The following is a 62,755-nucleotide window of genomic DNA, read 5'->3' on the forward strand; positions in this document are numbered from 1 at the left end:
CATTTTTCCACTTGTTCTAGTAAGAACTTTCATTGTCCACATTACAAAACATAAATAAAATTCTTGCAAAAGCAAACAAAAATAAAGCTGAAAATATTAAATTACCCACTATAGATATTTATATAATTTATTACACTGTTAAATTATTTAAAATATTTATGATAATCCTAGTTTTTGAAAAATCTAACATTTTTTGTGGACCTACAATTGCCAAGTTGCACAAGGTTCATGCATCTTATGCTCTATATATATACCTCTTTGATTCTATTCCCTCCAAAAATTGAAGTTTCAACATTCTCTCTAAATCACCTGAAAAACATTTACTAAAGATCAGATTTTCAATACCCAGTTCAAATTTCAATAATTTAAGCTCAAATTTTCAATACCCAGTTCATAATTAAGAAGGATGAGTACAATCAGTTATTTGGAAACTGATTTAGCAGTTCTTGATTCGATTAGGCGACACTTATTGGAAGATTGGGACCCGAGAGTAATCGGAGCTTCGACGATTAGCAACGGATCAGGCCCAGTTTACCGCCGGAATTCCAGTTTTAGCAGGTTGTATCCTTGTTTAACTGAGAATTGGGGTCAGTTACCGTTGAAAGAAGATGATTCTGAAGATATGGTACTATTTGGGGTTCTCCGGGATGCTGTCCATACCGGTTGGTCGCCGGAATCCATGTCGGAAATTGATTCGGGTTCGCCGACAACAGTGATTGTCAAGTCTGAGCCGGTTGAGTCTCCGGTAAGTGTTACCGTCGGTGAGGCCCCGGTAGCGGTGGTTCCGATGGCGGCTCCGTCGAGAGGGAAGCATTACCGTGGTGTCCGAAGACGGCCGTGGGGCAAATACGCGGCTGAGATCCGAGACCCGGCAAAAAATGGGGCTCGGGTTTGGTTGGGGACATTTGAAACCGCCGAGGACGCGGCGTTAGCTTACGATCGGGCCGCCTTCCGGATGCGGGGCTCCAAGGCGATGCTAAACTTCCCGCTTCGAGTCAACTCGGGTGAACCCGACCCGGTTAGGATCACTTCAAAGCGGTCTTCACCTGAAAGATCTACGTCATCATTATCAACGTCATCGATTTCGTCATCAGATAGTGGGTCCCCTACTAAGAGAAGAAAGAAGGTTGTGGTTGGGCAAGTGGGAAAGGGAGTGGAAGGACTACAAGTGGGATGCCAATTGGGTGTGGGCCCATTGCCACTTGGCGATCAGCTATTAGTTAGTTAAAATATTGTTAAAATGTCTTATTAAGATTAAGATTAAGATTAAGATGGTGAGTTTGTATCATTATCTTCTTAATTATAGATTAGGATGGCCAGGCTGTCAATGGCTTTGGAGGGTTTTAGACTTTTAGGGGTTGTAGTATTATGATGGGGGGTTTTGGTGAAATGTGAATAGAGTTGATTTGTTTGTTTATTGGATTTTATATATCTAAAAATGGTTGTCAAATCTAATACTTCGTACAATGTCATCATCGATCAATATCATCTTTGCTAACCATTATATTGACAATTCCATTAAACAAAACAGTAAAGTTAACCTTTTTTGCGTAGTACGGGAAAATATATATTCTTATGGAGTATGTTTGAAGGTGTATAAGTAAATACCATCGACATCACACATTATGTTAAACCCTGAAAACATAGTTTCAAGTCTTGATTAATGCATGGAAATCAGAGAAATGATAGTTAGAAAAGTCTACATTCTAACAAACATTATGCCACAACTTGGATAGTTGGATTTCCCCATTACAATTTACAACCCATGCAAGAAGTTGATGGGTTGAAACTTGAAACCAATATAGTACGGAGTAGTGTTATTGTAGAGGTACACAAATTGCTAACGTCTTCAAGATATTTCCCCCTAAAGCATTACACAACGACAAGGGAGTTGTGATACAAATCTACAACTATTGAACATATTTTGACATACAAGTCACATAGTTCAAGACATCTGTTATTTGATCGAAAGTAGTTGGATGAGAAAGAATATAACTAAATACTCCGTATAAAATATCTAAACTAATTTAGCAAGTACAAAGTATAAGAGAAGTGAATAGTATACTCTTTCTCTTCTTTAAGGTTTTACTTTATGTTTTGTCGATTTTCATAGTGTTATACGTACTACTTCCTCCGTTCCACAATAGATGCATCATTTCTCATTGCATGTATACCAACGCGCTTATTTGAACATTAATTCTCTAAATACGTATAAGTAAAAATTATAAAAAGTTGATATTTGAAATCCTTACATCAATACGAATTTAACAAGATTACTTGACTACTCCCTCTGTCCCTTAATACTCGCACCGGATTGACCGATGCGGAGTTTAAGACACTTCAATTGACTTATTAATTTAATTGGGATTTGTTGATAGCGGGGTATTTTTTTTAATATAGTTGGTGGAAAATGTGTAAGGGATGAGGAGTGGTGAGTGAGGGGTGTGAATTTTTAAATGATTTTTTGTAGAGAGTAGGGGTGTAGGTGGGTTAATAGGTAAGTGTGAGAAATAATATAATATTGGTAAACATTTCCATTTATAGAAGCGGTGTAAGTATTAAGGGACGGCCCGAAAAGGAAAGCAGTGCGTGTATTAAGGGACGGAGGGAGTATGTTTTTTCTTACACAACAGTGAAAAAAAGATTGTCAAAGTTGATTGATCGATGAATAGTGCACAAATGAGAAATGATGCATCTATTGTGAAACGGAGGATGTTGGTGATCATGATCAGCCTACACAGCCAACAACCACACCAGTGCAAGTGCAGCATAACAAGGCAGGTCTAGCATACACAGGAATGCAGCTCTTGTAACTGATTCTGTTACTTGTCAGCTAGTTTGTCTGTTTGTGACAACTAGGATATTTATGATTGGCTAGTTGTTTTATTTCCTGTAATATGATTGGTTGGTACAGCTGTGTACTAGCTTACTATATATATTAGGAGTAAGCCTCAATCAATGATTATCACAGAATATTTCCTAAAAGCTGTAATAAGAAAACTTCTCTTTAATACAAGCTTCTGTGCAGCTCCGTTTATGGCTGCTTAAGTTTACTTCCCTTCTTCTTAGCTTCTGCATTTATTGAAGATTTCAACATGGTATCAGAGCAGTAAACACAGATCCTGAATCAGTAGTTCTTTCTAAACACAGTGATACAATTCAATCAGAATTCTAAGCATATCAAATTTGAGGGTATGTTCTTCAACTGCTGGTATTTTTCTGATTTTCTATGAATCAGTAGTGCATTATGATCTTCTGATTAGTAGATAGATTCTCTGTATGTGATTCTGTTGATATTCTTCTGTTTCTTGAATTTCTTCGTGGATTTTTTTTTTAGTTTGATTGCAAAATTCTGTTGATAATCTGCTGATATTTTCTTTCTCCAATCAAATCCTAAAATCATCTCATCTCATCTAAATCTTCTTTTTCCTCAAATCAAATCCTTCATCAAACACTTTTAGTTTTATTTCTTTTATTCTAAGAAAATCTCAATCTAAAAAAAAAATCAGTCATGACAACTCTACAACCTAATCAAGATCCAGCTAGTCCATTTTATTTGCATCCAACAGATAACACTGCAAGTTAGTTAGTCTCAGTGAAATTTAAAGGAGAAGGCTATGGTGATTGGAGGAGAAGTATGATGATCTCTATGTCATCAAAGAACAAGCTAGGTTTTGTGAATGGAACACTAGCTAAACCTGATGTAACAGCTGACACTTATCAGGCTTGGATGAGATGCAATGACATGATGATTTCATGGATACTGTTTAATCTGGACACAAACATTGCCAAAAGTGTGTTATACTTTAACACAGCTAGAGAGATTTGGCTAGACCTGGAAGAAAGATTTGGATACGTTTCTGGTCCACAGTTGTTTTCTCTTGAACAACAAGCTGCAGAAATCACACAAGGAGGACAGAACATTGCTGAATTTTTCACAGAGATTAAGTCTATTTGGGACAAGATAAGTGCTGCTAATCCTCTGCCATCATGTACTTGCAACCAATGTACATGTAACTTGACTCAAAAGATCTTCAAGATGCAGCAAGACCAAAGGCTGATGCAATTCTTAATGAAATTAGGGGAACATTTAAGCACTGCAAGGGGAAATTTGTTGATGATGCAACCTTTGCCCACCATCACTCATGCTTATAGGATGTTGGCTCAAGAAGAAAGACAAAGAGAGATCAGTGCTCCCATGCAACATACAGAGAATCATGATTTCATAGCAGATAGAAGGAGGTATAATGACTTACAAGGAAGAAACAATCCTTACAAAACTGGATACAAGAACACTTATCAGTATGGTGGAAACAGAACTGGATACAAGAAACCATTTACATATTATTGTGATCATTGCAAGGTCAATGGACATAGTACAGAAAGGTGTTTTAAGTTGCATGGATATCCTCCAGGTTTCACTGGTTTTAAGAGTGACAAAAGAACAGCAGCAGCAGCTTACTTTGATGAACCATATGGGGATGATATGACAGAGTATCAACCACAGTTCCAAGAAACTGACAGGGAACAACAACCAGGATTTCTTACAGCTGATCAGTGCACTCAGTTGTTAAGTTTGTTAACCAAACAACAGAATGAGAAGAGTTCCACAGATACACAGAATGATGAAGGAGAGGCTTCTGGCCATGCATTTATGGCAGGTAATACTTTTTGCTTTCTCACTTGTGCTCATTCTAGCTGGTTGTTAGACAGTGGTGCATCAGATCACATGTGTGCAAATATCAACATGTTTAAAAGCTATGAACCTGTCACTGGAACTGATGAATACATAACTATACCTGATGGAAGGAAAGTGGCCATTCTACACAGAGGGACAGTCATTTTAAATGAAAATATACAGCTAAAGGGTGTCCTACATGTGCCAGATTTTCAATATAATTTATTATCTGTGAATAAGTTGTGCTTGGATCATTAGTGTACAATCTCATTTACTGCTGACAAATGCTATCTTCAGGGCCATTTAATGAAAAGGCCACAGGTTCTTGGTAGTGTGAGATCAGGTCTGTACAGTGTGGACACAAGCAAAGAAGATCCAGTTGTAACAAGTTCAACACAATGTCTTTCAGCCACTGCAGAGTCAACAGATGTGAAGATATGGCACCTTAGACTTGGTCATATGCCATTTCTTAAGATGAAACTTGTAGTGGATAATCTAGCTACTACCTGTAATAATGACAGTATATGTCAGATATGTCCAGCTGCAAAGCAACCTAGAAATTCTTTTCCTGTAAGCAGTATTAAGACTAAGAGAAGGTTTCAGATGATACATCTGGACACTTGGGGTCCATATAAGAATAAAACTCACAATGGTTGTACTATGTTTCTCACTATAGTGGATGATTTTACTAGAACTACATGGACACACCTTCTGAAATCAAAGAATGATGCTGTAACTGTGATTGATTCGTTTCTAAAAATGGTTGAAACACAGTTTGATAGCAAGGTACTTTGTGTCAGATCTGATAATGCTTTAGAATTGTGTGAAGGAGAGATGAAAAATTTATTGCTCAGTAAGGGAATTCTTCATCAGACTAGCTGTAGTGGCACTCCACAGCAGAATGGAGTTGTGGAAAGAAAACACAGGCATTTGCTAGAAACAGCTAGGGCATTGCACTTTCAGTCAAAGCTACCAATACAGTACTGGGGAGAATGCATACTATGTGCCACTTATTTGATTAACAGAATGCCTTTGAAGAGTATTGACAATATGACACCCTATGAAAAATTGCATGGACACAAACCTTCTTATGCACACTTGAGAGCATTTGGATGTCTCTGCTATGCATCTACTTCTAAAGTCAACAGAACCAAATTTGATAAAAGAGCAACTGCATGTGTGTTCATTGGATATTCACCTTCACAGAAGGGATACAAGATTCTTGATCCACAGTCCAAGAAAATAAGCATTTCCAGAGATGTTACTTTTTCTGAAACACATTTTCCCTTTCACCATCTTCCAGATTCTCATTCTGGAACCAACTCTTTACCTCCATATATTTTTCTTCCCAAACACACACCACTTCTTCCTGATCCAGACCTAAATTCACCTTTTCTTCCCCACTTACCACATTCATCTTCTTCTTCCTCTACTCACCATAGTGATTCACCATCTTCTGCTACTCCCTCTACTTCTACTACTTCTTCTGCTCCTCATCAAAATTCACCATCTTCCACTCCTCTTCACTCATCTACTTCTTCTTCTTCTTTCCATTCTCCAAACTTCACACAGGATCTTACAGATCCTCCTCCTAGAAAGTCTACAAGGATTCACAAACCTCCCACTTATCTTGCTGATTATCAATGTCATACAGCTACACACTGGTGTAACCTGGTGACTTACACTAGCTTGCCCAAGAGCTATCATGCCATGGTAGCAAAGATTGACAGTTTGATAGAGCCTAAGAATTACAAAGAAGCAGTAAAAAGTCCTGAATGGATAAAAGCTATGGAAAAAGAGATAGAAGCTTTACTTGAGAATCAAAGTTGGGAGGTGGTCACTTTGCCACATGGAAAGAAACCCATTGGATGCAAATGGGTGTTTAAAGTGAAACTAAAGGCTGATGGTACTCTTGAAAGATGCAAAGCAAGATTGGTAGCACAGGGGTACACTCAGCAATATGGGATTGATTTTGAGGAAACTTTCTCCCCTGTAGTGAAGATGGCAACAGTGAGATGCATAGTGGCTTTAGCAGCAAGCAAGAAATGGACCATTTACCAATTAGATGTTAATAATGCTTTTCTTCATGGGGATCTCCATGAAGAAGTATATATGAAGATGCCAGAGGGGATTCCTAATCCTAACAACAAGGTTTGCAGGCTTACAAAGTCACTATATGGACTGAAACAGGCATCAAGGCAATGGTTTGCCAAGCTACACACTGAATTGCAGACACAAGGTTTCCTACAATCTAAGAATGATTATTCTCTTTTTATCAAAAGGGATGAACATCACATTACTCTTGCTGCAGTTTATGTGGATGACATTTTGTTAACTGGGAATCATCTTCCTACCATTGAAACATTAAAGAAGCATCTGGATGATGTTTTCAGTATCAAGGATTTAGGAATGATGAACTATTTCTTGGGTATTGAGGTTGGATATTTGGAGAATGGTGTGATCTTAACTCATAAGAAGTTCACTAAATCTTTGCTTGCAGACAGTGGTTTTGACCTTCACAAAACTGCACCTACACCTCTACCTATCAATACAAAGCTTCTAGCTGATACAGGAGATTTGTTTGATAAACCTGAGCTTTACAGAACTCTGGTGGGAAAGTTAAACTTTCTAACACACACCAGACCAGACCTGTGTTTTGCAGTACAACTTTTGAGCCAATTCATGCATCAACCTAGACTTCCACATGTTGCTGCTCTCCAACATGTTCTTAGGTATGTGGCAGGTTCCGAAGGTCAAGGCATTCTTCTTCATGCCTCAGATACATTAACTTTACAAGCTTTCTCTGATAGTGATTGGGCAGCATGTCCTAATTCCAGGAAATCTATCACTGGTTATATCCTATTGTTTGGTAACTCACCAATTTCTTGGAAATCTAAGAAGCAAAGTACTATTTCCAGAAGCTCTTCAGAAGCTGAGTATAGAGCTATGGCAGCTGCTTCTGCTGAATTAACTTGGTTGGTCAGATTGTTGGAAGAAATTGGGGTTACACACTTGAAGCCTGTCACCCTTCACTGTGATAACCAATCTGCCATTTACATAGCAAAGAATCCAGTGTTTCATGAGCGCACAAAACACATTGAAATTGACTGTCACTTTACAAGAGATAAAGTGTTGGAAGGTCTTATTCAACTCACCTATTTGCCTACTCAGTCACAACTTGCAGACATCTTTACTAAGGCTTTGCCTTCACCTCATTTTTATGAGCTTCTTTCCAAGCTTGGTGTTTCTCATGCCACCCCAAGCTTGAGGGGGGGTGTTGGTGATCATGATCAGCCTACACAGCCAACAACCACACCAGTGCAAGTGCAGCATAACAAGGCAGGTCTAGCATACACAGGAATGCAGCTCTTGTAACTGATTCTGTTACTTGTCAGCTAGTTTGTCTGTTTGTGACAACTAGGATATTTATGATTGGCTAGTTGTTTTATTTCCTGTAATATGATTGGTTGGTACAGCTGTGTACTAGCTTACTATATATATTAGGAGTAAGCCTCAATCAATGATTATCACAGAATATTTCCTAAAAGCTGTAATAAGAAAACTTCTCTTTAATACAAGCTTCTGTGCAGCTCCGTTTATGGCTGCTTAAGTTTACTTCCCTTCTTCTTAGCTTCTGCATTTATTGAAGATTTCAACAGAGGAAGTGTTATACACAGAGAGTAATCAATTCCACACACTATATATTTTTTTGGTAAATTAACACCTTTTGCCATTCTAACATATTCCCCTTACAAAAATTTATATCTATTAAACTACTACGTATATAAACCTCTATTATTTATAGATTTTTTTTCATATACAAGTGCGCCAAAATAAATTTCTAATCGACAAAAACCATACTGTAGTTTATTTATAAACCTTTATCATTTAGTGAATCATTCTCCATATACTTTTTTTTTTTTTTTTTTTCATTTTAAAAAGTTCAATAAGAAAGGGCAAGTTGAATATAAGAAAATTTGGATATATCTGTCGGCACATGCTGTCGATATTTGATTGCTTGCTTTTCTCATAGGAGTGGGTACAATATTTGTTTAATAAAACTAATGTGCCCACTTAATAAATAATTATAACTCACACAAGCAAAACAAATGAGTTCTTCTTTACTTTGCAAGTTGAATATAAAACTCTCGTCCTAAATTCTAATTTAACTACTACGGAGTACTAAATTATTTAGTGCCTTGCTAGTTGGTAACTACCATATAAATTTGTACTTTTGCTTTAATAAAAACGTGATTATGAATTTATGAATGTGTTCCTTTATTCAAATTTAGTTTGGTTTTCTAAGAATTTTTCTCGTTGTTGAATTCCAAACCTAAGAATTTTAGCATTTAACTATTACATTCTTCGATTCATCAAGTTCCTCAGTTTGCATTATAGCCATGATTTTTTTTAACCATTAATATCTCTAGTTATGTACAAAATATTAGTAAAAATTATAAAAATAATTGATATTTGAAAATTATATTAAAGCAAATCTAATGATATTCAACTAGCTAATATTTTATCTAATATCTTGAGTCTTTGACCATCAAGCTCAAAGTCTAAAATCTCTTATCATTATAGAACGGATATAATATTTGATATAAAAAAACATTCAACTTTTGAGTTTATAATAATTGTTGGTAATAATATGTTCAAGTATATTGGTATGGTGTTATTATATATATATTTTTTTTTTTGAAATTTGGAAGTATATCTTTATTGATTTACACCATTGTAGTATTGGGTGTAATCGTGTGTATTAACGTCAATTACTTGGTTGAAAGTCACATTCCAAGTTCTTCAATCTTTACTAGAGATTGGTGAATTTATTTTCAATATCTTGTTCCATTTGTTCTGCCGGGAAGGTAAGATTATATTAAGGTTAGTTGTTTTATGTTAAAGCTAGAAATAAGTTTTAGGTTCAATAAGTTCAGATATATTTAAAAAAAGTTATAATCAGTTTTGATAAAGTTTATAAGTTTCGATCAAGTTCAACAAGCATTTTACTCTATTTACATAGTTTATTTTTTGTTTTATTTATTTATTTTGTTTATCATGTACGATCATATTCAATAAGTTTTAGTTAGGTTGCAATAAGTTAATTACAATAAGATCAATCATGTTTATTTGTTTAAATAAGATTAATTTAAGTAAGCAAATGTATCATAGGGAAAGAAGAACACACCCTTAGTAAGAATAACGATCCATCATGATGGAAAGTATGTATAATCATCAAATACTTAATAAATTTTATCTTTCATTACTAACTTTCACTACAAGAATTTGTATCTTTAACGACAACCTAATTACGACGGGTTAAAAATCCCGTCGCAAAAGCCTTTTGCGACGGGGCAAACAACCAAACAATGACGGGAATAACCGTCGCAAATGTCTTTTACGACGGGTTTACGATGGATTTACGACGGGATTTCTATTAACGACGGCCCCCTTTTATGACGGGTTCGCGACAGGAAATCCCGTCGTTAATCAATGATTATTGGCCTTTCGCGACGGGATTTCCCGTCGTTAATAGTACAATTTCTTGTAGTGTTTTCTGTAATATACATATGTCAAACTAGTATAGCTAGTTAAAATTTGAAGTCATCAAATATTTAATAAATTTTATCTTTCATTATTAACATTCTGTTATATACATATGTCAAACTAGTTTTACTGGTTTAAATTTTAGGGACTATGTCCAAAACTCAAGTTCAAATTCCGTGTGTATCAATCATCTACCTTAACCCGGTTATCACAATAACGGCTATAATTTATAAATTATAATCAAATTACATTACTTTACATATTGCAAATTTACAATGGTATTAAAAACCGTTAGTTTACACCACTTGACCAGAATAAGTTAGTTGAAGTGTTGAACCAAATTCAGGATCCACGTGCGGGTTTAACTATTCAACGGGTCAAATATAAAGACTTGACCCATATATATAAATATCTAATGACGTAGATGTAGCTTGTATCTGAAACAAACTTAGATATTTTCTTACTACAATAATTTCATAATTTGATAATATGTCACGTATTTCGTCCCTATACTCAAAATGGACAATCATATTAATTACTTCGTATTATATTAAGGCTTTAGAGCTGTAACACCAACTGCTTAAGAATTGAATTTGGTTTCTCTTACGTAAAGGATTCTTCAACTATAATATATTTGTAATTTCATTTTCAAATGTTCTAGATAACATTAATAAATAAATGCTATACCTATAATAAGCTTTGCTTTTATTCAATTTGGATCTCCATTAATATACACCCATTATTAACTCTTGAAGGACTTAATTTGTCTTTATGCACGTACTCATTTACAACTCTTAAAGCCACTAATAAACAATTAGTAAATTTCCTAAATTTGGAATTGATAAAAGTGCGTTCTACTCACCCGATTTTCACTTATTTTTTCTGAACTTATCTGAACTGAACTTATTAGAACTTATCAAAACTTTTTTTAGTTATAAGTTATATTTGGTCAACCCTTATTTTTCCTGAACTTATCTGAACTTTTTTTTCGTGAAATAAGTGGAAATAAGGTGAACAGAACATAGCCTTAATGCATGACAAAATCACAAACCGACCGATGTAATTAATGTTTATTATTAACAAAAAAAGATTCAATTTTAGCATTTTATATGGATTATTTGGGATTGCATGCATGTATCATTTCTCTAGTAGCTATCAAATCTTATTAGATGTATACCGTTGAATTCAAAGGAAGTGCAAGTGGTCGAACCAATTAAGATGTCATTCCTATGTTTAAGGTCTTTTTCACTACACACTCTTATCTATTACTCCCTTCATTCCTAAATGATCTTCCAATTTGGTGTTTGGGGTGGAAAATAAGAAAATGAAATCTTGTAATGATTGGGTGTAAGAGTAATGATTGGGTGTAAGAGAAAATAATAAATAAATGAAGAAAAGTAATAAAGAAATGAAAGAGAGAGAAAATATTTTTATTAAAGTAATAAAAAATCATAAAAGTGGGGTTAGGTGGGTGAATAGGGAAATGTGAATGAATTAAATAAGGGGTGGTGGGAAAATTTATGGTAAAAAGTCATGTCCAAAAATAGAAACAGGAAGATCAAATAGAAATGACATTTATAGAAACAGGAAGATAAAAAATGAATGGAGGGAGTACGTAGTACCATACAAGTATAATTAATAAAATTTCCTAATTTAATATTTTTCCCTAATCGAAAAATTGAATGACATGCAAGGCAAATATATTGATCATAAAATGATCCTCTATTATACGATGAGTAGCATTATACAAATAATTCAAGCCTACCTAATAACCAAGAACTTCAATTATTTATTAGTCATATAATTTGTTAATCAACTCTAGTTGATTTTTGGTTTTATATCCACTTATTTGAATAAAAATTGTACAATAAGTATAAAAAATTTGATACAATAATTATGCATTACGTAATTGATCATGAATGATTTGTGGTATACTTCCTTTTAAGTTTTAATCATGATTTCATGGTTTTGTTAGGAAATATTAATTAATGTGAAATCACTAAACATAACAACCACAAACTAAAAGAAAAAGTGGGACCCGAATCCCACCCGATCCTATAGGTGGGCCAAACATGTTGGAGCCCAGGCCCACATGGCCTTGGAGTTGGCAAGGCCTAGTCCAAAATTGATATATTCTTAAGGCTCAGATCTAATCTCTGGTATGGGCTAATTAATGGCCCCACTTTGAACAAGTAAGTCAAACAAGTCAACTTGTCTTACTTGAATTATTCCAACTTCTAAGACTTGTTCGTTCATTTATGAGATCAAACCTGTTGTGAAAACATATCACAATTATGAAATTGCATTATTCGAATTTTCATCGTTATTATTATGGCATGTTCTTTTTCTTTTTCTCTTTTTTTTTTTTTAGCTTCTAACAAATACTTTTCTCATATCAAAATTATAGTCTTGTATTCTACATCCAGCGTCTCATAATTATAATCATGTTTCTCTATTTGGCCATAAAATACTTCCTATATTACTCTCATTTGGGACCACAAAAAGATTAAAAATACATTAAAAACCTCTCCATGTAATTTATTCATGTTTACATGTACTATATTATACTTTCTCATACAAATTAATCATCAATGTATTATATTTCTAATTTCCACGCACTATATTCCACTTTTCTTAAAATCCGTGTTTTCAGGTAAACAGAACTATAATTTTGGAACATAAAGAATATTACAACATGGTTGGCTACACAGCCTAATGTAACATGAATATGTAATGGTACAGAATTACGGCTCATTGCAAGAACATCATTAGTCAATCTGTTTTTCTCGAGCTATGCTTTTGTTTACACGCTTATGCGAAGCTTAAGGTAATCGGGTTAAATTAGCTACATTCTTAGTTTTAAAAGGCGCAAGGCGCACTAAGGCGCACAAGGGTCGTGGAGCCTAGGCGCAAGGCGCAAGGCTCGGGCGCGCGCCTTTTGGATACAAGGCGCACATAATTTTCTAATAAACCTTAAAGTTCGGTATAGAAAAAAAATTAACACAATTTATACTCAAAACAACATATTTGTATTGGAGTGTCATATTTTCTTGCCGGTTCATAAGCATTGCGTGATCCCGTCGATGAAGTGTTAGAATTAGAACCTTCCATGGTAATTACAAGCTGGAAATATGAAAATTAACTCATATTATGCTACTTCCTCTACCCAAAAAGCTAAGGTTGTAGAGATATAACCGGTGATAGGTCACATGGAGTGTGTTTATATCATTGAAAAAGAAAAAAAAATGTAAATAAAACATCCACGTCATCCTACCGCGCCTGAAGACCGAAGGCGCACAAGGCGCTGCGCCTTGCGCCTTACCTAAGGCGCACGAAGGCGCGCGCCTGGTTGACATCAGTGAGCCTGGAGAGCTCAAGGCGCCGAAGGCTGAGCCTAGGTGAGCCTTGCGCCTAGGCGCACCTTGGGCGCGCTTTTTTAAACTAAGGCTACATTAACAAGGAAATCCAATAAAATATGCTTACTATCTTATATCTGCATCCAACACGTAAGCCCTGTTCTATTCGACTTATTTGACTGAACTTATATTATCTAAACATATTCTATCTGAACTTATTTTATCTGAAATAAGTCAAATAGATTAGAGCCTTAATAGTAAAAATCTGCCAATCCCTCCAAGTTAAGACAAGGCTGCATCAACTTGTAGGGCTTGGAGTCATCCTTCCAAGTGATTTAACAAAATTTTCACAGAAAATCCAAGGATAATCAAGCAACTTGATGGCATGTGAGAACGACATTTCTTTAGGTGAAGTGTGATACAAAACTCTAGTACACTGGATGAAAATTTTCTCTAACAAGATTAAAAAAAAAACCGCTTTAATCACTAAACACCATTGTAGGAAGCACTGAAACTTGTATAAACAAACTTGCTAGTGCTTAAGCAGTCGCCTTTGATACAGCAATGACATTGAAGTTCATAGAATTAGGGTTTTTCTCAATCATTCCCTTTATGACCTTTGCTGCATCCTGAAGTAATAATAAAGCAAAGGAAATTCAGAAATGGCAACAGTGAAAAAATAATAGACATTGTAAATCTTAAAAAAAAGGAGGCCAAAGTAAAACAGATTTTTTAAAAACTTATCTTATCTGAACTTATCAAAACTTATTTTAGTTATAAATTATATTTGATCAACCCTTATTTTTACTTATTTTTATTTATCTGAACTTATATAAACTTATTTTCCTGAAATAAGTGGAAATAAGGTGAACATAACGCACCTTAAGTTTGCAAGCCCTCTAAACTAGACCTAATAGTTGAGATTGTAGAGAACATGGACAAAAAAGTAACAAATAATTACAGAAAAAATAATCACCTGAAGTAATGTACTTGGTGAGGATGGTCCATGTGATACTGGTCTTTCCCTTCTCCCATCAAGTTCATAAAGTTCACCTGAAATCACAGTTACATTAGACGAAGAGAAATGAGGTGATAGCTGAAATTTTCACAACACTGAGTACATTTTCTTGGTACAACGGACTTGTTGCGTGTTCAGCGCGCATTTGAGGTGGCGGGTAGCGTTTACACCTAATCAAGACGCTACTTGTAAAATTTGTAAGTGTTTGACATGATAGCGGTTTAGGTAGCGGATAGCGGTTGGGTAGCTTTTGTCAAACGTTAAAATATTAGCGTTCAAATGTAGCGGGTAGCGTTTGACAAATTTATAATAAAGTTTTAAACGATATACTAAAGTTTTTATTTTATTTTACAATATCAACCGCTACTTTTACCAAACACTAGTACTAGTTACCCACTACTTTGTTAGCTATCAGCTACCCGCTGGTATTCACCGCTAACCGCTACCGCTAATTTTGCCGAACATGGCTTTGGTGATTAAGGGTACATAATATGGATGCATGCGCCAACACGTTTGTGCAAGAGAGAGAGAGAGAGAGAGAGAGAGAGTGGGAATGGAATATGGACGTGGGTGTAAATATGTATTTGCATGCCAACGAGAGAGGGGAAAAGGTGCAGAGAGAGGGGCAAGTACCATCAACACATGAGAAGCAGATAAAATGAGTGTCCACATCATCTGAGGCCTGTGAGAAAAAAAGTTGTCAGAGTACGTACGAAAGGCAAAAAGGATAATGATGTTCGACCTAAACGTATTGTCAAACACAAATACAAGTGTGCACACTCTCACACACATTCATTTAACAGTAAATCCATATTCATATTCAACAGCTCAGGTTACAGAGTACAACTTTAATAGCTAGGATTGTAGGAAACCCAGATCCCCTTCTAGAAGCAATGCAGCTTAATCTAAAACCCCTTACAAGGCTATAGTCATGAAGTTTGCGTATGATTTGGAATAAAACTATCCTTGTGGAAAGGCCAAATTAAATGCATATAGGCATATCCACCATTCAAAAATATTTCTTTTCATAAAGTTTTTATGTGATGTTGCCTTAGCAGCTTAGCTTATGTCAAACGGGCTGTATTCGAAAAAGTTCAGTGACCAGATAATGCATGAGCTCACAATTCACAAGTAACAAGAAAATTTATCATCACAAAGCATAGATAAAAGTATTTGAAAGAAGTTCACCTCAGTATCACCAGCACTAGCTGCTACACAGTGAGCAACTTCCATTTCTGTATCTTTCTCAAGAAATACAGCACGCTGAAAGATGTAATATAAACTTTTTTAAGATATTTAGAAAATAAACATAGGAGTATACTTCAGAGTAAGATCTAGATATAACCTCTGACGGATCCATGTTCGCTGTGGATTTGTAAAATCTATCCAGGAAGGAATCTTCTTCTGAAGAAAGAAGTAAAAAGAACAAGCCACAAAAAATCAGAATCTTGCCTTTAACACCATTCAAAACTGTTACGGAGTAAAATTTTTGAAACCAGCTTCACTGCACAAAACCAAACAATAGTTTCTTGACCCACACATCTGGCATTTTAATTTAATAAATCTAAAGTCATAACCTTTAGCAACTCTTCAACACCTCAATGAGAAACTGCTTGCAATTATGTAGAAAACAAGTAGAGAATATTAGCTCGATGCAATACACACTTTCACAGCAGAAAAAGGAAATCCCTTGTGAAGTGTTCCTCTGTCCTTTGATCATAAACTATATCGCTTATCCAAAAAAATGCTATTGTTTGGCTGTTCATTGATAAGGTTTTACTTCATAAAAAAAATCATTTAAGTATTCGCATTAATTCCTCTAAAGCTTCTTCTTAAACCACTCTTTGGGAGGTGAAACTTGTTAAACATTGAGTTCTATCTAAGTACTACATAACAGAGTTACATGATAGCTAAAATTTGGTGGCAGATCCATTTATTAATTTGATTTTCACTACATAGCATCCTTTTGCAATAAGACTTGGACCAAATAGGCAGAAGTGCTAACATTATCACCATTATGTGCTTCCTTAGAATATGCTAAAAGTAAGATGAAATCATTAAAAGGAGCTCGACTGCACTAGAAGGCACTACCTATATGACTAAGGTACTCTCTTCTGAGAAAATTATATTTGCCATAGAAATTCTAAAGCCTGTCTAATTTTAGGAGGCAGGATGGGTTACCTCCCTGGAGTCCTGGACAGGGAACACACCAGTAAGGACAAAGACACATAGCACAAAAAAGAGCCCGATGGATAATTACTCAAATCATCTTAGAGGATATGAAGTGGTCAGAACTCAGAAGTACGGCTAAGCAAAAAATGATCTGCGAACCCTGAAAATATATATACTCTGAAAAAGTAGGGCATAGATTCCATCTGAAATTTGGAGCACCAGGTTTAGGAATAGTCTAGACACCTAATCAAATACATAGTATATAATCAAAATGTATTTTGAGCATCAACAAAAGATTTTGTCATGGGGTAATCAACAGTAAAACCGAAAATAGTAGCTAGTAAGCGAATATAAGTCTTCAAAATACTTTGTTTCTTTCTTGCTTTCCTTTCTAAACATGCCCCAGCCTAATTTCTATATATTTAGAATTTACAGACTTTAAAATTTTAACCCTTAGCTGAGACACTCATGCTCCCTCCTCTCTTCCTTCTTTTCCATTCCGAGGCTCTGTCTATCATGATCCACATTCTTTGACCTACACATGTGAATTCTCGTGTGGGTCTGTTTTAGGTTTCATATTGGTTTCTCTTCCAAATTAGAGAAACTCTTATACTTCATCTGGAATTACATGCTAATACCTGATAGAATGGCATAAAGATAACAAATGAGACAATCGATGCTGAACTCTACTTCAATCACGAGCTACAAATACATTTTCACAAACCAAATTGAACTAGATTATATACCCCAAATAATAGGTGCCCAGACTGTTGGGTAACTGAGCTTTGCAAGAACCAAAGTCCCAGACTGATTCAGGTTGGTTATAAATAGGGATGTTGAATATTTAGGTCTTGGCTACCTGACATGAAATTAGTTTTAGACCGGGTACTAAACCCAAGCGCAAGCTGCACAAACAGCGTCCAGCGTTCCGTGTATAAGTGAACAGCAGCTCAATCAGTTGCCCGATTATCTTATGCTATAATGGAAGGGAGGAATCAAAGAGTCTTCAAACCCTGTCCTTGAAAACAGAATACCCTATTACCCTGAGAGACCAAAAGGTCTTCCATAAAACAAAAGCTATAAAGGTTTTCACAAAAGAGTTAAGGCCCCTGCAGCATAATTAACATTCCCTGAACTGGATGGACAGGTCTTGTCAAGATTAAGTTCACGTAGAGCAAACACCAGTAAATGAGGGCAAAAATGATCCTCAAGATAACCAAACCAAACAATCTGATGGTACTGCATAGCTATGTTACTCGGATTTAGGTAACCGTATCGGATGTCAGAGGACCAACTCAACCAAAAGCTTAAGCTGATGGTTGAAGCCCCAAGATTAGTTTTATACTCTATCACGCCCCCTCACATGAAAGCCCTTTGGGCTTGAAGTGTGGATGCAGCTAGGCCTCTTCATACCTAGCGCGAAATATTCCACTTTGAAAGGAGGGGTGGATGAGATTCGAACCCGTGACCTTTGCGTCACGTTGGCTCTGATACCATGTCAGAGGACCAACTCAACCAAAAGCTTAAGCTGATGGTTGAAGCCCCAAGATTAGTTTTATACTCTATCATCGGACACGGTCACTCGGGTACATGTCCGGGTGTCTGACTCGACTATTTTGTGATAAATTTAATGATTTTGGTCCAAAATGAAGTGTCAGGTGTCCATACTCATGTCTGGGTGTCGAGGATCCGACACGGGTATTTGAGGTAAAATGAAGAGTCCAAGTAACATAACTACAAAGGAACCCAGTCGCGACCTCATTTGGACCTGGTATCCTTGGATATTATAAATTATAACTCATAGTACAGCCCATATAGAACCCAAAAAAAGGATCAAGAAGACTTTTGCTTAAAAGGGCGGGTAGAAGAAGAAGAAAGGTGAGCCTAAGTACCTTGACCAGGAATAGCAGAACAATAAGAAACATGACCAAGGGAGAAAATGAAAAATAGAAAGGCAAAGCAGCTCAAGCATGTGTTATCAATATAGTTTCTCTTCATGCAAGATATTAGTTGGTTAGGAATCCACCAAGACAATTCTTGCAGCTCTCAAATCCCATTTAGGATTTTAGGGCATGCTTGGATTGGGTGTAATGGATTAAGGGTAATTAAGTCAAACCACCTTAATAAAAGGAAAACGAAGGTGGATTGAGGTGGTAGCAAGGAGGGTGATGTGGTGGTTTTGTGATTAGAAGTGGTTGTTGTGAGGAGGAGGAAGGGAGAAGCTATTACTCCCGAATGAGGGTAATAATCACCCTAGTGGAATGGTGGAAACAATTAACCACATAATGAGGATAACTATTTCCCTTTTCCTTTTCTTCTTATCAACACTAGCTAATATTCTTCGCCACCGCTTCATCCCCTTATGATGACCTCCAATTACCTTATTTTTTTCATAGTTCTGTTTGACCTTGATTATCCCCCTTAATGCATTACCCTCAGTCCAAGCATGCCCTTAGAAGATATCACTTACGGTGTAGGTTAACCTTTACCACCGACACATTCCACAAGGTAAACCGTCCCTTCCCTCTTACATTCACTAAAAATGAAAAAAAACCTGCCAAGTTTCTGCCATTTACGGATTAGAGATTTTACGACACAGTGCTATTTGAAACAAAACAAGCTGATATGACCTTGCTTTGCAGGCTGATGACTCAAGAACTAAGCATACGTGAATAAGGTTCAAGCCTAGATTGGACTGGTCAAGATCCAGTTCAATCAAATAGCAGCAGTTGTTAAAGCAAACAATCACCACAGGACTCAACTGTAGGAAACCACGCTCACAAGTGAGTTTTCCTGGTACTAGAAATTATCTTGTCAACTGCATTTCCAAGTTATAAAGCTCGAGTTCAATTATATTATAGCTTGCCCAACAAACCTGGATTTAGATTCTCTACAAAGAAGGTGGTTGAACGAGCCAAATAACCAGAACAGTAATCCAGCAACCATAATTTTCCAGAAAAGCCCCATCCTCCTATCCTCTGTTGGTCTGCTAGCCAGAGACCAACCGAAAACATCTAGTTTTTCTTTTCCCTCTCAAACTGTTCAATTTTCAGAGCATGCACGGACAAATGCAAGATGCAACACAAAGCTTGCTAAATTATGATCTACTCAAATAATAACACATTTTCCAACTTTAACTCTGAAATGACTACGCTTATGAAGTTAGTGCTTCACACCTTCACGCACAAAGAAAAAAAAGGTCTTTTAGAAAGTGCATCAAGCATGGAGAGAAGTGCTACAAAGATATAGTGTTGGTGATATTGTGCATCACAAAAATAAAGGGAGGTGCTTCATGATCATCACAAACTTTGAAGCAAGGGGGTGAGATGAAGTTAGTGCTCAAGTTAGTGGTTAAGCTTCCTTAATTTTAGGGACTACCTTAAGTTTTTAACCGTGAGTCAAAATCATGTGTTTAATTGTTGTTAGTGGTGGATGTAGTACGTGGGTCACTAATACCACTTTCTTAGTTTGATTCCTATTTTTCAGCTTTTGTTAGTTTGATGTATGCCTATATAATAGGCTCCTATCAATTTTCCAGTCGAATGAGAATGCATCAGCATTTTAGCATCTAAATCTTCAATCTTTTGTCTTCATATTTCCAACATTAGTCCTATATGCACTTGGGGCGTGCTTAATTATTCATTGACAATTGTAATTAGTGTAATTTGTACGGAGTAATAAACATAAGCGTTATAGACTATTAATAAGGGGGACACCAAAAGGTCAAGAGTTCCCTTATACAATAGAGATACACAACACTGACGCATTGCACATGAAACTAACAGACATAGTCTTATATCACCATTTCAGAAAGCATCACTCATAAATCTTAACAAATACTATGTTCTGCAAGAAGCTGTCCTTAAGAAGGAAAAAATATATCATCATCCATCATAGTCTAACATTGCCCCTTTAGAGAGCACTACAAGTAACTTTTTGGTTGCAAAGTAAAAAAGTTCCAGAAAGAAAGTAATTATGAATGATTATGTTCTTGTACTCAAGGATGTTAATTTACCATAAGTTACTCCAAGAAACCAGACTTAAAGCTAGAAATAATCCTTTTCAACTAGAGCTATAAGCAAAGAAACTCACCAAGCTTGATTTCCGATGTAACATTCCCAAGAGCATGTAGAAGCCCGACAGTTCCACAAGCATTTCCCACAGTCTGCTTCATGAAGTAAACATTTTTGTTGTAGTCCTGAAGCATAAACAACCATGACTCTCAGTGAGTGCAGAGAAAAAATAAAAGAACTTCCAAACCTTCTACTTCTAACTTTTAAGAACTCATTAACCAGCAACAGTAACTTTTGGCTTATTTCACTTGTGGTTATGAAAAAACACTTTCATGTGAGAACATTTTTATTGATCATGAAATTTGAGTTTTAACGTCTATATAATTCATACAGCAAAATCTAATTCTTCACTCCACAAATATGAAGTTGTATTGCTGATTTTGTTTTTACCTATCGAACTGGAATAATAATATAACTTACAAGGTCAGGAATCATAAATTCATAACCAAATATTGTGTTGATGCAAAGTTACAAACTGATAGTCAAGGAACTTCTCATCTAGTCAGCATCTTCAAGAAAACCCCCGTAAATGTAAATGTTTCGCAAATGGAGAACATGGATTACAAGAATACACACATATATGCATTCACGGCATATAATTTCTCCTCATTTTTACAAGTAAATTATGGATCCAAAGTACCACAAACATATATCATTCACAAAAGTAATCATGTTCTGAGTAGCAGCAAGCTCTACAAAATAAGCAACAATAACAGGAAGTGAGAACAAAGACATTCAACTTCTGCTAATGTCCTTAATCTTCCATTCCATGCAATCCAAACAACAACCATTGCAATCAGATATTGTAATGAGATATCTATCAGGGTGTTATTTTCATGTAATCTCCTTCAATAAAGACTCCAACTTTAGTCAAATCACTCTTCACAAGAGGTAGACATTCTTCTGCTATTAACTTCAGTAGAGCAGTATTCATTTATTTAGGAAGCCACAGATTTAAGAAAGAAGTCCGTAGAGGCATGCAATGTGAAAAATAAAAAGCTCAAGGTGTACTGAGGCGATACGAACCCTTTTGTGGCTAGGTGCGCCTCACTTCATAGTGAATGTAAAATTTTGGTGCATAAAGACAGATGTGCATCATAGTGAGCCTCCCCTACGCCTCTTTGAAATCCCCTTTCCTAACTATGAAAGCAATTGATCCCCATCTCTTTGCAATTCGCACCTAGGCGCTCCTTTTAATAAAAGCTCACAGAACTCCCAAGCTCATAATACAATTAGTGAACAAGCCAAAACCATTAACCTATATATTTTCAAGTGGAGAATTATTGTACACCTATTAGCTATCCAAGAGGTAATTCAAGTATAACATTACAGTCACCCATCAAAATCAATTCATACACCAATCTTCAAACTTTTCATTCTTTACAAGAATTTGGTCAGATAGTAAATACAAATTCCTTGAACTCACCTTTTCAACACTATCCTCCTTCACTCTCTCCGCTTCACTCTGCAACAAACAACGGTTTAATTAGTTTAAAAGCATTTCAATAAAAGATACAAGCATGGAAATGAAAACATTGCCTAAAAATAAAAACAGTCCTCTTGCAGTTAACTGCATCGGCTATAAGGTTAAACCTAGGCGAGTTAGTCCTGGAATGGGCTAACGGACAAGTCAGGGGAGGCCAACAGGTAGCCATAACAATTTTGCATCATAATACCCACCCAACCCAACCAAAGACAACCTTATTACATAATTAAGATTCAAATTTGGGTTTATCAATCGGAAATCAGGAAAAAAGGGCCACTACAGTGAAGTGTGAAAACACCCATCCCATTTCAGTTTACTACTTCCATTTCTGAAATTTCTAACTACAAGTCCTAAAATTAGTAATTCGTTAACCGCTCAATGTAGGTCATGAGCTACAAAATCAACTACGGAGTACAAATAACGCGTAAATCTCAGAAGCAAGAACGTAGGAAACATGGAAATGACAACATTGCCTAATGTGAAGTTCTTATACCTGAGAAGTAAGGGGGTAAAGGAAAAGTACGGCAAGAACCGGCTTTGGAACCATTTCGAGCAATTCTTCATCCAAACCATAAACATCATTGCACTCAGCTTCTTCTACAGGCAAACCCAGACCCGAAAGAAACTGCATTCATAACAACATAAACAAAACAAACCCTCTAAGAATCATAATCCCACATGAAATTCTTCTGTCTTACAGCTAAAACTTCAACAAATAAAGCCAACATAGAATCAAAGGCCCTATTTGGTTCATTATTAGTAAAGGAAAGGAAGGGAAAAGAAAGGAAGGGAAAAGAAAGGAAAAGAAAGGAAGGGAAATAGATTTTATTTTCCTGTGTTTGGTTTAAGGGAAAGAAACGTTGGGAATAGAAAGGAAATCTAAATGACAGCTTTTAATTTTCTCTTTCCTTCCAAATTCCTCCAATTTTGAGAGGAAAGGAAAGTGAAAATTTTATAAAGGAGCTTTCATTCCAATTCCCTTCCTTTCCTTCCAATTCCCTTCCTTTCCTTCCACTTCCCATATAATTATTTGTACCAAATACAGGAAACTTTATTTGACCTTTCCTTTCTTTTCTTTTTCTTCCAATTCCTCCCAACCAAATAAGGCCAAAAGGGTGAAATAAGAGCATGTTGAATGAAAAATTGAAAACCATATGTTAATTCAACAAATTAAGCAAATCCAGAATAAAAAGCATGAAATTAGAACATTTTCAATGAAAAATCCAGGGAAAATCTAGCAAATTAAGCCTACCCAGATGCGAAAACAAGAATTCTAACATAATTTGACGTCAAATTCTATAGTTTCAACAGTTCATCTGAAATCCCAAAACACCAATCGCGAAAAAGAAAAGAACATAATGATAAAAAAAAATAAAAGATTAAAAAAAAGAGATTAAAGAGAAGAGAAACCTGATTCATGACATCGGGATTAGCTTCAAGGGGAAGCCATCTTTTCTTAGCACGGGTTTCAGCCATTTTTATCACCAACGAAGATCACAAGGAACCGATTGTTTGTGCAATGAAATCTACTGGGAGCTATTCAACTACGCTATATATACTCATTTCTCATTACCAAGAATGGGCCTTTTCGTTTTAGCCCCAAATCTATATCTACGGAGTATACCAGTAGTGGATCCAAAAATTGTACTAAATGAAGTCATTATTTAAAAAATTCATAACAGTTTAACTAAATTAAATATTCCCTTTGTCTCTTTTTGTTTTTTTACGTTTGGTATTTTTCACGTGTTTTAACGATTAATTAATTTGCAATGAGATTACTCAAATTTTTTATTTAAACAAGATAAATTACGTTTATTTATAATGTTTTCACTTTTATCAAAATTCTGATATTGGGAAGTGAGAAACATTTAACATCCCAATGGAAAAGTGTGAAAAAATTAATGTCCTAATGAATTTAATTGGTTAAAATTATAATTGGACACAAATTTTGGTAGAATAATAAATCATTTATGTGATAATATAAAAGGAAATGTAAAGAACATTTTGAAATAACCAAAAAGGAAAACGTAAAAAACAAAAAGAGACGGAGGGAGTAGTTTTTAATAGAATTAATGAAAAATTAACAAAAATTATGCAACATTTTCGGCTAAGTGGGGTCAACTGGAGTGGTAATGTTGGCTCTGCAGATGATACTACTCAGTAAAGCGTTTATAAGAAAGTATATGTGGTACGCCGTACGTGTCACCCTATTTTAGCACTATAGCCGTATCACGTTGCATATTGAACTTGTGACCAACGAAGTATTAAATAATAAGTCTTACTATTTTAGCCAAGTATTTGTTGTTCTTCATTACTCCATATAAATAAAGGTTAAGTTTTTTTTTCTTTTTTTTTTATTTAAATGGGAAAATTAAGCTAGTGCATTAATCTAAGGGACAAGTCCATTAGTACATATGGGGAAATTCCGTTGGGCAATGATTCTCCCATATACTTAACTTAAAGTGATTAATTTTACTACTCTTATCACGATGTAATAATTATATAAGATACTTTAAATTTTATTAAAGAAATAACTTAATAACTTTAACTTTGTGGTTTTTAAATTATTATGTTCACCAGTTGCAACATAATAACAATTTTATTTTACCCAAGTTTTTTTCTTTTTAAAATCGAATATACCTATGGTATTCAAAGTAGCAAATCGCTCGGACAACATACTTGTTAGTATTCATTAATAGCATATTGATAGACCAATATTAACACACTAATCAATGTCAATACCCGAATGAATCGGTACCAATACGAGTCATTTACATCCATTTTGAACACAAGCTACTTTTGACATAGACTTTCTCCTCCGTGATGCCATACAAATTATGGAGTATAACGAGAATTATGATGCTACATTTCAAATCGTTATGCTTTCCTACTTCCGTACATGGAAGACAATATGGCAAAACCTGCTTCTTTTCTGTTAGCTCATCATTTTACATTACAACAATGGAACGTAGCCTTTCAAGCAACATAGAAGAAGTGACATGCAAACTATGAAATTTACAGTAGTGAACATTGGAAGAACAACTAACATGTACAACAATCTGCTTCTGCTTCATCTTCAGAAGGCATCAGAAATACAGAACAACAAACAGATCGATGAGAGTTCACAATCATAAGAAGCCAACAACAGTCATTCGCCTGTATATCTTGGCTTTCGTTTCTCAGCAAATGCAGCTAAGCCTTCTAATCGATCTCTGGTATTTAGAACTTGTTGATAGCACTCTTCCTCCAATCTTAAGGCTGATTGCATGTCCATATCAAGTCCATCATTGATGGCTCGTTTTGCCATTCTCACTGCCACTGGACCCTATCAATAACAGAAATGAGCAATGAACATAATTTTTTTTGAACAGCGTTTATAGGTTTAATGAAACATACAAATCTACTTTCATCAAGATTCAAAACCATGGAAACAACTAAATACATTAATTAAAAGTGTTCAACAAGTAGCATGAATCAAACATGTTGTAACCTAAAGAGATGCAAGATACAACCAGTTTCATTTAGGCTCTGTTTGTTTCAGCGGAAAACATTTTCCATGGAAAACATTTTCCATGGAAAACAATTTTCAAGGGAAAACGTCAAGAGAAGTAGTTTTCCTTTGTTTGTTTCCTTACAAGAAAAAATTATTAAGAAAAAGAACATAGAAGTGGAAATGAGAGGAGAGGAAATGTAAGGGATTAGAGTGGTTTTGTGGCATTCCTTCATTTTAAAAGGAAAGTTGGTTTTCCATCTTTGGGAAAATTGTTTTCCACCCTTAACAAAACAAACAAAGGAAAATGAGAAAATCATTTTCCGGAAATATGTTTTCCGTCAAAATAAACGGAGTCTTAAATTCTTGGGGAGATAAGTATCACGGTTCAAGTCAAATGCCTAATCTATGGTGGAATAAATCATGCCGTTAATTTACTGTGACATGAGAGACTTCCTACACTTAATTCTTTAGACACTACAACAAAGAGTCAGTACTTAAGCCATAAATTAAGAACCTTCTGATTTATCTCCCTTGCAATTTCAAGAGCCTTGGAATAAGCTGAACCAGGAGGCACACAGTAGTTCACGAGACCTGCATTGCATCACAACCAGGGTTTTGAAGTGCTATGATGAAAGATCAACTAATTATTCCTACCAGAAATACAGGATAACAGTTAGAATCAACATACCCACAGATAACGCCTCTGTTCCACCAATTTTACGGCCAGTAAATATAAGCTCCTTTGCTATAGATTTTCCAATCAATCTAGTAAGCCGTTGAGTGCCACCTGCTCTGCGGGACAACCAATGCATGTACAAAAATGAATCAGATACCTGGAGGCTGGAGCTGAAGACAACTACGACATACAGTAATCCAGCTTCTAAGTCCTTTATATTATTTGGCACAAAAGACGAGAATGATCCAAAATATAGGGAAAAAAACACAGTTAAGGTTTCATGTTAAAGTGAAATCCAGAACATACCCAGGAATTATAGCAAGTCCAGTCTCTGGTAAGCCCATTACAGCATCTTCACCTAACCAAACAAGTACACACACCAAGATAAAGATCTCACACCATTGCATTGTATTGATGCTATTGAAACATCCGATTACTAGAACTACGCAGCTGAATTATAGTTTATTTACCGCATATCCGGAGATCGCACGACAAGGCCATTTCCAATCCTCCACCTAGAGCTGCTCCTTCCATTACAGCAATAGTGGGAATATTTAGTGCCTGAGAATGTCCAGCAATTGCCACTCCTGATCAAATGTAGCAATATTAACAAGTACTAGCATAAATCCTCAAAAGGATAGGATTTCAATACCACCAATGCTTTAGTAACTGATAACAATTACATACTACTCAGTACTGCTCTTGAAATTTTATTTATCAAAGACATTGATAATTAAAGAATAACCAAACATCTATTATTTTCAGATCAAATATTGTCTTTTACATAGCACATGAATTGTCAAGTTAAAGTGCTAGGAGAAATGCAACACGGGCAGTTAGATTACTGATATTATAGAGGTCCATGATTCTTCAACCAGTAGGCTAAAAAGTAAAAGCACGTGCCACATGCCAAGAAAGAATATATTGATGAACTACAAACCTCTAAGAGTGAAAAAGTGGATCGTAGATTATTCACAAAGGACTGGACCTCACTAGGTGACATTACCCTCCGTTCCTGCAGAAACACACAGCAGAACAAAACTAAGCATAATACAGTAAGATAGTTATATCTTCAAATCAAGGAGAGGCACAAAATCCATTGTGATAGAGAAGGTTATTAAGCAATAATTGCAGCCAAATTGGTTTTGTAAAAAGATGGATGGAAGAGAACCTAAGTAATATTAACCGTACCTTTAAATCTGCACCAGCACAAAAAACCTTTGGAGCAGAACTGCAAATCATCATTACTTTAGAAGAGAGGTCTCTGTTTATAGTTTCAAGACTACGCTCCAAGCCCATTAGCATATCCTTCCCAATGGCATTTTTGGATCCTGGCCTATCTAAGGTAAGCTCAACAATCCCTGAAAAACAAAACAATCATGTCACAACACAAACCTTAGAACTCATAAAACAATGTCCAGAGAATTTACTTTTTTTTTTTTGAAGGACAGAGAATTTACTTTTGAGTATTAAGCAAACAAAACTTTCTGTTGTTATCATCATTACAATTATTTTGTTACTATATATCAAGTATTATACCTACCTTTATCATAGTAAGCAAAATGTTTGCATATTTCTACTTTCATATCCTTGTCTCCCATGAATTAACTATTATTCCCACAAGTCTGTCGAAACAGTCTCTATATTTTCATAGATTAGAGGTAAGTTTGGGTACATCATTTAAACCTTCCTGGACCCTACTAATGGCAGAAACTACATTAGGTTAGTTGTAGTAGTTTGGAGGGTGGTGGGAGGGGGGGGGGGGGGGGGACAACACTCAAAGGCAAGATGATAGGAAAGGGGAAGTAGAAGAAGCAACATGAAATCTTCCCAACTTGCAGTCCTGCAAACACAAATTCATGCAACTACTAGAAGTGGGGATCATATGGTTCTCATGAAATTGCCTCTTTTGGCTCAGGCAGACCTAGGTCCAATGCAGTAGGAAGCCGGTTGGCTTTTGGCTTCACTTTAACATAATAAAACAAATGCCAAAAACGATGAATAAACGGACAAAGTTACTATAGTTAACCAACGGTTGATAGGAGATTCAACATAAACGGACAAAGTTACTTAGGAAATATAAGGCTCAATAAAATGATGAATAAAGAGTACACGGGTTCATTTGTAGCCTCAAAGAAAAAATTGTTGTGGTTGAGGTCACAACTGTCTAAATGATTGTGGAGATTCAGAAGCGTACAATGTGATGGAAAGATTAGAATCTACTTCATCAATTCAATTCAAGTGCTTTAAACCTTTTTTTAAAAGATATTATACAAGAAATCATACTCTTTAGTCTTTAACATCTTACGGCCTTACTGTAATGAACTAGGTTTGCGGGAGGTCTAGGTAGTGCTAAATGCTAGTATCCTTAGGAAGAAGACAAATTAGGTAGTTACAGTAGAGATGCTATATAGAAAAGGGAACACTAGGTTTAGAGAAAGCATGTTGAAAATTGTGTGATTTGTTAACGGGAGAGAATGAGACTCTCAAAAGCTCATACTGGGAGAGAATACACCTCTCAAAAGTGGAATTATCTTGTTTAACTTATGTATTTTCTGTTACCAATCAAAATAGCAATTTCGTCTTTCATTAGGTTTTGTTCAAAATATCAGTTTCGTTGCACTTACCCTAAAATTTTAAGCCTAATATAATACGAAGTACAAGTCTAAAAATTTATCAAACGGGAATTCAATAAATATGAATACAACCGAGTGAGCCGACTGCTAAGACACAGGGTGGATCTTAGTATAATCTTAAAATACATGTCAGCATTTCATGGAACAGCAAGTTAATTATCCTCTACAGAATGGCAAGATAGGTAACAGCACAGACTATCTGTAATTCCATATTGTAGGATAAGCCTTATTTCTGTAATTATTATAATCCTGTACATGTAAAAGGTGCAAAAAGGCCTCTAAATCACTAAGGAGACAACATAGTCAAGGACTCAAGCCTCTAAACTTTTAAATTAATGGCTACACTGCCAGTCTGATTTAATCCATCACCAGCAGATTCATACTGAGATTATTGACACTGGTCATAATTCAAAGTGTCAGTGGTGAAATGGTGAGAAGAAATGGCGAAAACAAGAGATGAAACTTCTTGCGGCAACTACAGCCGCTAATGGTGAGTTGGTGACTACATTTTTTGTGCTAGGAAAATCTTGTTCACAACAAAGGAACAGAAGGCTGGTTAACTAGGTGCTAGAGGTTACATTCAGATAGGGCCAGGATGCAGAACAAACAAAGTTAATGTGGACTAGAACAAACAAAATACTGGTTCATTTTGTGTAGATTACTTGATAGAACCAAATATGTTAAAAGGTTCCTTATTTAGTTTATCAGTACAAATTCCAACCCTGTTGCTTGCTTTCAGAGTTTCAGCTCATAACTACAAAGTCATAAGATAGCCGTAAGCGATCAAGACCTACAAAGTCGAAACAGAATGAAGAAATCCATAGCTAAAGCAGCATCCGCGCTACTGAGAAACTCTGGTACAGTATTTACAGCTACCATACAAACAATTATCAATTACAGCTACTATGGTAGTATCTAAAGGCCAAAGAAAACCTAATTGACTCAGCTACAATAAACACCAGAGAAAACACATACTATGTCAGAATACACAAGCATTAAAATTTGAAACAATGTAAATAACATGTTAGTCAATATGCATACAATAGAACACAGGAAAGAAATGTAATCATGATTCATGAATACTAGTTGATTTTCCATTCAATAAACACCTAAATTATCTCGTTTTCACAAAATTACTGCTATTTAGGGTTGTACTTAAAAATTTAAACTAGGGTTTGTTATTGAATTGAGAATGATTAAATTACCGGAATCAGAATCGGAGAGTCGTTGGAGCTTGACGGATTCAGAGATGGAATCTAGTATGAGACATCGGAAGCTCTGAAACTGCCATTGTTGACGCAAATTTGAGGGTTTTGAAATTCGACGGCATTGCTGACTAATTGATCTAGCGATTGTTGGTAGAGCAACCATTTGTGATTATCTGGTTTTTTTCCGGTAAGACGAGGCAAATTCAATTGATTTTAATTGAATGATTTGTTTCCACTTTCCAGTGATTGAATTCTAAACTCAATTGTATAGGAGAACCGCAAAATGGAATGGGTAGTTGAGAAGATGTTCCTTGGGTGTTGGGATGTTCGTCGGAATTTCTCGTAATGATCGTTTGAGAATTGAGAGAAATGGAAACTTTGTAAGCTGTTTTTTCCCCCCTCTTTTTTTCACTTTATAAGCTGATACACTTTATTATTCTAGTTAGGGCCAGTAAGCCCAGTTCTAGTGAATGTTTAAATGTCGCCCTTAGTGGTCAATTTGGGCCGTCGTATTGGTTATTGGATGAAGCGTGACGTGTTGGTTTATCCTTATGGGTCGGGTTGGGTCACTATCAAACTAACTTAAGTCATTTATTTGTCTGATCGCGCGGGTTCAATTTAAGCTCAGATCAGTCTTATACTCTTATTCATATCGGATCATGATTGATTTGGGTCAATTTGGTTCTGGTTGTAGTTTTGTAGATGCGATAAGGGGGTTAATTCTGGTTACTCAATCAAAATTTACCTCGGGTATTTAGAAAAGTAAGAAACCAAACTCTTTATAATTACAAGGATTATAAGTTTAAAACGCATTTACTAGCCTAGATCTCCTTTCCTGACCTACACAAAAGTCACAATTGTAGTTTGTATGGACGTTATGGTATGAATAGTTTAACTAGCCCTAACTCAATGTTAATCCACTTAAAAAAATTGCAATTAGTCCAAGCATGAGTAGGTCTAACAGTAAGTTCCAAATTTTCCACCTTTTGAAAGGTTACGAACATATCATTTGAGGAACCAGCAAAACAACTCGAACCTGTCGGACTCACCCATGACCAATAAGAAAAATTATGCAAAATAAACTTCAAGAACAACAAGATTCAAGACAAACTAACCATGGTATCATTACATTAGCCTATATAACTCTTTACAATCATAATCCTACAAAAGTATAGAGAACTTACACTTGTACACATATTTTCGTTATTAGTTTAGGGTTCACCTGTGCTAGATGTTGGTTCAGTTAGGGTCCATTCTTCTTACCTATTAAAAAAAAAAAAAAATTAAAACTGTCTAAATTACGAAAGGATACGTTCTCTTCGCCTGAGTAACAATTATATACTAATGTTTTCAAACAATTTTGAACTTGTACCAAGGAACAATAGGCTGTCCAGGACACCTCTTAAGCTTAAACTCGAAAATCAAATTCTTACAAGGCCCTTTCTTCACCTCATAACTCAAAACTTTGTACAACCCATCATAAAAATAACTAGTTTGATCATACCTCTCATAGCCAAACTTACCTCCAAGCTTAAACCCCCTAACAACACGAACATAGTTCTTTTCAATCATACTATTCTTCATAGCTAAATTACCTCTAACAAGCTTCTGATCTTTAGGACAAACTCCCTCTTTATTCCTAACTAATCCACCTTCCCCTGAATAAGTAATCACCTCTGAATCATTCATGTTATCCAAATACCCTTCTTTTGCCACTACACAAGTAACAAGAGATTTCCCTTTAAACTCCATGAAATCAATCCCATGTTGAGTCTTGCCATGAAGTCCAACAATGGTGAGTTCAACTCGGTACTCGAATCGGTCCCCGACCTCAACACCTGGTACAGACCCTATGATTTTGCTTGAACAAATGTGGATTTTCCCCTGTTTTGTTAACTCTTCTTTAGCTTCGAAATCAACTCTGTTTACTCCATGTTTTCTGGATATTTCCTTGCATTTGGCTCTGAACATTGAAAGCGTTGTCAAAACCCTCACTCGCTCTCTTCCATATTCATTTCCCTTTGATGGTGTTTTATTCAAATTATTATTATCAGAAAGCATAATCATTTTGCGTTTAAAACTACTAGCAATATTTTTCTCAATACCTCTGTTTTTCATTGTTGGGAATTGGTTCGTTTTCTTAATATTTGAAGTAGAAATTGGGTTGGTTTTAGTAGCAGAAACTTTGCGCCGCCATTTGTGTGATCCAGGACATTCGAACGACGTTTTGGTGAAGTCCCGCTTCTTTAAGGAAACGCAACCAAGGTCAAGATCAGTTTTCATGGCTGAAAAATTCACTGAAAAAAAAAACAGAGAGAGGAACAACAAACAGGGGAGAAGACCGAACTTTTTTGGGAATAGTTTTTGGTTTGTGTGGGGTGTAAGTCGTGTAACGAGAAACAGATAGTGATAAAAAGGGTGTGATGATAACAATAAAAGAGGGAAAAATGTACTGAGAAAGTACAGAACTTTTGCAGTTTACAACTGGTGTGAGGAGAGAGAAACAAATCCATGGAAGAAACCAAAAGTTAACAGATTACTTCTTATCAATTACGGAGTAAGTTTGATTTCAGAATAAAAAAATAAGGATATTTGGACTAATATGAGTAACTTCTATCCCTCTGGACAAAAATAAAGGAAAATGATACTCGTAGTCTCGTACCATGTTATATTAGGATTTATCCGGATACGAGACGAGTTCTGACTTTTGAGTGGACAGGTTTCAGTCCCTCTCAATTATTGTTGCGGGGGATCGAATACGAGGTCCTCCTTACCAAGATCGGGCTCAATCACCACTGAACCAACAGACAATTAGTACTCGTACCATGTTACTCATAATGTGTATGATACTCTGGGGCACAATGTCTGTTTGATCATATAAGAAAAATAATGTCAACAATGATTTGGGGTACAATGGTTGTGACTTGTGGTACTTGGTATTACAGTGGGTTTGTGTGTGGTGTGGCCTCTTCCAAATGTACTCAAAAAACCTCATGGAATGAATATCCTAACATACTCCGTACCTAACAAACAAAACATAAATATCCAGGAACTCTCCACTACAGAACATACTAGAAACTCTATACACTCATCACCCGATTAGGCAATTACCATTGCGTACAAACATATAGAAGTAATGATGAAGTGTATACGAAAGTATTAAAGTTCCTGTAACAAAAACAATTGATACAGAGTAACATAGTTGCAAAGAGCTCCATAAATAAATAGGTGCAGAAAAGTGGGTGATTATAGTTGGTAAGAATGGCAGAATGGGAAATGAACACTATAGTTCTCCTACCATATTTAGGATAGATGCCTAAAGGATCAAATATTATGCATGGGTTCGGTTTTAAGGCCAGTTCATGTCATGATGATGAGTAAAAAACTCCCTAAAGAGAGGAGAATGCTCTACATAAGCAACAAGTATAATACAAGAAAACGGATAAGTTCAGCATAATCAGCTACCGAAAATGTTGTGCAAAGTCAGGAATCAGTAAGTTGTTCATGACTCATGAGAACGGAGTACTATACCCAAAAAAAAAAGGATCACTGCATCAGTATGCTCAATGAAATTTTGTAACACAGTCCACAACAAACAGCTGAAAGCCTGAAAGTTCGTATCAGATTTCAGGCATCCAACAGACATACACACAAGTTGATAACACGTCTATGCAGGCAAGAATGTCTGTGATATTATGCACTTATATATGCAGGATATATATTTCACATGGTGTGGAAGATCTTAAGGAAGTAATGAGGAGTAAGTAAATAGGAAATTATGAAAGCACGGAAATAACCAATCAAACTTCAAGAAAATAACCCAAATTTCAGAATAAATTCATTCAAGCACGGAAATAATAGGTATGTACTCAAACTAACAGAGAGAAGTTTCTGCAGATACTTACAGTAGCTAAGCTGTGATTCTGTGAGGAGGGGTAAAAGAAACAATTAAGAGACACATTATATTTCTATCAATCTATGCAGTCAATGAAAGAAAAATAATCCACCAAGTTACATGGTGAACTGCTCACAAAACAATTAGTAAAGTAACTACAACAAAAACTAAACAAATTTGCAGTATGCATTGTCAGGAAAATAAAGAAACAATGAAGGTGGATTTCATATAATGAATGTGGAAGAAACTGGAAAAAGTTATAATCGGAAACAAGAGGATGGTTTTACTGGTGTGCCATAGTTGTCTAAAGTTTCATACAACACAAACTCACAGTTATTGCATCAACATTTACAATGTAAGCACTTGACTAGCTAAACTGGTTGATAGTGTCAATATTGGCACTCTTCAATCTTCTGCTCTAAATCATGGGGACTCGATCACAAGTCTCAAAAATGCTTTCTCATGAATTGTATTCTGTGTAGAATAAAAAGGGTTTAAAGGAAACAGTCTCTTTACAAGCACAACAATAAAGCTACATCCATGACTCCACATAATGGATCTCCTTAATCCTTGCCTTGACCAAGAGAGGTTTCAAAACTTCAGTTTTTATGGTGATGACTCTGACGAGTGTGTAGTGCAGTATGGAAACTAATATTGGCTCAAAAAGTTCTGCTATTCGATTACAAAATATACAATGAATCATCCATCTAATTGTCTAACAAGACTAGCAAACAGTCTGTTAACCACAGAACTAATATTGGCTCAAATAGACCTGCTATTCGATTACAGAACATTCAATAATTCATCCATCTAATTATCTAAGAAACTAGCAAACAATCTGTTGACCAAAGAAACCAGACCCAAACCACAATCTCCCATGACACATACTTCATAAAATTGCAACCAGGAAGAAAACAATACCAAATTTGCACTCAAATTCACCAGTTCTATATAGCTACCACAACCATATTCATAAAATCCTGTTGAGAGGTTTCACATTAATTCAAAATTGTCGAAACATTACTTTGCAAAATGCCTACACAACATGTACACATTGCATATTTGCATTCACTTTCAAGCTTTTTTGAATACTCACCAGTTCTATATAGCTAATTAACAAGGAGTTAAAAGAAATATACCAATCATGATTAGCACCTCTTGAACTTATGCCAAGGAACAACAGGCTGTCCAGTACACCTCTTAAGCTTAAACTCAAAAACCAAATTCTTACTCAGCCCAGATTTCTCCTCATAGCTCACAACTTTATACAACCCATCATAGATGTAAGTAATCATTTCATGCCTCCAATCCCCAAACTTAGCTCGAATCTTAAGCCCTCTCACAACACGAACATCAGTTTTCGCAATCATACTGTTCTTCAATGCTAGGTTACCTCTAGTAAGAGTCTGATCAGTAAAGAAATCCTTCTCCTTACCACCTTCCCCCATATAAGTAATCACCTCAGAATCACTGAGTTTATCCTCATACCCTTCACTAGCTACTACACAAGTAGCAAGAGTCCTACCTCCATACTCCATGTAATCAATCCCGTGTTGAACTCGGCCATGAAGTCCAACAATATTGAGTTCGACTCGGTACTTGAATCGGTCTCCGACGTAAACACCGGGTACTGAACCGAGGGTTTTACTTGAACAAATGCGAAGTTTCCTTTGCTCGAGTAACTCACTCTTAGCCCTAAAATCAATCCTATTTCTCTTCTCCGAAATTGCAGCAAATGCAGCTTTTGATTTTGAGAGTTCCTTGCATTTACCTCTGAACATATCAAGAGTTTCTAAAACCCTCATTCTCTCTCCTCCATCTTCTTTCCCTGAAATTGGGGTTTTCGTCAATATCCCTTTAAACCCACCAGCATTTCCCTTCATCTTCAAATTGCTATCTCTATTTTCCATTTTCAAATAAATGGGTTCCTTCGATTTATCATTAGAAGCAAAATTACATATGGGTTTAGAATAATCAGCATTTTTTTCTTTAATCTTCAGATTTTCACCTCTATTTTCCATTGTAGGAGATGGAATTTTCTTAACTCTTTCAGTAGACTGGGTTTGCTTCTCGTAGCAGAAACTTTACGCCACCATTTGCGAGATTCTGGACCTCGAACCGACGACGTCTCAATGAAGGGTCGCTTCACTGAAGTGGTTGAAGACCCAAAACCAGGTGGAAAATCTTGATGAAACTGCATTGTTGCAAAAATCTCATAGAAACCTTAACGGAGAGGAGAGAGAAAGATGAAGAATCAACTGAGAAGAAAAGACTAGTGTGACAGTGTGTGAGAAGTTGAGGAGAGAGAAACAGAGGGATGGATGAAAGCGAAAATGAGCAGAAGTAGAAAGCGGTTTTTTTGTTTGCTTTTTTGTATTCTCATCCATTTTTAGAAACTAATTTTAGAATGTGATTAACTAATTTTTTTTCATAACTCCATATTTATTACCCATTGAAAACTTGAATTTTCTTTCAAAGGTATCCAAGGAATGGCCCAAGTAAATTTATTTATTTTTGTTAAAAAAGTAATTCTTCCGTCTCTTTTTATTCTTTACGTTTGGTGTTTTTTCACGCGTTTTAACGATTAACTAATGTACGTTGATATTCCTCTATTATTTTTATTTAAACAAGACAAATTACGTTTATTTATAATGTTTTCACTTTTATCAAAATTCTGATATTGGGAATATGAGAAAGATTTAATGTCTCAATGGAAAAGTGTGAAAGATTAAATGATCCAATGAATTTAATTGGTTAAAATAATTATTGGACACATATTTTGATAGAATATTAAGGTATTTATGTGATAATATAAAAGGAAATGTAAAGAACATTTTGAAATACCCAATAAAAAAATGTAAAGAACAAAAAGAGACGGAGGGAATAATTTTTTTGTTAAAGAAAATATAAGTACTCAAAAATAATTGCATGTATTAAATACCCGATTCAATAATTTTCAAGTTAAGTTTGGACTTTGGACAAAGTTGTTAAAAGAAAATCATAGGATTTATATATTTTGTGCATATAACGAGAAACTAAGAATAAAGAAATTGATTAAAATGAATTAGTAGATGAGATAACTCACATGACATTAGATATGAAGTGACATATATTGTGATATACGAAGTACAAAGTAGTTGAAAGAGAGTTAATAGATGCATTAAAAGCATGTTTATCAAACACTAATTTTTCGTGTTCAAGAGAGATAATTGAATAAAAAACAATAAAATAGGTAGAGAGATGAAAGAGAAAACGAGAGAGAAAGAGTGTGACACTATTACTCCCTCCATATTTTATTAGGAGTCACATTTACTATTTTTGGCCGTATTTTGTTATGAGTCACACCTCTATTTTTAGTAACTTTTCTACTCATCACTTGCTTTAGGGACCATTTCTATAATAAATTCCATCTCTACTTTGATTAAAAAAAAAATCTCATCATCTTTTCTTTTACTCCTTCCGTCCCAAATCACTTGTTACACTTTTTTTTTCGTCCATCTCGGATTACTTGTTACACTTCTAAATTAGAGATGATCTCACATTATTATATTATCTATCTTCCCACTAAATTTTTTTGTCCCCACATCCTCTCTCATTCAATTAAAAAATTACCTCACTAACTTCTATCACATATACTTTTTCAATAAAATAACAATTGTACTTTTTTAACGGACTCAAAAGCTAGTTTAAACTAAAAAATATTTGAAAAAGTATAATTGAAATATTCACAGTAGTAAGAAAAAATTGTACTTTTTTAACGGGCTCAAAAACTAGTTTAAACTAAAAATATTCACCGTAGTAAGAAAAAATGCTTATGAGCCCCGTATCGTGCGACTCGTGTCGTATGGACTGGTTGTGCACTTGTGCCATATAGCCGCATATCTAAATTGATCGACTAGCATGCCCAACAAGAACTTAGCGGGACTTTCCTATACCTGTCCTTTCTTAAGCTAATCATCTATTATCCATTCCTCTGCATCAAAAAAATCTATTATCCATTCCTTAAAAGATTTATTTTATATGTCATCTAATCTGAAATAGATACGACGTTTATCGTTCATTATGAATTTTCCGTTGTAAATGGATACAATTAAATTTACATAATTTGTCCCCCTAACTAAAAAAAGTGAGTGGTACGAGTAGTGGAAGTGGGTAGGTTAACGAAAATAAGTGAGGGTATTTGGTAAAATTGAAAGCAAAAGTTTCCAATAATTGAAAGGTTGTGCAACTACTAAGAACTTAACAAAATTGCAAACGTTGTAACTAAAAAAGAACAGATGGAGTGTGATTTATGGTCCTCACATGTATCTCCTCATGCACTATTATTTGATTTAACTAAATGACAAATCTATTTACTCAATTTTTTTTGAGTATTCTCGATTCTTAATAAAATGAACAAAAATATTTAAGACAATTTTTTTAACTTTTAAGGACGGAGGGAGTACACTGTAGTTCGTAGTTCCGTACGAAGCATTCTAGAAGGTCTTCCCTCGAGCTTTCAACCTCACAAAAGTCACAATACGTCAATATGCCATTCAATCAAAGTCAAACTTGGCGTACCATCCATAAGCAGTGAATTGAATAACGAGGGAGACATCAATATTTACAAACCCAGAAAAACACCCCAAATTTTTAGAACCATAAATCTTATTTCCACTTCCACCACCAACAAACAATTCTCATCTTACCATTTTCCTAATCACTCAACCAAAAATGACTTCCACCACCATCGCCATCACCACCACCGCCGCCGCCACCGCCACCGCCACCAAAGAGATCAAAACCGAGATCCCTCACGTCATCCGAGTCTACACCGACAACTCGGTTGAGCGTCTCTGGGGCCCACCTACGGTGCCTGCCACCGTAGAAGACCCCGAAACCGGTGTCTCCTCTAAAGACGTAGTCCTTTCACCCACCACCGGCCTAACCGCCAGACTCTACCTTCCTAACCCAACAACCACCACCCAACAAAAACTCCCGATCGTAATCTACTTCCACGGCGGCGGCTTCTGCCTTAAATCCGCTTTCTCCTCCACCGAACACCGCTACATGAACCACTTAGCTTCCCAAGCAAAAGTAGTAATCGTCAACGTCGAGTACCGCCTCGCTCCCGAACACCCCCTCCCCGCCGCCTACGACGACGCGTGGACCGCACTCAACTCTCTCTCCACCCTAAACGATCCTTGGATAACCAACCACGGCAACCTCGACGCCGTCTTCGCAGGAGGTGACAGCGCCGGAGCCAACATAGCTCACAACTTAGCCATGAAAGCAGGAAACAGTAATCAAGAATTACCAGTAAAAATCAATGGAGTATTTCTCTGTCACTCCTTCTTCCTAGGCCCGAAGAGAGTAGGGACCCGAAAGCCCGAACACGACTTTGGATTTAACAAAGAGGTTGCATTTCTAACCTGGGATCTCGCTTACCCGGGAGCTGGACCCGGCCACCCGACGATTAACCCGGTGGTTGATGGTCCGAGTTTGAAAGGGTTAGGGTGTAAGAAGGTGTTGATTGTTACAGGGGAAAACGATGATATTGTGGATTGGAGTGTTTTGTATTATGATGGGTTGAAAGGAAGTGGATTTGGTGGGAGTGTGGAATTGTTTGAAGTAAAAGGAGAAGGTCATTCATTTCAAGTATTCAATCCTACTTGTGATAATTCTAAGGTTTTGATCCAGCGTTTGGCTTCTTTCTTCCACAACTGATCAGGACTTCTAATTGGATTACTTTATTTGGTAATGGAGTTGAATTTCTTGCTTCTTTTTTTCAGATGAATTTGTTGATGTTGGATCATTGTTAAATTAAAATTTTGTTGTATTGTAACAACTTTGCAATAAATCGAGGAAGTCCAAATACATGCCTGGCATGTATTTGCAAAAACATGCCAACCCCAAATAAAAAGGTAAATGTAAATGTTAAATATTTTTGGGGGGAAATGTATAACGGAATTGTAAATTTGTAAAACGGGGTGCTGATTTGGCATTGCTGAGTTGGTATTGGTATTACAAAAATGGTATTGGTATTACAAAAATGGTACAAAACTTTTTTTAAATGAAATTCATTTTCCTTAAATGGTACTCGTTTTGTACTAAATTTTATAAAGTGGTATTAATATCACAAAAATGGTGCTAAATATTTTAAAATGGTATTCATATTACAAAATTGGTACTAAATTAAAATTTTGTTGTATTGTAACAATTTCAAAATGGCTGGGAAATTACAAACAAGCCCATGGCATGTATTTCATAATACATGCCTGGCTGCGATTTTGACGCCCTCCAATAAATCAATAAAAGTGGTTTTTTTAAAAGAATTCTTTTTTTAAATAAAACACTTCTTTACAATGGACCCACCTCCAACAATCACCTTATGAAAAAAGGGTTTCTATTAGGTAATTCCCCAAAAAGCATCCTTTTGTCATAAAAAAGTACGGAGTGATGAATGAAACAAACATTTAGCTAGTAATCTAGTTGCACGGGGGGTTTCCCTATCTAGTGTACAGTAGAGATGGTTAGTGGGTCGGATCTGACACAGACCACCCTAAGATAATGGTCAAAATGATTCAGACTCACTTATAACCATTGACTAAATCTACAAAAATCCTTTATCAAAGTTATCCCTAACACGTCTCCTGAGACCAACAACTTTTCAAGTCTACTTTACAAATGCAGCAAGTACCCCAGTTCCAACCACATTTGGGAGTTCCGATTGACATTGTGGGGAAAAAGTCTTTACATTTTAATTTTCTAATTGACAAGGTTGCTAATCTCCTGATTTCTTGAAATGTGATCAAGCTCTCCCAACCGCAGAAGCTGATTTTAATCAATTCAATTGTCATCTCTGTGATATCTCATATCCTCAATTGCTTGGAAATCCCTTTAGGTATTGCAAATAAGATAGATTCGATGATAGTTGCTTTCTTTTGGGATAAGGAGCAAGGGGAATGCACTGTATTCGACGTGAAATTCTCCATTTACCAAAAGGGATGGGAGGGTTAGGTATTAGGAAAGTCTCTATGTTCAATTCTGCGTTGTTAATGAAACAGGCTTGGCGTCTTCATACTCATCCCCAACTTCTGCTTTCAAAAGTTTATCAAGCCAAGGGTTTCTCTTCGTTAATATCAGCTGCTCAAACTCGTATTACTGGTCGTGTTTCTTGGGGGTTTCGGGGTATAAGGAATTAAGGCTGGATTTTTTTTGTTGCAAGGTTGTGCTTGGAAAATTGGCTCGGGAAATAGAGTACTAGCAGGAGGAGATAAATGGGTTGAGGGTCGTGTACCTATTTTCTCTTCCACAGTAAGCCTCAGTAATGCGCGACGCTGGAAAGTTTGTGATTTTTTGCATAAAAGTCATGTTCAATCGAATGCTGCAATGGTGAGAGAAAATTTTCAATGGGATGATGCAAGGAATATCTTGTCTACAGAATTGCCAGTTAGTGGGAAGGAAGATTATCTTTTCTGGCAAAAACATAAGTCAGGTAGGTACAATGTGAAGTCAGGTTATGCTTTCACGTGTGATTCGCATGAACAAAATCTATCTCGGGATACCCCTCAATCCGCAACGAATTTCTTTAGAATCTTGTGGGGGCTTTTAATCCCAGAAAAATGGAAACTTTTCCTTTGGAAGTGTTTGTTAGGTGGACTAGCAGTTTGCACTAATCACCGGGATCGTGGAATATGTACTGAGGTTATATGCGCACATTGTGGTTTACATGAGGAAGATGTGCAACATGTGTTTCGTTTGTGTCCGTTAGCGCAACATGTTTGGATGAGTGGATATTTAAGTATTCACTCTAATTATGATGAGAAACTTTCTTTTCAGGAATGGATTCTCTATTATATCAGGTTGTTTATCAGCTCAGATGGGAAGAATGGTCAAAGATTGTCCTACTTTATTTGCACTTTATGGGCTCTTTGGATTACTCGGAATAATAGAGTGTTCCGAAATCAGAGAGGAAGTATTGGCATTGTGATCACCCATATTCAGGATGGTCTGCAACAGCTGGGAACCCTTCTCAAATTTAGACAACGACAAGGTTTGCATTTCGGTCTTACTGAAGTAACCCTTGTTCATCCGCCAGGGTTTTGGAAGGTTGAAATAGGGAGACATGCAGATGATCATACCCCTTTTCATTTACAGGTGGATGCAGCTTGGAATAAAGCTAATCATCGTACTGGAACAAGATGGTATCTAGCATCAGCTACAGGGTATACAATAGCTCACACTGGATTTTGTGCCTGGGGCATGTCACATTCTGCGGCTCAAGCCGAAACTACATCGTGTCTAAATGGAATGCAATGGGCTATCTCTTGCTCGATTGACTCAGTCTTAATTTTAACAGACTCTTCTATTCTGGTCTCGTCTTTAGAAAAGCATCAAACACATGATATTCATCAGCAGTGGACGATTGACAGGATACGACAACTGGGTAAGTTTTTCTGTAGGTGTGTTATCTATAAGGTTAATCGAGAATAGGTGCAGGAGGCGCATGATTGTGCAAGGAATGCAGTTCAAGAGGGATTTTCTCGGGCTACTTTTGCTAGAGAGCCTGACTAGTTTGGTTTTGGTTTTGTTTTTTGTTTTTGTTTTTTCTTGTACTTTTCCTGAATATCAAAAAAAAAAAAGACAAAATCCGTTGGTTTAGTTTTTCCAACACAACCCATTTCGACTCACCCAATTAACCCAACTCATGAAACGTAACCCACCCAATACAAGAGCCTAACACATGAACCCAACCCACTTGACCCACCATCCTAATTTAAACTATGTTATATGTTTAAAATCAGCCCCGGTCTTGACATTTTGAGGGCCCTAGGCGAAAAAAGGGATCAGGGCCCCTTCCCAAATGATATGTCTTTAACTGAAATAATATCATAATTTTTTTTGTTAAATCCATTACATTCTTGAATTCAAATCAACAAAAAGTTAGTATATCTCCTTTGCAGGATCCTAGGATTTCAAAATTATGCTCTAGTCGATCTCTTGAAATATTTCAATAAAATAAATACTTACTTAATTACAAGATAATTAATACGCATAAAGAGATTCTTCTTTTGTTGTAAAATAAAGGTTTATTTTGAGCATATATAAAAGTATCAGTTAATTTTGTATTCATTAAAATTTGATATCTATTTTAAAACTTATAGACCCATAGTCCATCAAATAAGCATTTTTTTTCGCCCACATATAGTTGCATCAATTAGAACTGAGTACTAAAAGCCAAATACTATGTACATAAACTTAATATAAAACTTAATTATCTTGTAAAGGATTAAAAGACAGAGCTAATACAAATAAAGGTTTAAATAATTGACACACTATGGCCCTGTTCTTCTGAACTTTATTTGGCTGAACTGAACTGAACTGAACTAAACTGAATGGAGTTAAACTGAATTGAACTGAACTGAAATAAATAATAAATAATAAATAATAAATAATAAATAATAAATAATAAATAATAAATAATAAATAATAAATAATAAATAATAAATAATAAATAATAAATAATAAATAATAAATAATAAATAATAAATAATAAATAATAAATAATAAATAATAAATAATAAAATAATAAAATAATAAATAATTTAAACATAAGTCAGGATATTGCGGCTATGGGGTTGTATCTATTGCTAGATCTTTTTAGGTTGAGTTAGTTAGACAGTCCGACAGGTTTCTTGGCAGCTAAGCATCATTACTAACACAAAGAAATATAGGAATTAGGAAAGCATGATTGATTACTTGATTAGCAAGGCGGCGAAGACGTACAGTTCGTTATAATGCAAATCCTATCATTACATTGGTTTCGTAATAATTACCACTATATAAGAAGCCTTTTCTATTCTCTAAACTTCAAATCATACCAACACACATCCTTCAATTGTGTAGGTATTTTCATAAGTCAGGAAATTTAAACAAAACCTAAAAAGACCTAGCAATTGACAGAACCCCATAGCCGTAACTTCAAACCTCTCCAATCCAATGACTGAAATACCGTCGACAAAAGAAGGAGAAGATAGACTAAGCTCTCTCCCTGATGCCCTCCTCATCGAAATCATCTCTCTCCTTCCCTCCAATGCCGCCATAGCCACCGCCCTTTTATCGCCTCAATGGCGGGGTTTATGGGCCCATATTACTTCCGTCGACATCGATACTAGACAATTCCTCCACCGCCTCGATGCTTGCTCCGCCATCAACCAAGTCATCGAGAAATTCATTTCACCGTTGATTCGAACTTTCAGTCTCCGAGTTTACGACCAGAATGTTAAACATATATTTTTTTCTGGCGTTATGGATTCATGGTTTTGTCGAATTTGTGACCGAAACGTCGAAGAAATCAGTCTCAAAATCCTAGATTCTAAATCCGATTACAAATTTTCATCCCCTTGGAGTGTTTTCCCAACCCCTTGGTGTGTTTTCCAAACCCCTTCGTTGGTAGTGCTTGAACTGGATTCCGACATACCTCGCCGTTGTTATGGAATCAGTGATGATATAATTACATCCAAAGTTATAATTACTCTCCCGAATTTGAAGAAGTTGAGTATTCGTGTTTCGCATGATGAATGTCAAGGTTGGGGAAAACTAATCGAGTCTTGCCCATCCCTCGAAGTTTTATCAATGGTAGTTGTTTTAACCAAGGGAATATATGTAGTCGATGAACCAGCAATTAACTTATCAATCACCAGTAGAAATTTGGTGCGGTTGAATTTAAGTGTACTTGTGTATGAAATGGCAAGTGTTGTTGTCGATACCCCTAGATTGGAATATTTAAGGTCTGAAGTTTTAATTCTTTCCAAGTTTGTATTTGTAAATAAACCGAATTCCATACGTGAAGCATTTATAAGTTTTGATGATGGTTATGGAAACAACTGGTTCATGGAACTTCTTCAATCGATTTCTAATGTTAGTTCCCTCACACTTTGTATTAGAGATGATTATGTTATGATTACGGCCGCCGTGTTGTTGGCAAATCTGACCTATCTTCGACTGGAAATGTCTTATTTCCTTATGTATATGGTGTTATTGAGGTTGCTCAATTCATGCCCGAGTATGGAGGTTCTTGTATTGAGGGTTTCCAACAATTTTTACCCCAATCATCTCATCCCCATAAATGGTTATGATTTTGTTCCTTTGTGTCTGATGACTCGTATCAAGATGATTGAGATCGAGGCGTTTTCGCTTTATTATTACGATAACTGGAGTTTCTTGTTAAGGTATTTTCTGATTAGTGCCCAAGTTTTGGAGCGCTTGATCTTTACCCAATTCTACTCGAATAATTCGGGTTTCCAAAAATCGGAGTTTTGGAAAGAACTATCCGCATACAAAAGAAGTTCGCCGATGTGTGAAATTGAATTTTCAAGCTTATTTGGGAAGATGCCTAGCAAAATGAGGTCGTTTTTTCAGATGTCAGATATATGTGGGGGCAACACACATATCAGCTAAAAGACAAACAACTAAAAGATAAAAAAGGAAGTACCATTCACGTAAAAAAAAAGTACTATTTTTGTTTAAAAAAGTACCATTCAATTTCTTTTTTGTCCTTTTTCCTATTTTGTTTTTTTGCAGTGATATGCATTTGTAAGCACATATCTGATATCCGAAAAATACTTCCTCTTAGCAACACCTTGATCCTTCACGCGGATTGTGATGTATCATACACCAGACCTTCAATCATATCCCTAGTATACTTATTAGCACTAATGTTTACTTATTAGTTAGTTAAACTTGAGTTAATCCTGGATCAAAAACCTAGTATTCAATCCTTTTTGTTTATCCATCGGTTTGATCAATGCATATTATTGTTTGAGATGACGAGATGTATTTCATTCTATGAATCATTACTCTTTTTATCTGGTCTGGTCTAATTGTTTATGTGAGTGTTTTTTATTTTTATTTTTATTTTGGTTTGGTCTGATCTCATCTAATACACAATGAAAATAAGATGAAGAGAACAAGTCTCATCCTTTGCTCAAAAGTTGGTACAATCAGATGAACTGCATGATGCTCAATCACTATAATTACCTAAATACTTACATTAATTTAACCTAAATAAAGTACTATTGATTAATAACCTAAATACATACATTAATTAATAACCTAGAATTTATGGAGAGAAGTTAATGCGTTAACCATGATTAACTCGATCTAATTAATTTATTTTGGTCAAAATTAGTGAAATAATGTTACAAATGAGAAATTATTACTAATATTATTTCAGAAAGAATTTGCAAAAGTATAATGTTACCAAAGAGAATTTCCCGTTATTTAACAAATCTTTTTTTATGTGGTCAATTGTGAATTGTGTTTGATGGTTCTTATATTTATTTATCAATTGATGAATACAAAGCTACTTCTCGAACTTATTGGATAAACCCCGACTTACTGTGGCCTGGCGTTGGACAGGAAGACGACTAGACAGCCGACAGCTAACAGCTAGCTTATCACTTCATTCTTGAGTGTCATGATTTTATTGTGAATTTGTCTTGGCTTAGACTTTAGAGTGGTTGTTTTGTGCAACTTTTGTTAGTGGAATGTTTATTAAATACACTTGTGATGTTGCTTAGTAGTAATACTCTATCCGTCCCAAAATTTAGTGCCTGTTTTTTTAAAACGGTGACCCTAAATGATGTGTCTATTTCTATTTTAAATCATTAATTTTTACCCATAATACCTTCATGCACAAATTGTAATTCCAATATTGTCTTAAAACAATCAGAATTTTTACTTTAAAAATTGTACTTTCTAACTTTTGTTGAACCCATGTGTTTGATTTTTGTCTTTTTGAGGCCCATTTATTATGTACACACCTTTAATCTCTAACATGTACTTTACCTCGAAAGTACAAATAATTATTGTTTTATTATCTATGTTATCATTTTCCTTAATTCCCGTGTTTTTAGGCACGGCATGACTCGACCCGACACGATAAAGTACGCTAAATTTAGTAAAATTAGCCTTAGGCACGACGGGTCAGGCCGGCACGACACGGAAGCCCGTGGGCTTGGGCCCTTTTTAACTTTTCGGCCCGGTACGGCATGGCACGAAACAACGTGGGCCTGTCGTGGGCCCGACCAGATTAGGCCCATGGCTCGTGGGCTCAACCCGAAGCCCGACCCGACCCATGGTCATCTTTAGCAAAGAGAAGTGATAAATCGTTGGGGCCAGCCGGTTTCTTTGCCTATATCTACATTAAAATAATCTAATATGTATTTTATCCTATACTTCCTCCGTCTTTTAATACTCGCAACGTTTGTTAGTTTCACGCATGCCAATGCACAACTTTGATCATTTATATCTTAAATTCTCCTTATGCAAAAATTATAAAAAGTTGATATTTTGAAAATACACATTGAGACGAATCTAACAAGATCTCACATGACTATGTTTTATCTTATATAAAAAACACTACGAATAGTCAAAGTAGATTATATGAATAGTGGCAAAAATTCAAACGTTGCGAGTATAATCTAATATAATCTAATTATATATTTTATCCTATGTAATCTAATATAATCTAAGTATATATTTTATCCAATATCTACATTAAAATAATCTAATACTTCGCATATATTTTATTTTATCCTATCATATCCTATCCTATAATTAGAAAGCCATTAGCTATGTGAGGCCTATAAAACCCAAATGAAACAATTCTACACACTCCTGCTAAAAATATTCAAACACAATCTTAATCCCTCCAAAACTGTTTTAAACAACATTAATCACCTACAGACAAATAACCGTCCACCCACCATAAATAAATAAAAAAAGGATGATAAATAATTACAAACAAATATGCGCACTACAAGACAATAAAAGAAGTGGAGCGCTAAAAACCGGCCCACATTACTCAAAACATCCATACTATTTTTCCTTATTTTCCATTAGTACCCTTACTTAATCTTACTTTTCAATTCTCTCCCACCACCGCCAGCCACCACCTCCGGCCACCATCGCCCGCCACTACCTCCAGCTATCACCACGTCGTCGGCGACAAAATGGCCACTCTTCACAAGAGTTTTTTTTTATTGTTTTGTCCGAATTTTTTTTTAGAAATTTATACATTTTTAGCTTGTACTATGGTACAGACTTATGAATTTTAAGCTTGTACCATGATACAGACTTATGAGTTTTTAGCTTCGACCATGGTATTGACTATGCAATTTAAGCTTGTACCATGGAAGGAGCTTAAAATTCATAAGCCCATACCATGGAAGGAGCTAAAAATGCATAAGTCTCTATTTTTTTTCCGATTACATAAAATCAAATGCAACAACAAATCAAAACCTTAAATAATATAAACTTATGAATAATTAAGCTTGTACCATGGTACAGACTTGTGAATTTTCAACTCCTTCCATGGTACAAGTTTAAACTGCATAAGTCAATACCATGGTCGAACCTAAAAACTCATAAGTCTATACCGTGGTACAAGCTTAAAATTCATAAGCATATACCATGGTACAAGCTAAAAATGCATAAGTTTCTTTAAAAAATTCCGGACAAAAAAAAAAAAAAAACAGAACTCTTATGAAGACTCGGCCATTTTATCGCCGACGACGTGATGGTGGCGTTGGTGGCCGGATGTGGTGGTTAGATTTGGGGTGGGAAGGTAATAGGATAAACGAGGGAGTAAATAAAGGAGGGTACATGGGTAAATGAATTAGTCGTTTTTGAGTAATATGGGCGGTAAATAGTAAGCCCCTAAAAGAAACAGAAAGAAGGAGGAGAGAGGGTCGTTGAATTTCAAGTTAGACGGTCCGCCCATATAAGCTAGTTTTCTTGGCAACTAAGCAATTCCCTCCGTATTTATTTAAGAGATACATTTGTTTTTTTCGGCCGTATTTATTTAAGAGATACACTTCCCATTTTTAGTAACTTATCAATCCAACCATCTAATTAAATAATCTATCTATCTTATATCTCACCACCATGGCACCATATTAAACAAATAATTTCAGAACAACACCCTACTCCCCACTCCCTAAAACAACACGGTCCCTACTTGTTTTACCTATTAAAATATCTACACAACCTCACTTGTTTTATTACTTTATTTCATTAAATTCTTATTCTTAATACCCGTGCTCGTATAAGTGTATCATTTAAATAAATACGAAGGGAGTACTAAATAGGACATATTTTACCCAATAAGATAAGGGGAGCGGAATTTCGGCATGATGTGATGTACATCACATGGCATTTTGTGTACCATTCATTAAAAAGAAAGTACCATTTCGTGAAACGGAGTACCATTTCGTGAAACGGAGTACCATTACGATAAAAACATATATTATTGCGATTAAAACATGTACCATTACGATTAAAACATGTACCATCGAAATTCAATTTATTTACAGAAATACCCCTGTGATGTGCATCACAGCATGCCGAAATAGGTTCCTCATAGGAGTAGAACTCTAACTTGAAACAAAATCGTTAAAAACTACTCCGTACTCCGTACTAAATAAAAAGTTTCCTTTTTCTTTACACAACGAACTACTCCGAGGTAATAGGAAAGTATGATTGGATTAGGATTTAGTAAGGCGGCACATAAAAGTTAAATCCTATTACTACATGATTTAGTATTACCACGAAGCTAGCTACTCGTATAAATTGATGGCAGCCTTCTTTCAACTCCAAATCACATCCCATCACTTCTTCTCTTTCCTTTCATCGAAGAAATTAAAACCTCCCATTAGTCCCATATCTCCTACAAATCTCATTAATTAGCTTTCCCTAAAACCCAGTAACAATGCACAAGATTTTAATCCTTTTCACCTTATTTATCCTCACCAGTAACAATTTCATCATCCAGACCGAAGCTCAGTTATTCCGCTTTATTCCAAGATTCAATGTACCTGGGCTTCACATTCCTGGTTTTCAACGTGTGCCACACGGAAGACAATACCATCGTCTTCCCCTCGGACACCGCGCCGTTGGACCGGAGTCTGTCGCGTTCGATTGCGACGGAGATGGTCCGTACGTCGGAGTTTCAGATGGGCGGGTACTAAAGTGGCAAGGCTCATCACTCGGTTGGACTGTTTTCGCAGTAACACATCCGGACAGGTCTGATTCGTGTGACGGGCTAAACGACTCACCTGCAGAAGACAACTGTGGCAGACCACTCGGTTTAAGATTCGACACCAAAACATGCAACTTATACATTGCCGATTCCAGTGTCGGATTGGTCACGGTTGGCCGTAAAGGCGGTGTCGCCACCTCACTTTCCACCCGCGCAGAAGGGATCCCCTTCCACTTCCTTAACGCACTCGACATTGATTCCGACACCGGCGATGTTTACTTCACCGATTCGAGTTCCCGTTTTCGTCGATGGGAATTTCGATCAATTGACAGGAATGATCGAACTGGAAGACTGCTAAAGTATAACAGGAAGACGAAACACACAACTGTTCTTCTCAAAGGTCTTTCGTTTGCAAACGGTGTTGCATTGAGCAAGAATAAAGACTTCGTTCTAGTTGCGGAAACAACATTCTATCGAATTCAGAAGTACTGGCTTACCGGTCCTAAAGCCGGAACCGTTGAACTGTTTCTCCAACTTGCTGGACGACCGGACAATATTAACAGGAATTCAAACGGAGAGTTTTGGATATCGCAGAATCCGGCAAAGCCTGTCAAAGTTAGCGAAGACGGAGTTATTCTAGAAACATTAGATGCTCGTTCTATTGTTGATGCTAGTGATGTTACAGAAATCAACAATAATTTGTGGATAGGTTCGGTTATTCAAGGTTACATTATCCACACTAGTTAAATTTTTTGTAAGTTGAATTCTGGTGAAGTTAAGTATCAATTTTCTTATCCAAAGTTAAGTAGTATGTTACTTCCAAAATTGTAATACTTTTCTCGTTTTGAATAATTCTATGATATTAAGAATTTCCACTCAGTAAGATTTTGTGAAGTAGTACTTCCTCACTCTGAATGCACCAAAGAGACAGTTTAGTTCCATGTATTCTATGATCTACACAGTACAGATTTATGTTCACCTAATTTGTGTTCGGTTTTAGTATTGTTCAGCACCGCTGAAATAAAATGGAGTGCAGTTAAAAGTACCTGTAAATTCTGTAATGCTCGCGTCCTTGGTCTGTTTGTACGAGTGCAGTTTTGCAGAATCAGTTTCTTCATCCAGCTGCATTTGTCACAAATCACACAGTACTCAGTACTGGTTACAAAATCTATTAGGTAAGAGTAGTAAAATTAACACACAACAAAACTAAAAGCACGGGAATCGTTTTTAAGGACTAAATAAACTGGCAAATTAGAGCTCCTATGAACTCCATAGCAGACATATCTCGATATTCAGGATATATTTTATGTTATTCTAATAACTTAGAAAGGACTTTGACCTGCCTATGAATTCGGTCGATGAAATGCACCAAAGAATGCTCCATTCTTGTCAACACTGTCCCTCCTATGATCTGATCAGCCTCCCAGAATACAAGTGCGAAGTTAGATTCAGGGAAAAATCTGATTCAAACAGGAAGAAACAGGAAATCAGACAATTATAGATAGCAGAAGCAAAAAAGGCGTGTATGTTTTGTAGGGTGGAACGAGACAAATAACTAGCTAGATTTTGTAGTACAGTTCGAGAATTTAGAAAAACAGAGACATTTATAGGTAGCAAACATATGAATGAAGTCAGAACTCACAATGCAGGAAAAATAATCTAGTCAGAGTACAGATTTAAATTCACATAATTTGTTATCTCGATTTCAAATGCAGTTCTGTTTGCTCTGTTGCATGAAACTGGAACAGAAAAACATCCTAGATAAAATGTGGGCAGTAGTGTGTAAAAGTGTCACCTTCTAAAACTGTAGCATCATCGACAAAGCCATCACCTGGTTAAGATTATTGACAGCTACAATATACAGCGGGTATAAAGGAGTGGAGAGAGTATAAAATTATCTAAGAACTACTCTCAGATGGATGATCAATTGAAAGATCGCTGATGTTAAAGGGCCTATACTCAGTCAAGCAACATCGATAATAATTTGAACTTAACACATACTCTTTTCAGAAATTTTATACTCATTAGACATCAACCTGCAGCACATACATTCCAATGGTTCAATTTCTAGTGGTTGAACTACTTCTCCCTCCCCCATTATGCAGCGATGCAGGGAGAAGTTCAGTGGCCAATGGGTCCAGTGTTGATGAGATTAACAGATCAAGACCAAATGATGCATGAAACATTAATTGGCAATCATAAACATTCATACAACAACAACAATATCGAAGCCTTAATTCCAATGAGACATACTCTAACAGCATTAGTTTGGGGTTAACCAATTTGCATACCAAACAACATTACAGGTTTTCTCACTCCTCCCTATGCTGCCCACTCTCAACACCAGCAAGAAATGGTTTTCTGGTCAAAAAAGCCTTATTTGACATTAACTGTGCATAATCCCGGTTCTAAATTCCAATTTTTATCTTAAACATGATTGTTTCAAAGGAGTACATGCTTTGGAACCAAATCTCATTAATGGTTTTGGATGAGAAATTAAGTGAGAAATACCTAAAAAGCTTTAGACAGGATCTGTAATATGCAATCTCTCCCAGTTCAAGTAGACTAAAGCTCCCCATTTTCCATTTTTGAAAAGATGCTGCATTATGCAAGGTGATCAACCAGAATACATGCAACTACGCAAGGTGTATCTTCTGAGGATATGTGTCATGTAAGCAACACATGCATCAAGAGAAACCAAGAAAATTAATCACTTTGAGGTTCTAGTCTTAACTCTTGCACACAACAAATTTACGATTTAACAATAACAGTATCACAATTAGCAGCGGTTACCTGATATTCCTACTTCAACTAGTCTCTCAGTCAAGGAACCACTAGAAAAAGGAGGTCAAGTAAACTAGCTGAGTAACACAATGTTACTGAAGAAAAAGAATTCGAGGGGTGCCGAGTCTCCCAAACGCCCCCCCTAAGTTCCTCCCATACCACAGGAAGAATTTTATAAGCTTACTTGACAGCAACTAAAAGGACCTACAAGAGTAAAAGCAATAAAAAAAAACTTACCAAACAGGAAATATAACATCATTACAATCTAGCAACAATATTTTACTTCCACAGATGAATAGATGATCTGATTTGTACATCAACATTCAAAGGAAAAAAAAAACACCTTTCATACAGTTAAAGACCATACGCATCTCAAACAACTCAAGGATCTAATAGACAGAGATAGACATCACTCATCAACACAGAAAGGTGTCAAACCTGAAGCAACATGTTCAGCATATCTTCATGATGGTTCGGGTACATTAACAAGGTCCAGAAGGGAAGCATTCAAGAGAAGATAAGTACTAACTAATAATCATCCATCATTACACATATACTGGCAGAACGGGCAGTTCACACCACGCTACTCACCAGTTAAACCATCCTTTTATCTTATTCTAGATATAGTAGAAAGTAGGAACATTCTATCTTCTCCATAGAAGTGTGTAGTACAAGATTTTCTTGCATAACACAAAAGATTGGTCAAGAAATTTCATTTCTTTCTCTCTGCAAGATCACATCATACAAACAATTAGGGCCTAGGCCCCAAAATTTCTTAGTTAAGTGTAACAATTTTTCAAGGAATCTATATAAAAAAATACAATTAATCTATGAAGAGGTCCCGATAAAGATATATATATACTACGTATAATGGATTTTATTTAAGAAAGCACTACTAATCTCTACATAAACCTTCCTAATAGAAAGGAATGAAAAGGCTGATAGTTGAATAATATAAAATGGTTTAGTTTTTCTGCATCAACATTTAGACAAATTGAACAGCACATATGAAGATCAACAAAAGGCTATATTTTTTGCTACTTCAGCTCTACTCACATGCCTCATCAAGAACAGATGCAAGTCATGCAACCACACTCCACCAATGTTTAGTTCCTACATTAACATTGAGCAAACAAATTCTGAGACAAATCAGACAATTGAATGAGCCTAAAGTACATGCTTTACATCATTCTCATTATGCCTCATCAAAGAAAATGGGAATTTTACCTTCCATCTGCAGCGGTATAAAAAGATGATGGCCGATATGATCCTAACTAATGCACATAGCTTGTATTTGGTCCAATGCTTCTAAGTAGCTTCATTACCTGCAAACCTATTCAAACAACAGCCATTTTGCAAAGCCATTTATTGTTCCCACCCTTTCCCTTACCCTCCCAGCCAAATATATAATGGAAAGCAATCTGGTACTAACAAAAATTCAAAGCTTTTGAACTTAAAAACAGAAGACCTTGGAGATGAAGAGTATAATCAACAATTAGAAAGCATCATGATTTATTCACTGTAACATTAGATAAACCTTGAAGAGTCACATTTTTTGCAGTCTCATATAGTATACTAGCTTCAATACAGACCTATATAGTCTCAGATAAACTATCTTTGATTCATCAACTGTGACAACTTAACAAGAAATCAGAGGAACTACACAAACATCTTTCTAGATGAAGAAACTCAAGTTAAAGAAAACACAAGCATTTCTCTGTAACATGAAGAGTATAATCAACAATTGGGGAGCATCATGATTCATTCACTGTAACATTAGATAAACCTTGAAGAGTTACATTTTTTGCAGTCTCATATAGTATACTAGCTTCAATACAGACCTATATAGTCTCAGATAAACTATCTTTGATTCATCAATTGTGACAACTTAACAAGAAATCAGAGGAACTACACAAACATCTTTCTAGATGAAGAAACTAAAGTTAAAGAAAACACAAGCATTTCTCTGTAACATGGAGAGTATAATCAACAATTAGGGAGCATCATGATTCATTCACTGTAACATTAGATAAACCTTGAAGAGTCACAATTCTCAGTATCTATATAGTCTACTAGCTTCAATACAAACCTATATTATCTTTGATTCAACAACTGAGACAACTTAACAAGATAACTACTTAAATTTAAATCTCTTACATTCTAGGCCATGTCAAACAACTATACAAGTCTAAGCAGAAATCAGAGAAACTGCACAAACATCTTTCTAGATGAAGAAACTCAAGTTAAAGAAAACACATTCACCTCAAAACCGATACCTCCTACACTCTTGCCAATTCACTGCAGGCTGTCCATCACACCGAACCAACTGAAACTCGAAGATCATATTCCCTAGTGGCCCTTTCTTCTTCTCACATTCCTTGACTTCATACAAACCATCATACACATACAAATTCTGACCAACATTCTTCTTATATACAAGCCCCCTAATCACTCTAACAGGCTTATTCTCCTTCATACTAGTCCACAATGCAAGATTCCCAGACTTAAGTTCCTGGTCAGGAGGAACCCCAACTTCATGGCGTTTAAGATTTCCTCCTTCACCAATATAAATCAAGGAATTTAGATTATTCATCTTGTCTAAATGCCTCTCATTTGCAACAATACTAGTTGCTACTCGACCCTTACCCCATTCCATACTATCAATCCCACTTTGAGGTTGCTTATGCAATCCAACAATCATCAATTCTATCCTATAATGAAACTTATCCCCAATTTCTACACCAGGAACATCCCCAAATCTCAATGCTGACATATTCCTTATTTTCCCTTCATTTTTCAACTCCCCATAAGCTGTTGTATCAACTCTCCTAACCCCTTTACCACTCCTTGAGATTTCATTACACCTTTCCCTAAACAACCTCAGCATTTCAACCACTTTCTCCCCCTCCCCAGAATTCTTCATCTTTGGAACTGTTTTTATCTCCTTAAGTTTCTGATCTTTCTTCAAGTCAATCACACTTTCTCTCTCCTTTGACCTTCCTTCATTGCCCAATACAGGCTCTTTCCCCTTGAGTTTCTGGTCTTTCTTCAAGTCAAACACATTTTCTCTCTCCTTTGGCCTTCCCTCACTGCTCAATACAAGGTGTTTCCCCTTTCTATTTCCCTCCAAATTCTGGAATGTTCTAGTACCTTCTCGATCACCCGTTAACGGCTTACTTCTCACAGCACCAACACCGCGCCTCCAAGTGAAGGAATCTCCATCAAATTGGGTGGTTTTCGGGGCGTCGGGGCCACACCCAGGTGGGAACTCCCTCGTATAATTATGAACTGACTTCTTACCAGGAATAAAAAAGGGTAATTTTGAACTTCCACATCCACACCCAGGTGGGAAATCACGATAAAGCGTAACCCTAACTTTATTATTACCTCCGTTGTCAACTTCCATTGTTAGGTTTCGAAACAAAAAAACAGGGGAAAGGAAAAATGGGTGTAATTCAAGTGAAACGAAGGCAAAACTGTGAGAAATTTGAAGTGTAAAGTAACAGAATTTGGGATGAAACGAACGATTTACCCCAGAATTTTCTGATTAAGTGGAAATGTGAGCATTGTCAACTTCCATTGTTAGGTTTCGGAACAAAAAAAACTGGTGAGAGGAAAAATGGGTGTAATTCAAGTGAAATGAAGGCAAAACTATGAGAAATTTGAAGTATAAAGTGACAGAATTTGGGATAAAAAGAACGATTAACCCCAGAATTTCCCGATTAAGTGGAAATGTGAGGGTTACAAACTCTGTTAAAAAAAATCCTGGAATTTTTGGGTTTTGGGGTTTTCAAAATTTGTGAAGTTAGTAATGGAAGTTTAAATATTTTGCAGAAATTGTGAATGGAGTTGTGGAGAAAGGTGTAAAAGTAAGCTCCATTGACAAGATTTTTCAGTGCAGGAAACCAGGAAGGGAAACTGGGCGTTTGACAGAACAAATAAAGGAGAGTAGTAGGACTGTAAGAGACGTAGTGGCGTAGCGCATACTAAATTTAATTTCCATTTTGTCTTTTAGTGATCCGTACAACTTACAAGCCCCTTCTAACCTTCTTTCATTAAAATTAAAATGTAAAAAATGTGAAGTTTTGCCGTTTTGGCGAATTTAATTAGCCATCACAAATTATTCAATATTTACCTCCATCCCCATCTAAAATTTTCATCCTTAAGCTTTGTTCTTCTGAATTTTGTTTGGCTGGACTGAACTGAATTGAGCTGAACTGAATTGAATGAAGTTGAACTAAACTGAACTTAATGAAGCTGCAATAAAATCCAAAAAAACATGGCCTTATTCCGATTCTTCTATACTCAAGACCAATATCACAATTAAAAGTAAATTCAATAGTAGTTATTTTTCTTTTATTGGGAAAAAGAAGCTACCATGCATTGATGTTTTGATGTGAATGCAACTTTATTAAAGTATCTCAAGGAATTTTACTTTCTATTTTTACACAAGCTCAACTAGTAAAATTCATATAGTAATTACCCCATCATCTTTTGAACGTTCAAACACGGTAGATAATTCATTAAGTATCTCGGTTATTTATTTACTCTTTAAGAAATAATCACGCGTTACATGTCAATCAGCACAACAACACAAGTTAAGGAGACCACATAAATTGGAAAAAGAGTATACAAAGTCATTTCAAGAGCCATTATTATGAAAACAAACTTTAAACATGGAGTAGAAACGAAGTTATACTACTCCATTTTTTTTTACTTGTAAGTCGTAATACTTTATTTTTTACAATATTCCATACTTTGTTTTGTTATCTTTGATAATCTTTACATAGAAAAAAAATGTATCATATCGACTTAATATAGGTTTTACAAGTACTAGTTTAACAAATTAATTATTCAAGTTATACGCTGGGAAGCAGGGACACGTCATTGGGCTGCCGTGTCCCGTGTCCGACACGTATTGGACACCGACACGCGGAAATATGTGTCGGACACGCGAAATCACGTGTCCGATTTTTTTTTGAAAAATTAGGACACGAGACACACGACCGGATACGTCTTGGACACGTCTTGAATACATATTTCAATATAAATTAATATTTCAGATTGCTATCTCTTTTTTATAATTCGTTCGAAGGTCTCCTGAGTAATCAACAACCTTCATAAATATAGATTGGATTCACAAGCCACCATGACATTAGTTACGGTCTCCTTTGTGGGTTACTCCATCCATCATGTGAATCTGGTCTTATGTTCATGAAGGTTTGGTGTTCATTCACAACAATCTCCGTCTACTTTCTAGGATGAGTGAAAGTTATTACAAAGGAAGAACAAAAATGAGGGATGTGAGAGGAGATGATTATCATGTCATTTTATGTAGTATAGTTCAATTTTCTTATTTGTTAATAAATTTAGTTACTTTTTGCATTATTTTATTAATGATTTTAATTTTCTTTGATATAATATATTATTTTAATATTATTATTTCTCGTGTCCCCGTGTCCGTCATTTCTAAGATGGCGTATCCCCGTACTCGTATTGTGTCCGTGTCCGTGTCCATATCCATTTTGGTGCAACCTAGGTTATACGTAGTACATGGTAAAACGTGAAAGTAAAATTGTTGCAACCAACATAGCTCCCAGCCTCCAATAGGCAATAGCTCTGCTCGGTAGCTCACATGCAAGCTACCAAAACAATGCAAGTATGCATGAATTTAGAAATAAATTATCACTTATTATGCCTAGTTTTTTTTTTTTGCAGCTAGTGACTTGTGAGGAGGGAGAAAATTAATTTATTAGATTGGTAGATAAACCAACGTATAATAGGCCAAATTGTCTAAAGTAAACATTCAATTATATTACTTTCCTGTCCCTTTTTATTCTTTGCGTTTGGTATAATATACACGATCAAACAAATAATTAATGTGATCAAAGATTTTTTATAATTTTCTAATTAAACAATGCTTTCACTTTTATTTACACTCTGGCATTGGGAAAGTGAGAGACATTTAATGTCATAATGAGAAAGTGTGACAGATCAAATCTAATGAATTTGATTGGTTAAAATATATTTGACGCGATTTTTGATAGAATATTATGAGCATTTATATGTTACAAAAGAAATATTCCAAATGTAAAAATTAAAATGAGACACCAAAAATAGAATACGTAAATAATAAAAATGGAAGGAGGAAGTAATAGTCAGGGAATATTCATTTTAAGGTGGATACAAACTATTTAGTCGGCTAAAGTCTCATGGAATAATACACAACACAAATTGGGATCTAATCTCGTAAAAGAAAATAATAACAATACATAGTTGTTCATGTCAATTCATCACTTAGTAAAGATCATAGGCTCATAGCTACTAGCCTACTACATAAAAAGTCATATAATTTCATTATTTTTTGGGTGCCGAGAGTGTCAACTTACGAGGGCGAAACGACTAATGATTTAGACATGATTTGATCTAAAGCAAGTGTATCGATCCTTTTTTATAGACCTCTATTCTTTGAGAGTTCACAAGACTTTACCAACTAAACTAGTTAACATTCAGAAGCATATTGCTACTACATTTACTATAACACTTACTACGTAAATGTTAGTCATATATGACCAAATTAACACCATCTTAAACAACATTAATTAACATGAAACTTCATTAATTATCTCTTACAACCTTTCAGACAAATATCAGGTTGTCCAGGGCACCTAAACAACTCAAACTCAAAGATCCAGTTCTTCATCAACCCTTGCTTCTTCTCACAACTTTTCACCTCATACAACCCATCATATATATACTCAGTCCTTTCAACCGTACGTCCACGACGAGGACACATCCGATTAACTTTAAACCCTTTAACAACCCTAACTGGACTACTCGACATCTTACTCTCCAACAACGCAAGATTCCCACCCTTGAGCTCTTGATCACTCGGCTTCGAATCCAATTTCGGATTCGGGTTCCCCACCGTTTTCCCTCGTGGTTTCCCGCCCTCACCAATGTACGTCAAGATATTCGGGTCATTAATCTTGTCAAAATGATCCGAATTCGCCACAACACACGTGGCAACCTTTTTAAGCCCGGATGAGTCGGTTGTCGTGTCGATCCCACGTTCGTTATGCTTGTGTAAACCAACGATGACGAGTTCGACCCGGTAACGGAACCTGTCCCCGACTTCAACACCGGGTACGGGTCCAATTATCGATGAACACCGTTTGATTATTTTCCCTTCTTTTGTCAACTCGTTCATCGCCTTTATATCAACCCTTCCTCTTTCACTCTCATCTCTTGTTTCAGTAATTTTATCAAACCTTTCCCTAAATAATTTCAACATTTCTTGAATCTCAGCTCTATCACCTCCACCATTGTTAGTGCCACCCTTGTTCTTTTTCACAATTATCCGATCACATTCGCCGCCACTCCCTAGCTTACCTTTTGCGGCGCCGACCTTCCGCCACCAGACGGCGGCGGCGGCGTTACTCTTTCCAACCACCCCTTTAGGTTGTGCGGCGGCGGATCCTAACACGTTCGAGCCGCACCTCGGAGGAAAATCCCTAGTGTACTGGACATATCTTGAACAAAAACCGCTCGAGACGGGTGAGTATAGCTAGTATGGTTTAGGTTAGGTTTTCGATTAATTAAATAATATAGGAGTTTGAGGAGAAGGCTTGCTTCGGCGAAGCTTCGTGTTTTCAGTGTGGAAATTAATGGAGTGAGCTAGAAAGAGACGGAATAAAAGAATAAATGTCATTGAGAAAGTGTGAGGAAGACTGACTTTTACCATTTTCAGGTGTTGCCGTGATGTGCTAAACTTGAAAAGGTGGATTCTAAAAAAAGAAAGAAAATGATTCTGACTATAAGAATTAAGGACTTAACATTTGAAACATGATACGGAGTATTTGTCATACAAAAACATGGTATGACAACGATACTCCCTCCGTCCCGAAATACTTGACCTGTTTTTCTTATCGGGTTGTCCCTTAATACTTGATCTATTTCTAAAAATGGAAATATTTTAACAATATTATATTATTTCTCACTCCACCCCTACTAACCTACTTACCCCCCTACTCCATACAAAAAATAATTAAAAATTAAACCCCTACTCTCCCCCAACCCCACCTCTTAATCCACCTCTCACTAACTACATTAAAATAATACCCCACTATCAACTGCTACCTATTAAATTAAATAAGTCAATTCAAGTCCCTTAAACTCTGTGCCGGTCAAACTGGGTCGAGTATTCCGGGACGGAGGGAGTATGTTTTTACTCACTCCGTATTTTAAAAAGAGATACAATTTGACCAGTACATAATTTTAGGAGAGTGGGTTGAATTTATTAAAATAAGATGAAAGTGGGATAATGTGTGAATTATTTATTATAATAAAAAGTTGATGTGAACATGTGTGATGACCACAAAAAAAGATTTAAATATTTATATAATTGAAAGTGATGACCAAAACAAGTAAAAAAAAAAGTGTAACTCTTTTTAAAATACGTTCATTTAAGGAAAATGTATCTCTTTTTAAAGTACGGAGGGAGTGGTAAATAGGGGTTTTGTTGAGGATATCCTCAACAGATGCAAAATGAGCCGAGACTCTCAATAAACTAGTCAGGTTCATACTCGGTTAAAGCTTTGTTCGTGTTCGTTTATTTAACAAATTATCCGAGTTTGAACAACTTTTGAAACTTGTTTAATAAACGAGTTTGAACATGAACATGCTTAGACGCGTTCATTTAAGTTCATGAACAACTTGTATATTTATATTCATAAACAAGCTTGTTTATTTGTGTTCATATATAATTAAATTTGTCATCCATAATTGTTTTATTATACAAGAACATGTACTGATGAACATGAAAAAGGTAATACTCGGCTTGGCTCGCCTCTGCTCGGCTCGTTTGCATCCCTATGAGTAATGTTTTACCGGTGCACTGTATTTTTTTGAGTCTTTTTCTGTTTTTTTGAGAGTAATTAAGTTGAGAAACAAGAATTATTGAACCATCTACCGAGTACAACTCTATAAGACTATAATTATTGGAGTAACTCCATTACTAAAGTAAAGACTTCTACCGTCAATAAAAGAACTGATAGAGTATAAAACTAATCTTAGGGCTTCAACCATCAGCTTAAGCTTTTGGTTGAGTTGGTCATCTGACATGGTATCAGAGCCAACGTGACGCAAAGGTCACGGGTTCAAATCTCATCAACCCCTCCTTTCAAAGTGGAATATTTCGCGCTAGGTATGAAGAGGCCTATGCTGCATCCACACTTCAAGCCCAAAGGGCTTTCATGTGAGGGGGCGTGATAGAGTATAAAACTAATTTTGGACTTCAACCATCAACTTAAGCTTTTGGTGGAGTTGGTCCTCTGACACGAACGTATAGAGTAACTTCTGAGTTCCGACATCAAACAAAATTTTGATGAAAACTTTCTTATAGGAAAATTGAGGAGGCAGTGATGATCATTGATCATAGACCAAGGGCCTCTTCTTTTCACCAATGAAACTTTTACTTGTCTGAACTTTCTGAAAATAAATTGAGAAGGTTTGTTTAACTATTGATTTATTAAATGCTCCACTGACTATCCGATTTCCAAGCACCCTCTTCCCCTGATAAATGACTTTTTCTCTCATTTTGTTGGTCATCTTGTTTTTAAATACCATCGAGCAGCACACTTATTATCGATATACTTTTCTATTTAAAAAAAAAGTTGATATTATGAAAGGATGATATAAATGTTGTAAA

The 62,755-nt window shown here is 35.9% G+C and overlaps 11 protein-coding genes across 15 annotated transcripts; 5 read left to right on the top strand and 6 right to left on the bottom strand.

Moving 5' to 3' along the window:
* The first annotated feature begins 267 nt into the window (after positions 1–267).
* On the top strand, positions 268–1,455 carry LOC110795382 (ethylene-responsive transcription factor 2). The gene has a single exon (XM_022000387.2). It carries the CDS (start codon positions 407–409, stop codon positions 1,226–1,228), a length of 822 nt encoding a protein of 273 aa, XP_021856079.1. The 5' UTR covers positions 268–406; the 3' UTR covers positions 1,229–1,455.
* Positions 1,456–3,595: 2,140 nt separating this feature from the next.
* LOC130462827 (uncharacterized) lies at positions 3,596–5,337 on the top strand. The gene is made up of 2 exons (XM_056831753.1): positions 3,596–4,661; positions 4,976–5,337. Exons 1-2 carry the CDS (start codon positions 3,638–3,640, stop codon positions 5,008–5,010), a joined length of 1,059 nt encoding a protein of 352 aa, XP_056687731.1. The 5' UTR covers positions 3,596–3,637; the 3' UTR covers positions 5,011–5,337.
* Positions 5,338–13,946: 8,609 nt separating this feature from the next.
* On the bottom strand, positions 13,947–23,900 carry LOC110795373 (ubiquitin carboxyl-terminal hydrolase 3). The gene is made up of 9 exons (XM_022000382.2): positions 23,741–23,900; positions 22,824–22,955; positions 22,271–22,309; positions 20,864–20,969; positions 15,945–16,003; positions 15,788–15,862; positions 15,233–15,281; positions 14,558–14,634; positions 13,947–14,210 (listed from the first exon to the last, which is right to left on the bottom strand). Exons 1-9 carry the CDS (start codon positions 23,804–23,806, stop codon positions 14,121–14,123), a joined length of 693 nt encoding a protein of 230 aa, XP_021856074.1. The 5' UTR covers positions 23,807–23,900; the 3' UTR covers positions 13,947–14,120.
* A 1,179-nt stretch (positions 23,901–25,079) lies between these two features.
* LOC110794609 (probable enoyl-CoA hydratase 2, mitochondrial) lies at positions 25,080–30,735 on the bottom strand. Its single transcript, XM_021999579.2, has 8 exons — positions 30,341–30,735; positions 27,691–27,860; positions 27,440–27,514; positions 26,970–27,060; positions 26,806–26,857; positions 26,512–26,615; positions 26,338–26,414; positions 25,080–25,655 (listed from the first exon to the last, which is right to left on the bottom strand). Exons 1-8 carry the CDS (start codon positions 30,504–30,506, stop codon positions 25,479–25,481), a joined length of 912 nt encoding a protein of 303 aa, XP_021855271.2. The 5' UTR covers positions 30,507–30,735; the 3' UTR covers positions 25,080–25,478.
* Positions 30,736–31,693: 958 nt separating this feature from the next.
* LOC110795000 (histone-lysine N-methyltransferase, H3 lysine-9 specific SUVH5-like) lies at positions 31,694–32,626 on the bottom strand. The gene has a single exon (XM_021999974.2). It carries the CDS (start codon positions 32,624–32,626, stop codon positions 31,694–31,696), a length of 933 nt encoding a protein of 310 aa, XP_021855666.2.
* Positions 32,627–35,386: 2,760 nt separating this feature from the next.
* On the bottom strand, positions 35,387–36,259 carry LOC110794988 (histone-lysine N-methyltransferase, H3 lysine-9 specific SUVH6). Its single transcript, XM_021999966.2, has one exon. The coding sequence runs from the start codon at positions 36,257–36,259 to the stop codon at positions 35,387–35,389; it is 873 nt and encodes a 290-aa protein (XP_021855658.2).
* A 2,257-nt stretch (positions 36,260–38,516) lies between these two features.
* Positions 38,517–40,008, top strand: LOC110795365 (2-hydroxyisoflavanone dehydratase-like). The gene has a single exon (XM_022000374.2). The coding sequence runs from the start codon at positions 38,952–38,954 to the stop codon at positions 39,942–39,944; it is 993 nt and encodes a 330-aa protein (XP_021856066.1). The 5' UTR covers positions 38,517–38,951; the 3' UTR covers positions 39,945–40,008.
* A 4,211-nt stretch (positions 40,009–44,219) lies between these two features.
* On the top strand, positions 44,220–45,680 carry LOC110794972 (F-box/FBD/LRR-repeat protein At2g26030-like). The gene has a single exon (XM_021999950.2). The coding sequence runs from the start codon at positions 44,220–44,222 to the stop codon at positions 45,678–45,680; it is 1,461 nt and encodes a 486-aa protein (XP_021855642.2).
* A 3,853-nt stretch (positions 45,681–49,533) lies between these two features.
* Positions 49,534–51,137, top strand: LOC110794963 (protein STRICTOSIDINE SYNTHASE-LIKE 10-like). Its single transcript, XM_021999940.2, has one exon. The coding sequence runs from the start codon at positions 49,993–49,995 to the stop codon at positions 51,007–51,009; it is 1,017 nt and encodes a 338-aa protein (XP_021855632.2). The 5' UTR covers positions 49,534–49,992; the 3' UTR covers positions 51,010–51,137.
* LOC130464009 (histone-lysine N-methyltransferase, H3 lysine-9 specific SUVH6-like) lies at positions 50,732–57,009 on the bottom strand. 5 transcript variants are annotated; one of them, XM_056833325.1, is made up of 8 exons: positions 55,309–57,009; positions 54,274–54,379; positions 54,103–54,159; positions 53,056–53,250; positions 52,774–52,916; positions 51,602–51,722; positions 51,309–51,384; positions 50,732–50,869 (listed from the first exon to the last, which is right to left on the bottom strand). In XM_056833325.1, exon 1 carries the CDS (start codon positions 56,450–56,452, stop codon positions 55,310–55,312), a length of 1,143 nt encoding a protein of 380 aa, XP_056689303.1. In that variant the 5' UTR covers positions 56,453–57,009; the 3' UTR covers positions 50,732–50,869; positions 51,309–51,384; positions 51,602–51,722; positions 52,774–52,916; positions 53,056–53,250; positions 54,103–54,159; positions 54,274–54,379; position 55,309. The 5 variants fall into 5 exon arrangements, with proteins under 5 accessions (XP_056689303.1, XP_056689305.1, XP_056689304.1 ...); XM_056833327.1 differs by lacking the exon at positions 54,103–54,159; XM_056833326.1 differs by lacking the exon at positions 52,774–52,916.
* Positions 57,010–59,644: 2,635 nt separating this feature from the next.
* On the bottom strand, positions 59,645–60,719 carry LOC110794954 (histone-lysine N-methyltransferase, H3 lysine-9 specific SUVH5-like). The gene has a single exon (XM_021999931.2). The coding sequence runs from the start codon at positions 60,338–60,340 to the stop codon at positions 59,669–59,671; it is 672 nt and encodes a 223-aa protein (XP_021855623.2). The 5' UTR covers positions 60,341–60,719; the 3' UTR covers positions 59,645–59,668.
* Positions 60,720–62,755: the final 2,036 nt, after the last annotated feature.

Source organism: Spinacia oleracea, chromosome 6, assembly GCF_020520425.1.
Source record: "Spinacia oleracea cultivar Varoflay chromosome 6, BTI_SOV_V1, whole genome shotgun sequence".
In the NCBI taxonomy this organism is placed as follows: Eukaryota; Viridiplantae; Streptophyta; class Magnoliopsida; order Caryophyllales; family Amaranthaceae; genus Spinacia; species Spinacia oleracea.

Bases quoted from the DNA above. Each gene is read 5' to 3' on its own strand.
- LOC130462827 (XM_056831753.1), top strand. From the start codon at position 3,638: ATGATGATCTCTATGTCATCAAAGAACAAGCTAGGTTTTGTGAATGGA. The intron at 4,662-4,975 runs GTAATACTTTTT...TGCTATCTTCAG, and splicing joins TGGCCATGCATTTATGGCAG to GGCCATTTAATGAAAAGGCC.
- LOC110794988 (XM_021999966.2), bottom strand. From the start codon at position 36,259: ATGGAAAATAGAGGTGAAAATCTGAAGATTAAAGAAAAAAATGCTGAT.
- LOC110795382 (XM_022000387.2), top strand. From the start codon at position 407: ATGAGTACAATCAGTTATTTGGAAACTGATTTAGCAGTTCTTGATTCG.
- LOC110794963 (XM_021999940.2), top strand. From the start codon at position 49,993: ATGCACAAGATTTTAATCCTTTTCACCTTATTTATCCTCACCAGTAAC.
- LOC110794609 (XM_021999579.2), bottom strand. From the start codon at position 30,506: ATGGTTGCTCTACCAACAATCGCTAGATCAATTAGTCAGCAATGCCGT. The intron at 27,861-30,340 runs GTAATTTAATCA...TTTGTTTTTCAG, and splicing joins ACTCTCCGATTCTGATTCCG to GGATTGTTGAGCTTACCTTA. The intron at 25,656-26,337 runs GTTCTTAATTTA...TGTTATTGATAG, and splicing joins CAAGGGAGATAAATCAGAAG to GGTCCAGTGGCAGTGAGAAT.
- LOC110795373 (XM_022000382.2), bottom strand. From the start codon at position 23,806: ATGGCTGAAACCCGTGCTAAGAAAAGATGGCTTCCCCTTGAAGCTAAT. The intron at 15,863-15,944 runs GTTATATCTAGA...TACATCTTTCAG, and splicing joins CGAACATGGATCCGTCAGAG to CGTGCTGTATTTCTTGAGAA. The intron at 14,211-14,557 runs GTGATTATTTTT...TTATTACTTCAG, and splicing joins CACCAAGTACATTACTTCAG to GATGCAGCAAAGGTCATAAA.
- LOC110795365 (XM_022000374.2), top strand. From the start codon at position 38,952: ATGACTTCCACCACCATCGCCATCACCACCACCGCCGCCGCCACCGCC.
- LOC110794954 (XM_021999931.2), bottom strand. From the start codon at position 60,340: ATGTTGAAATTATTTAGGGAAAGGTTTGATAAAATTACTGAAACAAGA.
- LOC110795000 (XM_021999974.2), bottom strand. From the start codon at position 32,626: ATGAAAACTGATCTTGACCTTGGTTGCGTTTCCTTAAAGAAGCGGGAC.
- LOC110794972 (XM_021999950.2), top strand. From the start codon at position 44,220: ATGACTGAAATACCGTCGACAAAAGAAGGAGAAGATAGACTAAGCTCT.
- LOC130464009 (XM_056833329.1), bottom strand. From the start codon at position 56,452: ATGGAAGTTGACAACGGAGGTAATAATAAAGTTAGGGTTACGCTTTAT.